Source organism: Physcomitrium patens, chromosome 5 (assembly GCF_059467195.1).
Source record: "Physcomitrium patens ecotype Gransden chromosome 5, ASM5946719v1, whole genome shotgun sequence".
Classification (NCBI taxonomy): Eukaryota; Viridiplantae; Streptophyta; class Bryopsida; order Funariales; family Funariaceae; genus Physcomitrium; species Physcomitrium patens.
The window spans coordinates 20,385,620-20,457,708 of record NC_143414.1 but is presented as its reverse complement, the minus strand read 5'-3'; the positions used below and the strand labels follow the sequence as shown (position 1 = coordinate 20,457,708).

General features: G+C 34.5%; 2 protein-coding genes across 7 annotated transcripts; both read right to left on the bottom strand.

Moving 5' to 3' along the window:
* Positions 1–33,964: 33,964 nt before the first annotated feature.
* LOC112282794 (CCG-binding protein 1) lies at positions 33,965–36,463 on the bottom strand. Of its 4 annotated transcripts, none has more exons than XM_090250840.1 (5): positions 36,384–36,463; positions 35,374–36,090; positions 35,178–35,251; positions 34,748–34,832; positions 33,965–34,562 (listed from the first exon to the last, which is right to left on the bottom strand). In XM_090250840.1, the coding sequence occupies exons 2-5, from the start codon at positions 35,660–35,662 to the stop codon at positions 34,312–34,314; spliced, it is 699 nt and encodes a 232-aa protein (XP_090106966.1). In that variant the 5' UTR covers positions 35,663–36,090; positions 36,384–36,463; the 3' UTR covers positions 33,965–34,311. The 4 variants fall into 4 exon arrangements, with proteins under 4 accessions (XP_090106966.1, XP_090106967.1, XP_024376638.1 ...); XM_090250841.1 differs by having other exon boundaries at positions 35,374–36,013; XM_024520870.3 differs by having other exon boundaries at positions 35,374–35,973.
* A 752-nt stretch (positions 36,464–37,215) lies between these two features.
* Positions 37,216–41,036, bottom strand: LOC112282793 (phospholipase A(1) LCAT3). 3 transcript variants are annotated; one of them, XM_024520865.3, is made up of 9 exons: positions 40,490–41,036; positions 39,760–40,150; positions 39,395–39,649; positions 39,096–39,248; positions 38,736–38,930; positions 38,417–38,574; positions 38,175–38,283; positions 37,703–38,021; positions 37,216–37,623 (listed from the first exon to the last, which is right to left on the bottom strand). In XM_024520865.3, exons 2-9 carry the CDS (start codon positions 40,108–40,110, stop codon positions 37,541–37,543), a joined length of 1,623 nt encoding a protein of 540 aa, XP_024376633.1. In that variant the 5' UTR covers positions 40,111–40,150; positions 40,490–41,036; the 3' UTR covers positions 37,216–37,540. The 3 variants fall into 3 exon arrangements, with proteins under 3 accessions (XP_024376633.1, XP_024376635.1, XP_024376634.1); XM_024520867.3 differs by having other exon boundaries at positions 39,760–40,130; XM_024520866.3 differs by having other exon boundaries at positions 39,760–40,120.
* Positions 41,037–72,089: the final 31,053 nt, after the last annotated feature.

The window sequence follows — 72,089 nt, the reverse complement described above, 5'->3', positions numbered from 1 at the left end:
AAGCTTGGTGCTGTCTCTTATTTTTTATTGTTTTATTGTTTAAAGTTCTGAATACTATGAAAAGAATTCGTGGAAAAAATCAGGGAAATGATTTATGAGATATTGGATGTATAACTGAGGTATTGTGTGATTGAAGGAGAGAAATTTGGAAGTTGTTATCAGATTCTGTGAAGATTGGTTATAACTGGAAGATTATAATCGTGGTTAATTGAAAATTGTGTGTGTTCGGACCGAGGAAATCTGAAAAAACAGAAATTGTGTAAAGCCAGATTAATTGAGTAAGATTGATTATTCCTGGTGTCGGATGGAATTTATGTATTTTGTGTGGACTTTTGAGAGAGTGAAAATTGCATTTAGTGGTTATCGGTTAATGAAAGGGTTTCATTAGCAGGAAAAAGTCTTGTAGTGTTTCTTCGCTATTTTAAGTAGTACGGAATACAGTTAATTGTGTGATCGTAACGTGTAAGCTCATGCGGTATTCTTTCCCTGTGTTCGAATTCTCCTTTAGAGGTTTATTCTGATTAGATTAGTTAGAGTAAGTAAAACGACAATCACATTTTGGCGCCACTGTCGGGGAAATTGATAATAGCATAGAGTGTTAGGTATTAACTGCCGGTTGAAGTAGATGGGAAATAGGTAGCAGTCGTAGAAGAATATAATGAAAGAGTATGGTTATTGGGAATGAGAACTTAACAGTAAAAAAAATACGGCAGTCAAGAGAAAGAATAGAGAGATCGTAAGCAAGAAATTTGTTGCAAAACGAGCAACAAAGAAAGTTAAAAAGGAATCATAGACAAAGCTGGATTAAGCCATGGTTGCATGCCTGTCGTCATATTTGAGCATACCTAGAAGCTAATCGACATCTAATATTTCAGAAGTATATACCGTTAGAGAAATTACCAAGAGCACTTGCAAAAAATTTGGTTAATAAGCCAAGGTTTCTTTTGAGATCGTTAACTAAAAGTAGAGGAATCACAGAAGAGTTGGATACTCCATTGGGTACGTTTCCAATAGCGGAAATTGCCGATTCCATCAAAACTGGTTCTATAGAGTGGCATAAGTTATTGGTCAATAATGGCCAATTCTGTGTATTTCAAAATCCGTCATTCTCACCTCCTATTCAACCAATAAACTTGTTCAAGGATAATAATAGTAAATTGAGTAGGGTGGAAAGTTTGGTAAATATATTTGGGAGAGACGCAGACTATATTAACAAACGATTAAGTGTCACATTGTCAAATTCAATGACAACGGGAGGTCCAGCGGTTCCCATAGCAGTACAAATGGGTATTGTGAGTGATCGCACAACTAACGTGACTCCATTACCTATCTTTAGGGGCTTTCTGGGTACCGATTCAGATCAACATTTATCGCAGTTTTTGACAGCATGTGTCGCCAATAATGGAAGAACCGAGGATATTTGATTACGATGGTTGCCAGCAACCTTAAAGGATATAGCGTTTGAATGGTATAACCGTCAACTAGTTGGTCAATTTTCGAACTGGGAAGCATTGAAGAATGTATTTTTGACCCATTTTTGACCAATTGGTTTTGAAGACCATCTTCGAGGAAGGTTAATGAACAGCAAAATGATCCTAGGAGAGGCGGTAGAATCGTACTATGGCCGAGTGGCTGATACACTTAGTAAGTGGCCAAACCACCAAATGCCGGAGGCATTTATATTATCTATATTAATAAATGGTTTGTACCCACCAGAGCTAAAAATATTTGTAAAAGAAGCTCAACCAGTTACGGTATCTGCATCCCTTGATAGAGCCAAGGTTTGGGAGGAATGCCATTATGATCAGTTTTTAACTGCGAGTGCCACAATGATACCAGTTCAAAGCAATTATCAATATCCGGCTTTGAACGGATCAGTGGGTAGTTATCTACAGATGATCGAAATAGTGGCCCATTCAAGTGCCAATACTCAAGCGCCAGTTAATGTTACCCCATTGCAAGCTTTACCACTGCAAGTCACAACAGCATATGCTCCATATTTTCTATATCAAATACAAGAGTCAACTTTGGGAAAAAAAAAAATAATACCAGCTTCAAAAGATTCCAATGAAGCCTTGTTATTAAACTTGACAAAGAAGATAGAAGAAATGGCCGTTAATATGGCCAAAGATAAGGAGAAGAGGCAAAAGCCAACCAATACTAGGACCAATGTATGGTGCAGTAATTGTCAAGGCCACGGTCATTTGGTAACGGAATACCCGTCACCTTCAGAAGTGTTGGGTAAATGTACATTTTGTAGAGGGAAGCATTTAATTGCTAATTGTTGGAATTTGCAAAGACAACAACAATTCAGTAATCTGACCATGATTCCACCAACTCCATGGGATGTCAATCAAGTTCAAACAGGACATACGTTTGGATGGCATGGAAATCAATCTAACCGATAAAATCGAGCAGTCAATCATTTTCAAAATTCCACTTATAATCAGGGGTCTGCATCAAATCCTCAAAACTATGGTAAGGAGCAGCATGGATATCAGCCATATGCTCCATCGATGCCATTGAACCAAGTACAACCGGGACAACCAGGATCATTTTCTCAATCTACATGGAACAAACCTAGTAGGTATATACTGATGGAGACACCCAATATGCCTGATGGGGGTGCAAAAAGGCCATTGCGTTGTTTCTGTTGTAGACAGATTGGTCATTATGCCAATAAATGTTCCAATCCAAGAGCCATTGACGATTATGCGCCAGTTTGTGGGAATTGCAAGCAATCAGGGCATACTTATCAGCAATGTAATGCTCCATTCAATTTCAATAATCGGGATCAGCAGATCTAGAGTCCAGGAAAAAATAGAGGGGATAAATCGAGGTCCTCAAGACTCTTCTGTAAATCGGATGGAATGTGTCCATACCATTCTTACTAGGAGTCAGCAAAAAGGGAAGGGCCAATCACACCCAATTATGGATCCATCCCATTCAGGTCCTAATACTGGAAAAGACTTGAGCCCTGATTTGGTTGCGAAGCCCAATGAGGTCCCAATTACGGAGTCTTCAGTTTCGTCTCGAGTCGGTCTGTTTCCACCGTAGTTCCAAGAAACATCATATCCATTGAAAGATCTCCTTCAGAAAGGTAGTCCCAAGGAAGCTCAAGCTGCTGCTCCAATTTCAAGTCCAGGGCTTCAGAATAATTTACCTCACGGAGTTAAACTCAAACCCATGAAATGGAAGAGGGCATTGGGAATTATCCTAAATATGGAATCCTATGACATTTTAAAAGATTTGGATGCTATTTGACCTTCAATTTCTATGAAGCAACTTCTAGCAGTCGTACTAGAGTGTCGTTCCACCTTGAATTCATCCCTAATAAGACATCGACATCATAATATGGAAGTTTGTGAAGTTAGTTTGAACCTTGATCCAGGTGCAGCAACCATTGATGTTTCGATTGATGGTGTTCTGATCTTTAGCGTCCAGGTAGATGGAGGTTCCAGCATCAATTTAATGAACGCTAATACAATGGATGCTTTAGATCTGGAACAATTAGTCCCCACGACATTGGTATTACGGATGGCAGATCATAGCCGAGTTAAGCCAATGGATATTTTACGGAGTATTCAAACTATAATTGCAGGTATTGCATATGAAATTGACTACATTGTCTTTCGCTTACAACATTCAACTTTATCGTACCCTATTTTATTGGAACGACCTTGGCTATATCAAGCAAAGGCGAAGAACGATTGGGGTCGAGGTACTTTGAAAATTGGTAAGGGCGTAGATAAAATGGTGTTACAAATGTACCCAGTATGCTATCACGAGGAGTCTCAGTTGCTAGTATCTGAATTGAGGTCGGACGAAGAGCTTAGCTCTGAGGATGACCCAAAAGTACCGAGTACAAAGGCCAATGTGGAGGCAACACAGCACCCTGAGGTGGTGTACCAATGTGGAGGTCTGGGAGAGTACTTGATATACCCGAAGGATTCGGAAAACTCTGCTTATGTTAGTATTGACTGGAAACCTCCGCACGATGTGCACCATGTTAGTGCCCTCGAGATGGGATTCGTTACTTCACATATGTTGGACATACCGAGTAACTTTAAATCACTGCGGGAATTGAAACAGAGTATTGTTGCTGAACCTGTATGTCAAACTATTAACTTAGTGACCACGGCCGAACCTCGGCTAATTAAGGTCTACGAAGGTATTAAGGAACAAGAATTGACCTGTTGGACAGACTTTTTCTTACATCATAAATCTGCTTTTGCTTGGACTTATGATGATCTACAAGGTATCCCCACTGATGTCTGTGAACATCGTATCATATTGGAAGAAAACGCTAAATCGGTACGCCAGAGGCACCATTGCCTTAATCCTAAATATTTCCTTATGGTGAAGGAAGAATTGGACAAGCTTCTTGAGGTGGGTTTCATTTACCCGGTACCGAATAGTGAGTGGATTTCTCCAATTGTGATGGTACCAAAAAAGAACGAAAAAATCTGAATTTGTCAAGATTTTTGGAAACTTAATGCAGCCACCAAGAAAGATTACTTTCCGTTACCATTCATGGATAGTATATTGGATGCCGTCGCCGGTCACGAATGCTATTCGTTTCTCGATGGTTTCTCTGGGTATAATCAAGTTCAAATTGTAAAAGAAGACCAGCTCAAGACAACCTTTACTATGGATTGGAGCACATTTGCTTATTGCGTGATGCCTTTTAGGTTATGTAATGCCCCAGCCATATTCCAATGCGTGATGACTCAGGCTTTTCAAGACTATCTCCGAATGTTTATGGAAATCTTTTTAGATGACTTTTGTACATTCAGTACCAAACAAGATCATCTTCATCGTTTAGGCAAATGTTTGGCTTAGTGTGCCAAATTTGGGATATCGTTGAATTCAAAGAAGTACCAATTTGGTGTTCCGTCTAGAAAATTATTAGACCATATTATTTCCAGTCGTGGTATTGCTACGGATCTTGACAAAGTGCAGCATATCATGAACTTGCCCAGATTGGAGACAATCTCCGATGTTCGAGGATTCGTTAGTCATGAAAATTATTATCGACGATTTATAAGTTTGTTTGCGGTTATTTGTCAACCTTTAACGAACTTACTGAAGAAACCTCCGTCCAATGGTACTAGTCCCCTTTGGACCAAGGAGTGTACCGTAGCCTTCGAGGTCTTAAAGTCAAAATTGGTCTCTGCACCAATATTGGTGGCTCCTTGTTGGACAAAGCCATTTCATGTGTATGTTGATACATCCAATGCTACTATTGGTTCGATGTTAAGCCAGATGGATGATAAGGGATTAGATCATCCTATATATTATACCAGTCGACAATTAGTGGCTGTCAAACGCAACTATACTACTACTGAACGAGAGGCATTGAGTATGATATACTCGATTGATGAAATTGGAGGAATTGGATGAAATACGGGCTGTCGCTCTATTCCATATAGAAGCCACTCAAAAATAGAGGAAGAGTTACTATGATAGTAAACTGCGGCCAAAGTGTTTTATGTCCAATGATTTGATATTGCTGTATGACAGTCGATTCAATAATTTTTTGAAAAAATTTCAAGTTCGCTGGCATGGGCCATATCGCGTAATTGAAGGATTTTCCAATGGCTCTGTTCAATTGGAGGATTTCACAGGCCATCATTTCAGTACTCGCATTAATGGAAATTATTTACGGTTATATAATACCTAAAACTCGAGACGAGTTTTATTTCATTTGAGGGGAGGGGACTTCAAATGGACTCAGGAGGGATCTAATTATGGTATAAGGCGTAGAGGCGGTTGCAAGGATATTTAGTTATCACTATTGTATCAGATGCAAAGAAAATGAGAAATGGACAGTATGGGTACCATATTGTCGTTCTCATCACTAGGTAATAGAATAGGAGTGGGGCTCTTATTAAGGGTTATTCTGTGGTGTTATATTCTATTGTTGCTTATTTGTGTTTCATTTTAGTGTTTCTCGTATACTAGAGAGTCGCATTGACGGTTAAGACCTATAAGCGTTTGAGTCATGGCGATTGAAAGTACCAAGCGAAGGCCAAGAACGATTGGAATTGGGATACTTTGACAATTGATAAGGGTAGAGACAAAATGGTGTTATAAATGTACCTAGTACACTATCACGGGGAGTCTCAATTCCCAGCATCTGAATTCATGTTGGACGATGAGCTTAGCTCCAATGATTATGCAGTGATACCAATTATGAAGGCACCCGTGGAGGCAGCGCAACACCCTACAGTGGTGTACCAATGTGGAGGTCTGAGGGAATATTTGATATATCCGGCAAATTCAGAAATCTCTGCTAAAGTTAGTATTGATTGGATGACTAAGTATGATGTGCACCATGTGAGTGCTTTAGATGCAAGATTCAGTACTTTGCACATGTTAGACTTATCGACTGATTTTAAACCATCGCGAGAGTTGAAACAGAATATTGCTGCTGTACCTTTATGTCAAACTATCAACTTGGCGACTACAGCAAAATCTCGGATAATTAAGGTCTATAAAGGTATTAAAGAGCATGAATTGATCTGTTGGATAGAATTTTTCTTGCATCATAAAACAACTTTTGCTTGGACTTATGATGACTTTAAAGATATCTTCGCTGAAGTCTGTGAGTATGATATTATTTTAGGGGAGAATGCTAAACACGTACGGCAGAGGCAACATCACCTTAATCCTAAATATTCCCTCATGGTGAAGGGAGAATTAGACAAGTTTCTTGCAATTGGTTTTATTTATCCAATACCAAATAGTGAGTGGATTTCTCCAATCGTCATAGTGCCAAAAAAAAATGGAAAAATTCATATTTATCAAGATTTTTGGAAACTTAATGCGGCCACTAAGAAAGATTAATTTCCATTACCTTTCACAGAAAATATAGGTAATATGTTGTCATTATGACTAGATAGTAAAAGAATAGGAGTAGGGCACCAGTTAAAGTCATTCTGTGGTATTATTTTGAGTTAATTGGAGTGCCATTTTTTTATGTTTCTTGCATATTCAAGAATAATAGTTCCAATTAAGAGTTAAAAATGAGGAGCCAGTCACAAGTGTCGATCGAAGATGTTCCAGAATGAATAAATCAGCAGCAACATGAGTTGGAACTCCGTGATGCCCAGATCTTCAAACTAGAGGCTCAAGTCCATGAGTATAATAAAGTATCTCAATCGAGTTGAGGAAGGAGTCGATGGATGGATTGGAGGACGAGGAAGATTTGCAATTAGAACCAGAATCGTAGGAACGAACAATGGTTAATGCCGCAAGTGATCAATCGGGTGGACTAGAAGAAATAGTAATTTTGTAGAGTATGATTAAGTAGTTTTTAGGCAGGTAACAATTGTATATTTGCGAGGATGCTTCACAAATAGAAGTGAGGGTATGTAGAATAGACATTAGTTTGTTTTTGTAAGATATTAGTAAAATATACTAATAGTCCATTGTGATTGTTCGTTTTACTTATTCCAAATTAATCTAATGGAAATAAATCCGTAGAGGGAGATTAGAACACAAGAAATGACTAATTGCTTAAGCATTCATGTTAGGGTCACACAATCAATTACCTCTTGAATGTATCATCTCTATTTCCAATATATGAACACACAAGGAAACTATAATCTCCTCTTTCATCTTATCGATCTCTTCCTTACCATAATTCAGTCATACCAATAACTGCTATTTCCACCAATATATTCACCCTCATAATCTCCAATTGTAATATTGTGCCCTCAAAGCTTTCAGCACACAATTACCCTCATTCCAATCACTGGAATTCTTCACACAGAACTGCCATTTACATTATGGTGTTTCATATAAATACAAACTCATTCTCTCTAATGAACTACAATCAGATTTTAGCATTCAATCTTTCTTCTTTTCAAATAATACCAATCACATTTCCATTCCATAATTCACTTCATAATATTTAGAAACTCTGAATCCTCTTATTCAAAGAAAATAACAAACAAAAGAAAAGAGGTAGCACCAAGCTTACCTTGGCTCACAAGTATCACAACGATGGCACCCTAATTAACTTCTACAACTCCTATATACTTTCCCTTGATTCTCCAGATTCTAACTGTAATTTTGTAATTAATTGCTTTTAATTACTAAATAACTCATCCATCTTCCTGAATTTTCTATTATATGGACTATTAATATATTTTATCAATATCTTTCAAAAATAAATTAATATCTATTCTACATAGTCCCACTTCTATCTAAGTAGCGTCTCTGCAAACACTCAATTGATACCTATCTAAAAATTATCTAACAAATCTCCACAAAGTTACTAGTTTCTCTGGCCCACTTAATTAATCATTTGTTGCATTATCGAATGTAGGTTCGATCAAATCTGGTTCCAATTGCACATCTTCTTCTTCTTCCTCTAGTCCATCGACTCCTTCTTCAATTGATTTGATAGATCTTCATTATACTCATCCAATACATGGACTTGAGCATCCAGTTTCAAGATCTGGACATCCCGAAGTTCCAATTGTTGTTGCTGCTCATTCATCCATTTTGGAATATCTTCAATCGATACTTGTCACCGACTCCTCATTGTTAACTCTTAATTGGAACTACTATTCTCAAAAACACAAGAAATACAAGAAAATGGTACTCCAATCAACCCAAAATAATACCATTGAATGACTTTGATTGGTACCCCACTCCTATTTTTTTACTACCTGGTGATAATGACAACATGTTACCCATACTGTCTATGAAAGGTAATGGAAAGTAATCTTTTTTGGTGGCCGCATTAAGTTTCCAGAAATCTTGATAAATTTGGATTTTCCGATTCTTCTTCGGTACCATCACGATTGGAGAAACTCACTTACTATTTAGTACAGGGTAAATAAAACCAATCGCAAGAAGCTTGTCCAATTCCTCCTTCACCATGAGGGAATATTTAGGATTAAGGCGATGTTGCCTCTATCGGATCGGTTTAGCATTCTCCTCTAAAATGATACGATGCTCACAGACTTTAGCGGGAATATCTTTTAAATCATCATAAGTACAAGCAAAAGCGGATTTATGATGCAAGAAAAATTCGGTCTAGCAGGTCAACTTTTGTTCCTTAATACCTTTGTAGATCTTAATTGGCCGAGGTTCTGCTGTAGTCGCCAAGTTGATAGTTTGACATAAAGATGCAACGATGTTGTTCTATTTCAACCCCCGCACTGGTTTAAAGTCAGTCGATAAGTTCGACATGTATGAAGTATTGAATCTTGTGTCTAGGGCACTAATATGGTACACATCATACTTGGTCATTCAATCAGTACTAACATAATCCGAGTTTTCCGAGTCCGTCAGATATATCAAGTACTCCCCCGAACCTCTACATTGGTACACCACTCTAAGATGTAGTGTTGCCTCCACGGGCGCCTCCGTAATTGGTGCTACTGCATCATCATCAGAGCTAAGCTCATCGTCTGACATTAATTCAGATGTTGGCAATTGAGACTCTCCATGATAGTGTATTGGGTACATTTGTAAAACCATTTTGTCTCCGCCCTTGCCAATTGTCAAAGTACCCCGACTCCAATCATTCTTCACCTTTGCTTAATAAAGCCAAGGTCGTCCCAATAAAATTAGATACGATAAAGTCGAACGTTGTAACTGAAAGATGATATAGTCGATTTCATATGCAATAACGGTAATCATAGTTTGAACACTCTGTAAGATATCCATTGATTTAACCCGGCTATGATCTGCCATCCGTAATACCAATGTCGTGGGTATTAAGTGTTCCAAATCTAAAGCATCTATTGTATCAGTGTTCATTAAATTGACGCTGGAACCACCATCCACCTGAACACCCGAGATCATAACACCATCAATCAAAACATCGATGGTTAGTGCACCTGGGTCAGGGTTCAAACTGACTTCACAAACTTCTTTATTACGGTACCTATGCCATATTAATGATGAATTCAATGTAAAACGGTACTTTGGTGCAATTGCTAGAAGTTGCTTCATAGAAATAGAAGGCCAAGTAGCATCCAGATCCTTCAAAATATCATAGGATTCCATATTTAGGATAATTTCCAATGCCCTCTTTTTTTTTCATTGATTTGAGTTTAACTCCATGAAGTAAGATATTCTTCCGCCTTAGACTCGGAATTGGAACAGCAGCCGAGGCTTCCTTGGAATTCCCGCCCCTGAGAAGATCTTTTAATGGATAGGATGTTGTCGTGTTGTAACACGAGTATACCGTGAAAATATAAAGAAAGGGAACTTTTATTAATGTTCAGTTACCTCGAATATTGGAAGCAACGACCAATTCTAGTGCCAATATTCAGGGGCCAATTCAGACACCCCATCACAGTCAGTCAAGGCATACTTACCAGTAACGAAATGCTCCGTTTGAGTCCAATAGTAGGAGTCAACAGAATCGAAAGGACTAAATCGATGATTGAGCGAGCCTGACGCGATGGACCAATTTGACCCAATTAAAGGAACATCCAGGTCTTACTACGGGCCTCTTAGCCAACCTGACGCAAAGGACCAATTTGACCCAATTACGAGAATATTCAGGTCTTACTAGAGGCCTCTTAGCCAATATGAGACCTGAATTGGTTGGGCAACTCAATGTGGTCCCGATTACGGGGGTTTCGATTCCGTTTCAGGGTGTCCTATTCTCTGTGCCATTTCAGGAAACATTGTTTCCGGTGTCGTTGTTAGGGACATATTCCTTAGAACTTTCTAGAGAGAAGTTTCTAGAACCTTCTAGAAAACAAGCCTCTGGAACCTTCTAGAAGAGAAGCCTCTGGAACCTTTTAGAGAGAAGTTTCTAGAAGCTTCTAAAAAGGAAGTCTTTGGAACCTTCTAGAAGAGAAGTTTCTAGAAGCTTCTAGAAAGGAATCCCTTGGAACTTTCTAGAAGCTTCCTAATTAATAGAAGTAGCTCAAGAAGCTTCCTAAGTAGGAGTATATATAGGGATCGAGGGTGAAGAGTTCTTCAATCTCGACAACACATCTCTTGGAGTTCTAGCTCACTTTTCTGGTGTTGTTCTTGTACTCATCTGTTTAATCTAGTTCTGCCACTTCTTCTTGAACTTCTTGTTAGATTTCAAGTCTGTATTTTGTGTCCGTAACAGTTTATCAAGACTACACTAACTTGAGATATCAGAGCTAGTTCTTTCTTAGTAGAGTGTCGATTACCCCTCTACTTGAAGGTATATTAGCATTTTTTAGAGGTTGCGGATTACCCTCCTCTATACTGATACTTCTTCTGTTACAATATTGGAGTCTTATTCTTCTTGGAGAGAGTGGATTACTCCTCTTCTTGAAATTCTTAAGGCGTTTTATAGGTTGTGGATTACCCTCCTATAAACCAATATTGCCTCTTATAGGGTCATTTTTGTCCTTCTTTTAGAATGGCCGGAGGTCAAGACATTAGTATGACAGAAAGTTGCACTCTATTCTCGGAAGTTCTTAGCTGCTGAAATCAATTATGAGATCCACGATAAGGAACTTCTTGCTATAGTGGATTCTTTCGAAGAATGGCGTCACTTTCTTTAAGGAGTTGCACATCCAGTAATCATATATACGGATCACAAGAATTTGGAGTATTTCATGACGGCTCGAGTTTTAAATCGGTGTCAAGCTCGGTGGAATATGTCCCTATTTAGATTCGATTTTGTTATCACTTATCGACTTGGAAGGCAGCAAGGACTATCCGATGCTTTATCAAGGAGATCGTATCTTGCACCAAAGGCTGGAGAAGCAGCATTTGATCAATAATGTACAACGTTATTGAAGCCAGAGAGATTTCAACTTTGTGCTACTATTGTATCATTTGATGCTGACTTCCTAAACCAGGTACGTGCTATAACCATTAAAGATTCAGTAGCCATTGATATCAAGCAACGTACCAATGACGACAAGTTCAAGGTGGAGGGAGATCTTTTATACTTTGAAGAGCGATTGTACATTCCAAAAGGACTAGCACGACTCCGAGTTCTTCAATCTCGCCATGATTTTCCAACTGCGGGATATTTTGGATTCAACAAGACCTTGGAGCTTATTTCCCAAGATTTTTGGTGGCCCCAAATGTGGAAGGATGTGAAAGATTTTGTCCTCTCTTGTGACATCTGTTCAAGATCTAAGAATCCTTGGCATCGCCCTTATGGACTTCTACAGCCATTGCCAATTCCACGTCGACCATGGTCTTCAATTTCTATGGACTTCATCACGGACTTGCCATCATCAAACTCATTTGACAGCATCTTTGTCGTGGTAGATCGGCTTACGAAGATGGCACACTTTGTTCCTTGTAAGAAGACATCGTCCAGTGAAGTCACAGCAAGACTCTTTCTCGATAATGTGTATCGATATCATAGACTACCAGATGATATCATATTAGATCGAGGTACCCAGTTCGTGTCAAAGTTTTGGAGATCTCTCTTTGGGATATTGAAGGTGGATATCAAGCTTTCTTCAGCTTTTCATCCTCAAACTGATGGCCAAACGGAACGGGTGAACCAAGTCTTGGAGCAGTACTTACGATGTAGCATCAACTATCAGCAAGACGATTGGACTGTATATCTACCGCTAGCCAAGTTTGCATATAACAACACCCTCCATGCGTCGACTCAATAAACACCATTCTTTTCTAACTATGGGTATCATCCGAAGCTTGATTTATTGAGTCCATCAACAAATAACAATCCAGCAGCTGAAGGATTTGCGAAGCAACTATCAGAGCTTCAAACTATGTTGAAGCTTCAATTACAATCCGCTCAAGAATCCTATAAGACGTCTGCAGATAGATTTCAGAATCCAGCACTTACTTTCAAAGTTGGAGACAAAGTCTGGCTTCTTCGATGAAATATCAAGACTAAGCGACCATGTGATAAGTTGGACTATCGAAGATTGGGACCATTTATCATCCAGAAGCAAATTAATCCAGTGGCATACCGGCTGGAGTTACCGGCTTCTATGAAGGTACATCCAGTCTTTTATGTTTCTCTGTTGGAACCTTATCAAGAGTCATCTTTTCCTGGAAGAGTGCAATGTCCGCCACCTAGTATTGAAATCGAGAACCACGAAGAATACGAGGTTGAAAAGGTATTGGATTCATGGCGAAGGTGGGGAAAGTTAGAATATCTTGTTCATTAGTGCGGCTATGACATTAATGAGCGAAAGTGGAAGCCAGCTGAAAATCTTGCGAATGCGCCACAAAAAGTACAAGAGTTTCATCAACGACATCCCGATAAACCTAAATCCATTCGATGATAGCTTCTTTCTGAAGCTTGTTCTCCCAATAATATAAGAAAAGGGGAGAGCACCAGCAAAATTCATAGTTGATGTAGTTATTTTCTCTAAGATAGATCGTAGTTTGGTCTTTTGATATGGATAGCCAAGAGATAGATACTATGCCAGTCAGAGTATCGCAACCGAGTAGCTCACGAAGGCGACCCCGAGATGAAGAACTACATGTACCACGACGACGACGGAGGATACCGAATAACCGATCACTGGTGATCGTATTTGAGATCGAGCCTGCTTACGATTGTCAACCAGAAGGCGTGTTTACAAGACAATTTCACAATGAGGACACGGAAGTTCATGCTTGGTCTGAAGTCGAAGGCGTGGGCCACTATCGTTGGCTTCAAGGGTCGATGAACCACTTGCCTCGTGAACAACAGTTGGAGTTCATAGCAGAAGTTATGCGACAGATCTTCATTTTCTTACGTTGGTACTGATCAACAACATTGTTTCTCAGAGACCTCGAAGCTAAAGGAGGGGGTGATGTTAGGGACATATTTCTTGAACTTTCTAGAGAGAAGTTTCCAGAACCTTCTAGAAAATAAGCCTGTGGAACCTTCTAGAAGAGAAGCCTCTGGAACCTTTTAGAGAGAAGTTTCTAGAAGCTTCTAAAAAGGAAGTCTTTGGAACCTTCTAGAAGAGAAGTTTCTAGAAGCTTCTAGAAAGGAATCCCTTCGAACTTTCTAGAAGCTTCCTAGTTAATAGAAGTAGCTCGAGAAGTTTCTAGAACCTTCTAGAAAGGAAGCCTCTAGAACCTTCTAGAAGCTTCCTAGTTAATAGAAGTAGCTCGAGAAGCTTTTTAAGTAGGAGTATATATAGGGATCGAGGCTGAAGAGTTCTTCAGTCTCGACAACACATCTCTTGGAGTTCTAGCTCACCTTTCTGGTGTTGTTCTTGTACTCATCTGTTTAATCTAGTTCTGCCACTTCTTCTTGAACTTCTTGTTAGATTTCAAGTCTGTATTTTGTGTCCGTGACACTCGTGTTGTAACACGAGTATACCATGAAAATATAAAGAAAGAGGACTTTTATTAATATTCAGTTACCTCGAATATTGGGAGCAATGACCAATTTCAGTGCAAATACTGAGAGGCCAGGGTCAGTCACCCCGTTACAGTCAGTCGGGGCATACTGAAATGCTCTGTTCGATTCCAATAACGGGAGTCAGCAAAAAGAAAAAGGACCAATTCAACGATGGGTGAGCCTGATTCGAAGAGCCAATTGGATCTAATTTCAAGACATCCAATCTGGATCTTCTTACCCAATATGAGACCTGACTTGGTTGGGTAACATAATGCGGTCCAATTATGGAAACATCCACGTCTTACTATGGGCCTTTTACCCAATATGAGACCTGAATTGATCGGGCTACTCAATGTGGTCCCGATTACGGGGCTCCGATTTCGTTTCAAGCTGTTCCGTCCTTTGTGCCATTCCAGGAACGTCCTTTCGATAAAAGGATCTCTTAAAGATAAAAATGGAGGAGAAAGCTCCGACGGCGGGAGCCAGTTTTGGATCCAAGACGGAAGATTGAAGAAATTTAGAGGCTAGGGTTTGAAAGAGGAGAGAATTAGGGTTAAAGGGGAAGATAGGTTAAGAAATAAAGGGGAGAGAAGAAGTTTTTTAGAAGGGTCGGAGAGCTAGCTTCATGCTTCGGGGAAGAAAAGACAGAGAATTGGGGTTTTTTTCTTCATAGGATTTTGGGAAGACGGAGGCAATCGTTGCTGAAGTCAGTGATGTACTGGTGAATCGAGATTTTAATGAAGTGGGTGTGATTACTCTTGATTGTTTTATGAAATCGAGTTACGTCTGTGATGAAGAATTAAAAGGGTGCCTATAGAATTGAGTATGCGGAGTGAATGAAATTTATTGGATTAATCTAACGAGACAGTCAGTGGATACAAGATCGTGACTATAAAGCGGTATCGAAGATTAGCAGTTTGGGTTGTTTGGGGTTCTTTGTAACATCTAGAGACCTACCGGCTGGGGCAAAAAGGATTTCGATGAGCAATCAAAGGACATCTGTATAGATTTATGGTATATTCTTACAATTTTTTATATTCCAACAGTCAAAAACCGATAAACTGCTTGAATATTAGTGAATCTCCATACTACCTTCTACAGCCAGACGCTTGGTATATTCTCTAGCAGGAAAGCATGTAATACGACACCGGAAAAAAAACCTTTTAAAAGAAAAAAAAAAAAAATGGCGGAGAAAACTCTGACGGTGGAGCCAAATCTGGATCCAAGACGGAAGATTGAAGAAATTCACAAGCAAGGGTTTGAAAGAGGGGAGAATTAGGATTGAAGGGGAGGATAGGTTAAGAAATGAAAGGAAGAAAATTAGGGTTTGAAGGATCAGAGAGAGCTAGCTTCAAGCTTTGGAGGGGGGGGGGAAAAAAAAGACAGAGAATTGGAGTTTTTTTTCTTCATAGGATTTTGGAAAGACTTCTGGCGATCAATGTTGAATAGTCGATGTGTTGTATTGCTGAATCAGGGTTTTAATGAAGTGGGTGTGATTATTCTTGACTGTTTTGTGAAATTGAAGTTACGTCTGTGATTGAAGGATTAAAAGGGTGTCTGTAGGATTGAGTATGCGGAGTAAATGAAAATTTTTGGGTTAATCTAACAAGACAATCAATGGATACAAGATCGTGAATATAAAGCGGTATCGAAGATTAACAGTTTGGATTGTTCGAGGTTCTCTGTAACGTCTAGAGACCTATCGGTTGGGGCAAAAAGGATTTTGGCAAGCAATCGAAGGACATTCGTATAGATTTACGATATATTCTTGTAATTGTTTATATTCCAAGAGTCAAAAACTGATAGACTGCTTGAATATTAGCGAATGTCCATACTACCTTCTACAGCCAGACGTCCGACGCATTCTCGAGCAGGAAAGCACGTAATACGACAACATTTCTTAGAACTACGTAGAGATCAAAACTGCTTGGAAAAAAATCGAAGCCTCTGTAATTGGGACCTCATTGGGTTGTGCCATCGAGTCAAGTCTCATACTGAGTACGAAGCCCGTAATAGGACCTAAATTGGATGGTCCCCTAATTGGGTCAAATTGGTCTTTTGCATCGAGATTATCCAAATGCTGAATTGATCCTTTTCTCTTTTGCTGACTCCAAATAAGAACGGCTTGGACACATTCTACTCGGTTTATCGGAGAATCTTGAGGACTTAAATTTCTCTCCTTAATTTTTTCTTGGCTTTGGATCTATTGATCTTGATTATTGAAATTGAACAGAGCATTAAATTGCTGATACATATGCCGCGATTGCTTGCAATTTCTATAAATTAGCACATAATCGTCACTGGCTCTGGGATTAAGACATTCATTGACATAATGACCAATCTGACTGTAACAAAAATAATGAAGTGATCTTCTTGCACCCCCATCAGGCATATTGGGTGTCTCCATCAGTATATACCTATTAGGCTTGTTCCATGTAGGATTAGAAAATGATCATGGTTGTCCCGTTGGTACTGAGAGAACTTGGTTTGATGACGTGGGTGGAGCATATTGCTGATACCTCTGCTGCTCCTTACCATAGTTCTAGGGGTTCGATGCAGACCCCTAGTTAAAATTAGAACTTTGAAAGTTATTGAATGCTCAATTTTGTCAATTAAATTGATTTCCATTCCATCCAAATGTATTTTCCATTTGTACTTGATTGACATTCCACTGGATTGGTGGGATCATGGTCTGATTACTAAATTATTATTGTTGTCTTTGCCAATTTCAATAATTTGCTATTAGGTGCTTTTCTCCGCAAAATGTATATTGACCCATTATTTGTGAGGGTGAGGGGCATTCTGTTACAAAATGACTGTGGCCCTTACAATTACTGCACCATACATTGGTCCTAGTATTGGTAGGCTTTTGCCTCTTCTCATTATCTTTGGCCATATTGACAGCCATTTCTTCCATTTTCTTTGTCAAATTCAATAATAAGGTTTCATTGGAATCTTTTAGGAGTGGCATTATTGGTATCTCTGCCATAGTTAATGCTTGTTGTTGATATAAAAAATATGGAACATACGCTATTGTCATGTTCGGTGGTATAGCTTGCAATGGGGTGACATTAATTGGTCTCTGATTATTGGTATTGGAATTGGCCCCTGTTTCTAATATCCATGGATAACTATCCACTGATTTGTTCCAAGTCAAATTTTGATATCTACCTTGAACTAGAATTATCGTGGCTCCTGCAATTAAAAATTAATCATAATGGCATTCCTCCCAAACCTTGGCTCTATTAAGGGACGCAGCCACCGTAATGGTTTGAGCTTCCTTTACAAACATTTTTAGCTCTGGTGGGTGCAAACCATTGATTAATATGGATAAGATAAATGCCTCTGACATTTGGTGATTCGGCCACTTACTGAGTATATCAGCCACTCGGCCATAGTACGATTCCACTGCCTTTCCTAGGATCATTTTGCTGTTCATTAACCTCTCTCGAAGGCGGTCCTCAAAACCAATTGGCTGAAAATGAGATAAAAGTGCATTCTTCAATGCTTCCCAATTCGGAAATTGACCCACAGGTTGGCGATTGTACCATTCAAATGTCATGTCTTTTAAGGTCGCTGGCAGCCATTGCAACCAAATATCTTAAGTTCTACCATTATTAACTACACATGCTGTAAGAAATTGAGACAAATGTTGATCAGGATCTGCATCCAAAAATCTCCGAAAAATAGGTAGTAGCGTGACACTAGTCGTATGATCGCCTACTACATCCATTTGTACTGCAATCAGAACGGCTTGTCCTCTTGACACCATTGAATTTCTTGTTCTGCTAAACTCCATTTTAAAATAATCTCTGCTTTCTCTTATTCTAATTTCCAAGCTCTTAGTGCTCCTCGATTTATTATTATTTTTCATAATTAGTTTTATTGGTTGAATTGTATGTCAAAACATTGGATTTTGAAATACAATATAATTATCTTTATTGGTGACCAATTTGTGTCTATCTGAAGAGCCACTATTGCTCGTTTCAGTAGTACCCCTTACTAAAAAAATACCCAATGGAGTACCAAATTCTTCTATGCCTCCTTCTCTTTTAGTTAACGGCTTCAAGATTTCCACTGGAATGTTAATAAAATTTCCTACGAGTGTTCTTGGTAATTTTTCTAATAATACATATGACCACAGAATTAACAGTCTGTCCGGTTCTTGATATGTTTGGATGCACTGACAAGCTTGCAACCATGGTTTAATCCAATTTTTTTGATGCTTCTTTTTAAATTTACGTTCTAGCTCCTCTCTAAGCAAGTTCGTTCCTTGTGCTCTTCCTTGTCTTTCTCTCAACTAATTTATTTTCCTCAATGCAATGCTCTTGTTCTTATTAACCATAATCTTACTTCAAACACTACTGAAATCGTCTTCAATTGTCAATTTTCTCATATGTTTGGTAATTAACTCCTAACATCCAAAGCTATTATCACTCCCCGGCAGCGGCGCCAAAATGTGATTGCTTGATTTATTTATTCCAAATTAATCTAATGGAAATAAACCCGTATAGAGGGATTAAAACACGAGAAATGACTAGTTGCTTAAGTATTCACGTTAGGGTCACACAATCAATTACCTCCTGAATGTATCATCTCTATTTCCAATATCTGAACACACAAAGAAACTATAATCTCTTCCTTCACCTTATTGGTCTCTTACTTACAACAATTCAGTCATACCAATAATTGCTATTTCCACCAATATATTCACCCTCATAATCTCCAACTGTAATACTGCGCCCTCACAGCTTTTAACACACAATTACCCTCATTCCAATCACTGGAATTCTTCACACAGAACTTCCATTTACATTACAGTATTTCACACAAACACAAACTCATTCTCTCTATTGAATTACAATCAGATTTCAGCATTCAATCTTTCTTCTTCTCAAATAATACCAATCACATTTCTATTCCATAATTCACTTCTTAATATTCAGAAACTCTGAATCCTCTTATTCAAAGAAAATAACAAAAAAAAGAAAAGAAGTAGCACCAAGCTTATCCCGGCTCACAACTATCACAATGATGGCACCCTAATTAACTTCTACAACTCCTATATACTTTCCCTTGATTCTCCATATTCTAACTGTAATTTTGTAATTAACCGCTTTTATTAACTAAATCACTCATCCGTCTTCCTGAATTTTCTATTATATGGACTATTAATATATTTTACCAATATCTTTTAAAAATGAATTAATATCTATTCTACATCCATATAATAGTTAGTTCTAGAGGACAGATGGTTAACTTAGTTATTAAAAGTAGTTAATTATGGGATTACGGTTAGAATCTGGAAATCAAGAGCAATTATATAGGAGTTGTAGAAGTTTGTTGGGGTGCCAGACTATGATAGTCATGAGCTAGGATAAGCTTGGTGCTACCTCTTTGTTTCTTTGTTTCTTTGTTATTGAAGAGTAATGGATAGTTTTTGAATTTTGAGAAGTGAGTCTGTGGAATAAATCAGAGATTGATTTATCAATTATTGATTATGTAATTGGAGTATTGTGTGATTGAATTATATGAAAAGTTATGAAAGATTGATTATGGATGGAAGATTATGATTGTTGTTTATTGAGAGTTGTGTGTGTGTTTTGACAAAAGAAGTTTGTGATTACAGAAATTGTGTAAATCCAGATTGGTTGGAGTGAAGTCTATTATTTCTGGTGGTGGATGGAATTTATGTGTTTTGAGAAGTCTTTTAAGAGTGTAGGATTGTACATTGTGGTTATCAATTGATGAAGGAGTATTGTTACTAGAAGGAGGCATTGTAATATTTCTTGGTATTTTAGTAGTTTGGATTATGGCTAATTGAGTGATCCTAACTTGTAAGCTCATGCACTTAGTCTTTCTCTGAGTTTGAATCTCCCTCTATAGGTTTATTTTGAAAGGAATTTGTAGAATAAGTAAAATGATAATTATAATAGGCTTGAATCTTTTTCTATTTGTAAATAAATCAATCTTATTGCTTATTGATTATATCCATCAAATGTTATAAAGATCTACTCTGTATTTCATGTATCCCTTCTTGAGCCATATAATGTATTGAATATCTTGAGAAGAAGACAAATGCCATCTTCTCCTATAGAAGTAGATAATAATCAAGAGTTTAAGATAGAAGAAGTCTTAGATTCAAGGCGACACCAAAATAGGTTAGAATATCTTATTTATTGGCATAGATATGATGTCAATAAATACATATAGAAGCTAGCAAAAAATCTTGTAAATGTAGCAAAGAGAGTTGAAGCTTTTCATTGATGACATCTATCAAAATCAAGATGAAGAATCAAAAATCTTTACTATAAAAGAAATAAGATCAAAAGAAGATAACATTCTATTTTTTATCCTTTTTTGTAGCTTTTGTATAGTTAAAGAGATGGAGAACCAACAACCAACAGATTCAACTCAAGAGCTTTTGTTTGCAGACTAACCAAATGAGACATTGCAATCGTCACAACCTTCAAGATGATGAAATTGAGATGAAGTTCTTCATGAACAACTTATTCTTCCTTGAATAGATGGCGAGATACAACACGTTTGATATCAAGACCTTGAAAAAAACTCCCAATGATTGGTAATTATATTAGAAGTAGAAACAACTCCTGAAGGTGTTTCAAATATTTTATTTGAAGGAAGTTATGAAGGCCTTAACAATGACCAAGTAACAAGGTAATCTCTTTGCCCTAGTATAGGATACTATAGATGACAGAGAAGGCCTATCAACCATCTTTGAAGAGAACAAAGATTGGAGTATGTGGCAAATATAATTTACTGCATCTTGGATTTCTTCAACATATAAAGACCGCTCTTTATAGAACTTGTTCTTAGCAAAGGTAGTATTACGGATATACAAAATTATTTTAATAAATACCTATATGATTAGATAGAAATTGATAAAAATAGATAAAAGTAGATTAATTTTATAAGACCTTTTATTGAAGCTTCATACATTGCTTGACTTTACATGAATTTGTAGTTGATTGATAGCTTAGAAACTGTTGAAGATGAGGAAGTTCTTACTTAGTTACCACCACATGAAGTTTTATCATAGTAAGTTGTTAATAGTCAAAAGACAACAAAGGATTAAAAGAAGTTATTATAATAACAGCTAGGATTTTAAGGTGGCAGCTAGGCTAAGATGAATCTAGCTCTAGTTGGAAGGATGAAGGTGACTCTGGATGAAGTCCATGTACTTGGGATGTAAACTCCACCTATAAGTAAAAGGTATTGGAAGTGAGAGATATCTTTCTCCACACTTTTCTAAGAGTGCAATCCTTATTGATGCTAAGTATTTGTAGCTTTTAGACTTTTTTTCTTCAATAGGTTATGGACCCACTCACATTTATTTGAATGTTTTGAAGTTCTTTGAACTGGTTGTTTATATGTAGATTAGATCAAGTTGTTGTTGCTAATGTTAGGGTTTAGAAGTATCTAACTTTCAGATTCAGATCTAGATCTATATCTTGATTTGCTCTTACTTATGTTCAAGAGAATTTTAATGTTGGTGTTTGGTTTTTCACCTTAAGGAAAAGTTATAGAACACTTGCATTTTGCTATTGCTGAGATAGATCCTTGGTGGTCTAACTTTGTAATTTCATGTCGTAAAGATGCTGATTGTGCTTAAAAGGTTTCTTATGGTGTATAGAAGTGATTTGTAAGCATAAGAGTGATATTAGAGTAGCAAATCAGATTTGAGACACTTAGATAGGTCACCAGACTTGTGAAAAGTCTTAGAAATGAAGTTGAGAGTATTTTTGAGAGTAAAAATACTAATTTGTTCACAAAGAAGGATTTTGTGATTCTAAAGTAGTAAAACCTTCTTGATATTTTTGAGAGCATTAGGACTTCTTCTTATAATCTTTTTTGATACAAATCTTTCTTAGACATGGCTTCAAGTGAAGGTGAAGGATTGAGAGTTATTGAAAAATTTAGAGGTGAGAATTTCTACCATTGGAAGGTAAAAATGGAGCTTTTGTTGGCATCTTTGGATCTTTGGGATATTATAGATGAAAGTGAAGAGGCTCTAAGCATAGATGCTAATATGAAGGAGAAGAATGAATTCAAATATCATGAAAAAAAGGCTTTTGGATTGATTGCAACCAATGTAGATGAAGCCAACTTCTCCCACATTATCTCTTGCAAAGGACTAGCGGAAGTATGGAAGACTCTTTATAACATCTATGAGATGAAGAACTTATCCAAAATCATCTATACAAAAAAGAAGTTCTTTACTTGCAAGATAGAAGAAGGTAAAGACCTCATGGCTCATGTCAATAAGGTAAAGGTCCTTACAAACCAACTAGTAATTGTTGACAAGCCTTTAGAAGAAAGTCATATTGTCATGACCTTGCTGATGAGTCTTCTTGAATCCTACAACTATTTTATTGTGGCATTGAAGTCCATTAAGCTAAAAGAGCTTACAATGGACTATGTGATGGCAAGACTTATACATGAAGTAACCAAGAAAAAAGAAAAGGAGCTTCAAAGTGAAGATTATGCACTCTACTCACGTCAAGGCAAGAGCAATTATCCAAATCAATGAAGTAATGTCAAATCTTATTTTATTTATAGCAAAGTTGGCCATTTTGCTAGAAATTGCTACAAAGGCAGAAAGATAGAAAAGAAGAATGCAAATAGTATGCAAAATGAATTTAGAAGACAAGATTATGCATTCACAGCAACAAATAAGACCTCTATGGCTGCCATATCAAGAGGGATTGTGGATTCCCATTATTCTAAGCATATGACACCTTATAAGTGTTCATTTGACACTTATGAGGCTATTCCAGCATCAAACGTGATATTGGCAGATAGTGGTACCTATGAAGCCATTCGAATTGGCTCTATTATGGTGGAGGTGGTTATGAATGGACAAACTAATAGGATCAAATTCAAAAACGTCCTTCATGTGCCTAAGATGAAGCAAAATCTACTTTTGGTGAGTAAACTTGTAATGGAAGGTTTTAAAGTTTAATTTGACATGAATGGATGTTTTGTATGAACATTGAATAGAGACAAGGTCTTCAAAGGCTTAAAAGAGGGAAATTTTTATTACTTCATTTATAAAAAGGTGAATGGAGTGGATGTAGCTGTATTTGTTGAGTTTACATCAAATCAAGACAAGTTGAATATATGGCATTGTTGCCTTGGCTATTTGAATGTGAAGAGCATGAGAGAACTCAAATCTATGATAAGTGGCTTAGATTGTATGAAGTCCAAACTTGATGCAAAAGGTACAAAGTATGTGTTTTTTGATTATTGTGAAGGTACTAAGGCATATAGGCTAATGTGCTTGGAAACCAAGAAGATCATCAAAAGTCATGATGTTGAGTTTTTGGAGCATAAGAGTACTTGTGAGCACTTGGAGATGTGTCCAAGTACAAGTAATGGTGTGTTTGTGGATACATTTTTGAATTCAACAAAGAAACAAGAAGACGAAGACAATGAAGATGATGAAGATGAAAAGCCAAAGAAGGTTGAAAAAATGAAGGCTCATACAATTACTAAGACTAGTAATAAAAGAAATGAAGATGTTGAAGATTGGAATGATGATAATGATGAAGAATATCAACCATTGAATGAGAAACTACAAGGTTTAAGAGAGAAGAAGGTTGGAAAAGAACATAGAGTACAACAAGATGAATGTTCTTCTATAAGTGAAAGGAGATATTCTTTGAGAGAAAAAAGGTAACATGGCAAATAATGGAAGGATCACATCTTCCTTCAAGTAAGTAAAGAATATACAAATATTGCTCTTCTTGTTGATTCATTGTCTTTGTGTGATACTATGAAGTAAGAAGATACAATCAAATAGGAGAAGACTATAGAAGAAGAGTAAATTGATCTAGTGTTGGTTGTTAGTAGGTGTTTAGGACTAAAAGAGATGCAATGGATGTGATGGTCGAGCACAAGCCAAGATTAGTTGCCAAAAGATATTTATAATTTGCTGAAATTGATTTCAATGGGACTTATGAACTCATTGCCAAATTCACCACCATTAGGATCATTGTAGCAATTGGAATAGCAATGGATTTGAAAATACACCAAATAGATGTGAAGATGGCCTTTTTGAATGGAAAATTACAAGAAGACATCTACATAGATCAACTTCAAGTATTTGTACAATAAGGCAAAGAACATCTTATATGCAAATTGAAGAAATCCTTGTATGAATTGAAATAATCACTAAGGGCATGGTACCAACGAATTGACACCTTTTTTGTTAATGAAGAGTTTGTGAGGAGTGAGGGTGATCATTTATTGTATGTGATGCAATCTAGAGAGTTCTTGGTGATTGTAATCCTTTATGTTAATGATTTGATCATCTTGGCTAATAATATAGAAAAGATGGATTGGATGAAAGCCAAATTACAGAAAGAATATGGGATGAGTGATTTGAGAGAGTTGCATTACTACTTGGGAATGGAATTTGTAAGAGATCATGGTAACAAGACCATTACAATGAGTCAAACCAAGTACATTGAAGAAGTGTTGAAATGATTCAACATGGAGAAGTGCTAGTCCATCGGAACACCCTTGGAGGCAAATTTGAAGTTGATGAAGCTCACAGATGAAGAATTTGCAAAAATTGAAGGTGAGATGCAAAGTGTTCCATACAAGGCAGCAAAAGGCTCATTCATATATGTAATCATAGCTATAAGAGTGGATCTTGCATATGTGGTGAGTGTTGTAAGTCAATACATGTCTAAGGCTGAACCATTGCATTGAACAATGGTAAAGAGGATATTGAGGTACTTAAAAAGTACAAAGGACTTCAAATTGTGCCTTGGTGGTAAGAACATTGATTTGTAAGGTTATTATGATGTAGATTCGGCTAGACATATAAATGATAGAAGTTCCTAAATGGGATATGTATTCTTCATAGGAATAGTAGTCATTTCATTATATTACAAGAAACAAGCTACTATTACAAGATCAACGATGGAGGCAGAATATATGGCAGCAAGTCATTGTGTAATAGAGGCATGTTGGATAAGGGAACTCTTAAAAGACATTGGTCTAGTATAATTAGAAGTAATTCTAAATATGTATGACAATCAAGGATGTTTTGCATTTACCAAGAATTCAAAACATTGCTAAAGGACCAAGTACATTGATGTTCAACATCATTTCATATGACAGAAGATTAAAATTGGAATAATAGGTATGAAGTATTGTACTACAAAAGACATGTTTACTCATGTGCTTACAAAGGTATTAGTGAAGGATAGGCATCATGACTTGATTCAGAGATTAAGATTAAAAATCTTTTAAAAATTAGCAAAGTAGGAGTGTTGAAGATCAAGAAGTTCTTACTTAATTACCACCACATGAAGATTAATCATAGTATGTTGCTAATAGTCAAAAGGCAGCAAATGATTAAAAGAAGTTACTATGATGGTGGCTAAGGTTTTAAAGAGGCGGCTAGACTAAGATGAATCTAGCTCTAATTGGAAGGATGAAGGTGACTCTGGATGAAGTCCATATACTTGGGATATAAACTCTACCTATAAATAAAGGGTATTCGAAGTAAAAGATACATTTCTCCATACTTCTCTTAGAGTAAAATCCTTGCTAATGTTAAGTATTTGTAGCTTTTAGACTTCTTTTCTGTAATAGAAACTTGGTCAATAAGTTAATCACATGTTGATAGCTTGCAGAATAAGCTAGTTATGTAGTGCATATATAAAAAACTTATCTTACAAGTTAAAGTATATGTCTTATATAGTCAACATATTTTGGAGGTCTTACAAGACATCACCAAGTAGCTCCAAGTTAAGAGTATATGTGGAAGCAAGAGTGAAGCCTTCTTCACTCTTATCAATGCCTTTCTAGTCTTTAGTCTTATTTCAAGACTTTTTAATTTTCTTATTTTTGGCAATAGCCATTCTAATTCAATACTATATCATCTTTTAGTGACTTTTTACTTCTTTTTGGTGATATAAGAATATGTTGAGGATTTGCTTTCTTCTACATTCATGTCTTTAAAAATGCATTTGATATCACAACTTGAGAAGAGACTCTTGATGTTTGGTGATTTTATTGGACATAGGATCAAATCTTGATGATGTTATAAATTTTTTGCTTGAAAGAAGTTATGAAGGTTTCAACAATGATCAAATAAGTATGTATATTAAAAAAAACCTGGTCTTTCTATCCTAAAATAGAATATTACCATTGAATGAGAAGACTTATCAACTATCTTCAAAAGAAAAAAAGATCAGAGTATGTAGCAAATACAATTTGTCGCATCTTAATCTTCTTCAATATATGATCACCGCTCCTTGTAAAACTTCTCCTCAAAAGAGGGGATAATGTCATGCATATATACCTACTATAATTATGACTTAAATAACATGAATAGGTAGAAGTAAATAAAAATAAATTAATTTCATAATACCTTCTAGAGAAGCTTCCTAGAAGCTTTTTAGATGTTGTTTTGACTTTACATGTATTTGTAATTGATTGGTAGGTTAGAAACTTGATAAATAAGCTAAAAACATACCACATGTATTCATAGCTTATAGAATAAGCTAATTATGTAGCATCCACATAGAAAACTTACCTTGCAAGATAAAATATATGTCAATACGTTTGTGAAGGTCCTATAGAACAACACCACATAGATCTTAGATAGATAGTATATATAAAGATAAGAATGAATCTTTCTTCACTCTTATCAACTCTTTTCTTGCTTCTAGTCTAGTTTTAAGAGTCTTTAGTTTTTTTTATCTTTTGACAATAGACATTTTAGTTTTTTTTAATATACATACTTTTCTATTTCTATTTTGTTATATTTCTTTGAAAAAGTCTCACTTCTTTATTTGCTTTCTTCAAGTTCTTATCCTTGACATATAGCTCACACTGACTCTGATCTTGATGATGGAAGTGTTGTGGTCTAATTCTTTAGCACATACCAAAATATATGTAGATTTAAAAAATATAATTCTTATCATGCTTTTAATTTAAGTGCATCAAATTTATTTGAAAGGTAATTAGTTTTACTTATAGGGAAGAAAAATACAATGATAATAAGTTTATAAATATGAATGAGATTTTGAATAGAAGATTATTGCCTTAGATAGATTATTTATGCTTTGAGAGTATTATCTTTTAAGATATACACCTGGCTCTATAGAGATTCAAGGTGGATATTGGAGGGAGGTTAGGGTGGATATTTTCTGATATCAAAGGATTTTCCTTGGGCTAATGTCATATGGGAGGAAGATCACTAGAATTTTGGAGTGATGAGATTTAAGACTAGTTTGGATTTTTCCATGCCATCTACTGCATTTTTATCTTTTTATTTTGAAATTTTGAGAAAAACTAGATCTTATTGTTAGATTTTTAATAAGTCTTTTTATGAAAGAAAAAAATCTATGATAATAAAGATCTATGCAAATTTATAAAGAGATTGTTGGAATTTTTGGATAGCAAGATTTAAGATTGGTTTAGGATTTTCATGTCATTTATTACATTTTTATCTTTTTGTTTTGAGATTTTGAGAGAAGGTAGATCTTTTTTTCAACTTTCTTAAAAGTTTTAATAGGCAAGAAAATAAGTTATGATGAAGAAGATCCAAAGAAATTTTTAGGCTGAAGATTGCTGGAATTCTTGAGTGGCAAGTTTCAAGACTAATTTAGAAGTTTCTATGCCATTTATTGGATTTTTATCATTTTATTTTGAAAGTTTGAGAAAAGCTAGATCTTATTATTAGCTTTCCAACAAGTCATTGCATGCAACAAAAAGAAATGATGTAAGGAAGATCCAAGCTAATTTATAGATAGCAATTTTGAGAGTTGTGGCTACAGCAAGAGGCGATCTTTTTCATTAATTTGGCTTTTATTTTCTCTAAAATTTTTTCATTGACTTTAAAAATTATAAATTTTTAGCTTAAGTTAAGCTCAATGAGCTAAATTATATAGATTGAATTAGTATTAAGTGAATTATAGATATTTTAGTAAAAAGAAGTTTAGATTTGAGATCAAAATTAGAAATTGAATGCATCTTAGTATAAGAAAGGAATCAATCTAAAATTTGAACTTATCCTTTGAGTTTCTTTTTTATATTTGAGTTTATTTGAAACAATACTATACTTTCTTGCAATCCACTTATAATCATAGATCCCATTGTCGTATTGCGTGTTTTTCTATTTGTGAATACACTAAATACCTAGTTGTAGAGAGTTTAGTTTTAACTTATTGGCCAAGCTCCAATAAGTTATTTAACCTTAAAAGTAGAAGACAAATAAATACTACAATATCAAAAAGATATTGTACTAATAAATCCTTTTATATTTAAGAAGGTTTGTACATAAGGCTTTCTAAAATATCTAGAATTTTTCTAACATTCTTGGCTATATCAAATCATAGCTAATCATTTGCTGATAGATTAGATTTTCAATAACTTCAAAGGAAATCTACAATCTCCTCTCAAAAACTCATCTTTATACAAAAATTCAATTATAGCTCCATATATCCATCTTCAATATATATATAAATTCTTATCTCCCAAAATACTCTATTTTGTATAAAATGCTTAAGTTGTAATAAAATCACTTCAAAATATAATATTCCCACAAAAGATTTATTCTTTCTGAATTTTAGAAATTCATATCTCTTGATCCAACCATTCAAATTTTTCTAAGTTCATGAATATCATAGAATTAATTCTTAAGCTTTATCTTACAAAAGTTCAACTATAAATTCGCTACCAATTCTTTGGCATCTTAAAAATCCTAGCAGGTGCTCTAAAACCCTAATTTACAAGCACCTAAGTACTATTTTCTTCATATCTCACAAATCCAAAACTCAAATATCTTAAAACTTATATATAAAGTTTGATTATATAAAAATACACATTCTTGGAAATTTTTAGCCAAAATCTTATCAAATTGCACAAGATATAACTTAAAACACAACCACTAGCAATTCGAGTCACTTACTACTTTTAGATTTGCAAGTGCTGACTTCAATCTCCAATATCTCTTTTTTTAAAACTTTAAATCCATCAAATAATATACCAAAAATATAGCCAAGAGAGTTCTCTCTCCAACCCTAGTTGTCGATTCTCTGTTGCTTTCTGTACGCGTGTGTTATATCCAAAAGAGCAACAGTAGGTACAAAATCAACACCCTAACTTTGAGCGCCCATATCTCTTTCATATAAACTCCAAATCAAACAAAATTTGCACCAAAACTGTAGAAAAAAACCTAAAATTGATGATCCTAGCCTCCAAAGCTAAAATTCCTTCGAAAAACTGATCCTAATCTCTAATATGGCCTTGGGCAGCCTCCTCGAAGTCCATTGGTCATGATTTTTGACCAATAGGAATGGAGATTTTCATCATCCATCTCCATTCATCTATATGGATGCCCTAAACTCTCTTTTTGCTACCAAAATCCCTCTTCAATTCTTTTCTTCAAAAGATTTACTCAATATATGCCCTAAACACCAAATTAAAGAACCAAAATAAGACTTCAAAGATCACCAATGTCTAATAAAGGTGATTCTAAATATTTAAAGTTACTACCAAAAAAATCAATCTCAAAAGCCACTATCAAAAGAAAATAAAATTATAAAAATTCTAATAGTAATCCTTTTAAATAACCTCCTTTTAAAGTAGTAATTTAACCACACTCTACAACCAATTAATTTCCAGTAATATGGCTCTCACCATGTTGCTAAGTAAATTATACATTAAATACATAATCACATTATTTTCACATGATAGCCGAACCACAATATGACATTGTATTTTTTTGAAGAGGTTGACTCTCTTAACAACATCTTTGAGAGATTTTATTTTATTATTAGATAAAAAAAAAATCAATTATCCCTTATCCAACTATTATATGGAAATATCCTCTAGTGGATGTTATAATTTTTGGTTTTTTAAGATTCATGTTCTTTAACAAAATAGATCATTGTTTGGGTGTCTAGATGTACTTAAATCAATGATTCAATTATATTTGAGTGTCTAAATGTCATAAGCTTTAATGCATCTAATGTGACTTAATTATTGGATAGATTTTGTGAATGAGACTCATTAAAATACTCTTTTGTAATATTCACTCCTAAATTTGATATGTTGTAATATCCTATAATAATATAATTTGTGTCAAGCTATTGGTGCTCTAATGAAAAAAACTTAATTAGTAGAAGATCAATATAGAGGGTCTACAAAAGCAAGAAGTATGTCTCAACTTCCCTCACCAATGACAAATGATGGTTTTTATTTATTGTCCAATAAGATTCTATTATTAATAAAAATATTATTAGTAGTGTTAGTTAAATCTCAAAGGTTAATAATGTGCATTTCTTTGATTGAATCTTTGATTGTAAGTATTTATAATTTTCATTAAAAATATTTCATTTAAGACTTCATGAAGTTTCTTGAGGATTACATTTATCTCTTCCATGTATATTCTATTCAATAGTTTTTGGAGAGTGGATATAATTTTTTCTAATTGAATCTATAGTATTAGTTTTTCAAACTTGTTAGGCTAGTGGTTTGGAATGCAATGGACTATATCCTTGTTTGATTGTATTTGATTTATTTCCTTGAAATCATAAAGAATGTCATTCACATGTTGCATGAAGATTAAAATATTATATTGGTTAGTCATACAAAGATGCTTCTACTAATTCAAGATGATCATTATATTAAATATGGTGTTTGTGCAAAATATGATATTGAGTAACTTCCATGTTTGATGGAGATTTAAAATGTCAATAATATTATGTCAAAGCTCTGAAATAAGTAACAACTACAATATAGCCATTTCTCTCCATTTTTATCTATGAACTGTATCTATATGAGTTTTTTCATTGTTTGATAAAGATTTTTTTCTTTCTAGTATCTCAGTTGCAATGCTTGATGATAAAATTATTTGTAGTGATTTGTTAAAGTTCCACAAATCTTTTTCTTTAAAAATACTTTGTATAGTGATGGACTAGTGTTTATAGTTTTGTGGTCCCATTAGTATGGTTTTTCGTAAGCAAATGCTTTTGAGATTACTCATCTAGTCTTGTAAATCTATACTATATTTCTTTTATTATTTCTAAAAGAAATAAGAACATTACTTCTTAATATTGAAGAGATAGAATCATAGATCTATTAATATCAGAATGGTTGAAAAAGTTAATGATTATAATATATTGTGTTGTATTATCAAAAGAAGATTAGTTTATAATATCAAAAGAAGTTTAGATCAGTGATTGACATATGGCTAGGAACTAAGAAATATAATAATATAAGAAATTTTCTAATCTAATATCATCAAAGATAAATATAATAAGATTAAAAAATAAAAATAATAAATAATAATAATACAATAGTGATGTGAGACCTACACATTGTAACTATAGTAGTCACAAGTATAAATATACTTGAAATTAGGCTTAATATCAAGTACATTGCTATGATTCTAAGATCTAATTTTTGTCTACAATAGTTATCAATGAAGATGATTAGGTAGGATGAATGTTCTAACACACCTTTCTTTTCCATTTAGCTCATCTCTTCATCCTTACAAATTAGGCCATACTTATTCAAGGCATTTGTATTGATTAGTTTGCTCAAAAATAGTTATCATCTAAAAACAAGTTGAAATTGTTGAATTCTATATTTCAAAATTGACTATTGCAATTCTAGAGAAGGTAGGGAGATAAAATTTTCTCTTTGTGAGAATTATGACATTTCTATCCATTGATGCCAACAAGGCATGCAAAGAGGTGGATGCTATAGATTTATGATGCCTTAATAAATACAAGCACAGAGCGGTCTCCAAGTACAAGAAGAGATAGTTGGTACAAGCCATATTCGGCATCACTTTCTCACTTCTTAGTGGCTCTTTTAAGACTAACTCCAAACTCCCTTCTATCCTCCCTCCTTCTTTCCCATCTTCTTCCTTCTCTTGCTTCTTAATAGTTTCTTCACTATAAGTCCACTAATAGTCAAAATCTGGATGCTTTGGCCATAATAAGAAAAAGGAGTATCCACAACAGGCTATTGAGACCACTAAATGGGCCATAGTAGAGCTTGTTTTGAGGTTAGAGTATTCAACACCATCATTGGTGCTAATAGGAATTCCTTGTCTTAAGATGCTCTAAAAATATTTTCTTATGTATATATGTATATATATATATATATATATATATTTTATTGTCAATTAATAAGACTATAATGCATATTGAAAGTTATATTTTTCAACTTCTTTAGAGTTATATATAGCTTGATAATTTGTTTCAATCTATTTTTTTTTTTTTATATGTATGCATATTCCTTAAATAGATAAAAATTATATGTCTATATATGTATGTATATATATATATATATATATATACTTCTATGTAATACCATACCTTTAATTATATAAACAATATCAAAGTCATTTTTTTAAATCTAATAATTATTGTCTCAGTATAGTCTTGTCTTATCTTAATTAATTACTTATATCTATATATATATATATATATATATATATATCTATACAAATATCACATCTACATCCAATTCAAAAGCTATTCAGGATATGATTGCTATAAAGAAGTATTAAGCTTTGTACAAGTGATAGACTTTTTTTTAATCTTGTCTTAAATTGCACAATAATCTACAAAAGAAACACATATTTGATGATTTTTTTAACATAAGAAAGAATATTCATATGAAAAAATTATTTGATATTTATGAAAATAGAAATCTTAAATTTTTTAAATTTCAAAAAAAAATATTATACTTGATATAGAAAAAAAATTACCTCAATTTTTTTGAGGATTTTGAGCTAATTTTTATAAGTACATAAATTAAAATTTAATAGCCTTTAAGGAATTAATATTTTTTAAATTATTAATATTTTCATTAATTTGAATAGATATTTAAATTTTTTTAAACTTTATACATTATAATAATTAAGTTTGGTATTATTTTCTATATTTATTCATTAATATCATAACTGTGCTAATATACTAGCACCATAATTTGCCACACAATATTCCAGTTTTAAATTAGATATTTATTTAAATATTTATGTATAGTTTTTTATTAAATATTATTTTTAATTTTTTAAATTACTTAGGTATGTATTTGCATTTATTATTTTTTTAAGGCTCTAAAAATAATTATTGATTGAAATTCAAAGAATTGGTGAATTTCAAAAAAACTAGGAATATATTTAACTAAAAAAATAATAAAATTATTTGAAAAGGAATAATTTTATTAAATTTCACTAAGAGATTCATTACATTTAAACTCTCAAACACACATATTTTGAGTATTAAAATGATATTCATGCTAATTTCGCTTTCACAAATTAAAAAAAAAAAAAAAAAAAAAAAAAAAAACTTACATAATCAGTTCAATTTGAAATTAACAAGTAACATAATTAAAAAGACCAAAGCTTGAACACCCTCTTTTTACATACACATCAAAAACAAAAAAATATTCCGGTTTTTTTAAGTTATTATTATTATTACTATTATTACAAAAGTGACGAAAAAAAAAGTATTCAAATCTTTCAGTATATTTGTGAATATATCGATTGGTAAAACAAAAAGATATCGTATAAATAGTGGATTGTTTTAAATGTAATACTCAAAATGGAATATGCATAAAAACAAACGAGTAGAAGTTGGAAACCCAGCATGTAGAGGACAATATTGAGTATGGTTTGTGATGAAGGATTTGCATGTATTGCTCAAACGTTGCGTCTCCGAATCAGAGAATTGAGATGTCCCCCTCCACTGTTCAGGGCATCGCTGCTCTGAGGTCACTCGCCTCTCCTCTCCTCTCCTCTTATCTTTCTTTCCAATTTCACGTTGCAACCAGCTGATTACGAATTACAACAGCTGCAAACAAAGCGCCTAGATACTACTGCCTCAGCCTACAGTTTTCGATTCAAAGCCCTGCAGCAACTTTCTACAGCAGTTCGTTATACTAATGTTGACCACTCACACATTCCCCGACCTCTGCTTTCTATCACTTTCCAGCTGAGAAGGATGTGAACCCACAACTCAGTCGATTTCATGATCATTCCTTCGTGTGAACCATGGAGGTGAGAAGCTGTTGAATCGGAGAAGTCGTGCGAGGGTGGACTCTGGCAACAGACTTGGTGATGCATCTGCATTTGGGTCTTGAGGCAGGCCTCCATCATCGACAAACACCGGCCTCTCTGCAATTGTGCGAACTACCTCCTTTGATCGTGATTGCTTTGTTGCTGTTTTGGCCACCAGGCGAATGTTGCCTATCAACCCCGACACATCACCTGCACTTTCACCGACAAAAGTGAGCTATCCGCTCCAGCGTCCCTAGCTAACTAGTGTAACGCTAGAAGAGGAGGGTCAGAGGCCAGAGCACTAGAAAGTTCTTGAAATCATCATCGCTTCTCCAGGCCCGCGTCATCCGCAATACTATCAAAGAACCATATCATATGACGTTTACAGAACTGACCTGATTGCCTGACCAAGTTCTCAAATCTCTTCAGAGGACAACAAGCGCGTGCATGTTCGTCATCAGTCGGAACACCACGGTCAACCTGATACACCTCAACTTACAATGCACTTCGATCAACAGACTTAATGGACTGATCGAATGAATCGAGTATGCTTCAAAGGAATACATTAGAGACGTGTGATCAATAGTATCTCTAAAGATGTTTATGCCTTGGCAGCCACAGGCAACAATGTCGAGCACGACAATGGGACTGCAAGCGAAACGAACAGACACTCTCACAAAAGAGAGGAAGCAGCGAACGGAAGCTAGTCTGTCCAATGAACACAACAACATGGATTGACCAAACCCCGTGCCATTTGTTCTCGAATCTAGAAAAAACTCAGAAAACCCGTTCCAGATAAGAAACATGATAGAAGGGAATGAGTACCTTGATATCCTCGAACTCAGAGACCGCCTCCCAGCAGCTATAGGCCTCACCGATGTCAAGATGTGTACAACACTCTGCAAACCCAAAAAAAAACCAGAGCTTTGTCGTCAGGTGGATACCAAAAATTAAGCCTCATATCAAATTTGTCGAAAATTGCTAGCATCACATGTTGGACGACAGTTCCGAGGATGCATACCTGCAAGAGCATACTCTGCGTTTTCTAATAGTGATGGCTGGCTCATGAGGTGGCTGAGAAAACTTTTATTAAATGACCCCAGTTTTGGAATATTCTGACCATGGCAGCCGTTGATTTGCACGCCTTCTGACGTCAGACTGGATACCATGCCTCTGCTGCTGCCGCTGCTGCTACTGCCGGGATTCAATGCCATCACTAATTTGCCGTTTAGGGACGTGACTTGGTGTTTCTGTGCTTGGGCCTGGGGAGCTACGGCGTGCAAGGGTACAGCGATGAAAGGTGCCATCATTACAAATGACCGTTCCTCTCTTACCCCTAAACTAAGATATTCGTTTTCACTACGCCTTGAGCTGCGTGTGTTCTACTTCAGGATAGGGAAAAATTACAACTAGAAAAAGCCTCAAACAGAAGGGTATATACTCTCCTCACAGTTTCCACCTATGGAGGACTCTTGATGTAAAAAGAGAAGGTACAGTAAATTGTTTTCCAATTCTTTGTTTTGGCACAAAAAGTCGACAAATTGGGAGTTGATAAGATATGAGCACGCTCCGCTCTGCAGATCAGTATAATCATGTTATGAAGGCTTCGCTATGTACCTCTCTGCCACGTTCCAAGACAAGCTCCTGATGAAACCATACTTCTTTCGAGCCATAGAAAGCATCAGTTTGCGTTCTCTGAGACCATCAAGTTGATCCTCATCTATTGAACTGATACGAACTGAAAGAACAAAACGATTCAGAAAGCTAACTACTCACAAAATGCGAGAAAATCTTGCAAGAGAAGTTATTGATTCGAAGCCAATAGAAAATAACGAAGAAAATCGTAGCGATGGAGGATGTTGACCATGAAATTAAACAACCAGATTGAACAATCCAAATCCAAGTAGAGAAATTCTGCAACTCCACTGTCAGTAAGCACAACCTCGGCGTGGAAATCATCAAGATTTTCCAAATGTATTCCCTAGCATAAACATGAGAAAAAACGACAGGCGTCGAGAAAGAGCCGCTTACCTATGTTAGCTGCGCCCATGGCGCACTAAGAATCGCGCTATGATCCATGCTGATGCTCGCCGCTCCACCAAAGTGCTTTTGCTGTCAGTGAACAGAGAGTCGGCGCAAGAGAACCTACAAATATCTTGCTTCTGAGATTCCAGAGGAAAGACTAGGGCTGTCACGGATGCGATTGTCCCGGTCATGCGAGGATCATCGATAGGAGATGCATCGAGGGTACATCCTTGTTTTCAGCCATGTCTAATGCGACGCTGCGAGATGGTCATGAGAGATGGAAGAGCAGTAATGACAGCAAAAGGTGGTGCGTGAGTTTCTGACACGTATGACGCGGATGCATGTGTCGTTTCCCCGCAGCATCTTTTCTTCGCTTATCCACTCTTCGTTTTGACCGCCTCCGTGGATATATCACCACGACCCTACCTTTTCATGATTCCTTTTAATCTTCCTTGTGCATTTCAAATCGGCTATTGTCCAAGAAATCCTGTCTGCTCTGTTACCTGCGGCTTGGATTTAATTTTTTTCCATGACTGCTTCATCGCGGAGCTGAGTGCCAGTCTTCTTTTCCTCCCATCTTCGTCGACTTCAGCTTCTATATATGTAGAGAGAGAGAGAGAGAGAGAGAGATATGTTTCAAGGGATTCTGCAAGAGTTAAAATGGTGAAAGCTCCACATCCAGTGATTTTGGTCCTCTTTTGCAGTCAGTTATTCTTGCCATAGTGTTCGGCAATTGTAGCATCACTGCTTAGAACAGTGTATCACATCCACAAAACAAATCAATTTGATATACATACCATTTCCACTGTAACTACAAGCATGGAAGAATTGAGGCTGATTGCGATGGAAACAACAGATGGCCAAATTTGGGTCACACCATAATACAGAAGTATATGATACATTGTACTCCATATGGCGAACAAAGTGTTCGCGTAGCCCACCGGAGTTCAGCTAACTTCTATACAGTAAATGAATCTGAACAGTCAATAGTGGCTTGGCAGATTGAGCCTATCCGATAATCGTCAATAATGACAGTCTTAAATATTTGAATCTTGTCCACAATTTAGCCGATATATTTGCATGTCACCGGCAATGGGACAGGAGAAAGTAAATACAAATGAATGTCCAAAATGCATCGATGGTCATTCACAATAGACAGTACATCATATGTGTCGTCTCCAAAACCAAGATGTCCGATTGCGTGCCACTACCGGCTCTACTGAGTCTTTGTCCAACAATCTGGAACCTGCATCAGCAGTAACCCTCCTGTTTAGATTCCAGTCTGCCAGTAGTAACAAAAACATTTTAAGTGCGCGTGCACAAACCTGACGTAGTGGTCGAGATCACGCAATGTTCGTCCGTCTCGATGACTTGCTGGACAGTCTCCACACTTTCTTCACAGACAATCAGCTTCCAGGTCTCGAAACCAACATCCACGGCGCTGCTTTGGTTAACGCCATGGTCGAGCTCGTGCTTCAAGCTGGGCCTTGGAATAAAAACGAAATCCCACATTGGATCATAGAAAGGGTCTGGCTCACCCACTTTCAGAAAGTGTTTCAAAATCCGAAAGAGGCGTTCGTCCTTCAGGATGCCACGATGATCCCCGGGTATGCCGATTCTCATGGCAGCATTCAATTCATCGCCCTGAACACGCGCACTTATTGCAAATAAAATCATATCGTCCTTATCAGAATATTATGTGAAGCCTAAAACCTGAACCTGAACACACACAACTTGTTTCAAGTACATTTCCGTGGGAGGGAGAAGTCCGCGGCGGTTGATGAGGACAGAGCATACCATGGATGACTCAAGAGGAACGGTCCCATCCCCATCCACGAAGGAGAAATTAGCCTCCAATTCAAGGATGTCGGTGAGCTGCTCAATTGGATTCTCCTTGGTGCCGTAGCTGCCATTCAAGACGTACAATGAATGATGCGAATTAGATCGTTTTCTACTGGAAACAATGCCCCACATCATGACTACCAACGATCTACGTCATGCAAGAAGTTTTGGTGAACAGCAGCGGCAACTTAGCAGACCAGGTGTGGAAAGGAGTGTCATTCGAGGTCCCCACGATATTGTAAAACTTGCAGCTGGCAGGCATCTCAGAAATTTCGAGAATGCGCCTGGTTTTCTCCGCCCACTTGAGGATTTCCGTGTTCATGGGTGTGGGAATGATTTCTCCGTTGAAATTCATCTGCATCATCCTCACCATCAATAAAAATTAAAAAGAGCCGACTTATTTAGGGACCTAATAACACATGAACTGCCAATACCTAAGCGATGATCACTGTGCAAGAAAAGGTTGCGGCAGGAAATGCAGACAATAGACATCCTACTCAAAAAAAGTGAACATACCGTGTTTCCTCGGAGTGCGGCACTCATTACTTCGAGATAAACTTTCGGTCCGTATCGTTCCAAAACTGATTCAGTTTTAGTATTTTCTCTATCCTCACCACTACTTTGTTTCCGCCACAAGCGTAGCTCAGGGGGTTCAGCCCATGGGAAGTCTTCAGAAGCCATCATTTCGTACACCGAAGGGCACTCTATTAACTGCAGCTCAAAAAACAAAAACATATTTCGTATCAATGGCTTGATATCGCCAGAAGAGTACATACGCATGTGTCGAGTATTTCAATCCAACTGAGGAAGAAAATTACAATTGCATTCAGTGATTCAAGTCGACTGAGTCAGCGGTGGTTAAATCCAACATTGTACCAGTTGATGCATACTCCATTTAGCCACAAAGAGCTGCCGCTGCCAACCCTTGACGAACTCCACGCCGGTGAGCAGGCAATCCATAATGAATCCGGGAGCACCTTGAAAGGGGGCCGCGATTGCAATCCAGCTATTTACATGCTGCTCAAAGAACTGCCGCACGGATTTTTTATAACATTAGCACTTTGATTACGATCGACACTAATCCCAAGGCACAGCACCAAAGAACACAGACAGCATGGAAAGGCTTCAGAATCAAAGATGAAAACTTCGTGGTGGAATAGTAATTCGTAGGTTACATCGTGGTGAAGAGCCAGAAAGCATTTGACAAAGACACCGCCCATGGAGTGAGAGATGATGTCAGCTTTCTTGCCCCCAGATGCTTTGTGCATACTCTCCAACTTCGCTTTAAATTTATCCATGTGCTCCGCCAACCTGTTGCTTTGCCGGAAGTCGTAGCCGAAGCCGAATAACGTGGTGCCTTCCTGGTAGCCCCAGTCTGTAAGTTGCTTGATCAGATCATGGAAGTAGTAGACATCGTCCATCCGGAATATCTGCCACATGCAAGCGCAGGAACCAATCCTTAAAAACCGTCCATTCAAACAGGTGCAACAGAAGGAAACAAAAATAAATCTATAATAGTTGCAGAAACGAGGAAGATTACCACAGCCGGGTCGAGGATATCGCAGCTATAAAGCCCGTAACGATCATCGGGAACCTCAATGGTAGTGTTGGGATCCAGAGAATTGGTCTTTCCCGTGAGAGGATCATAGAGTGAGAAAAGCTTGGCCCGAAACTCATGGTCTGCGGCGAAGAGCCGCACCCAGATACGCTCCACGCGACCCTTCTCGTTCACGGCATTCAGGATGGAGCCTCCAATTCCAGGCACTAGCAGCACCGGGTTTAGGTCAGCCACATCCGCCTGACCGTCGTCGTCGTCGTCGTCTCCTCCAGGCCATGGCCATGGCCACCACCCTCCAACCTTGTTGGGGAAGTTGTGGACGTTTATTCGCATACTCAGAAATCTACAACAATCTGGACCTCGGTCACATTGACTTCAACAAACCCCAACATATACATGTGAGCCCAAGAATAATTTCTCAAGATGTCCAAATTGTAAACCATCCTTTGAGTGTTGGATTTCAATCGTTCTTATGACTAATTAGTGTTGCAACAAATTGCGGGTGCTGTGGGTACACTCAATATCAGACCAACTCTGCACCTTCTTTATGATCTTAAAATGCATTAGGTCAGGTTTTTGTGCAAAGACAACAATTAGATTGCTTGTTTCAGCAAAGAAACTTCGACACTGCTGCTACCAGACGGTGAAAATTTTAACAACCTGAATTTCGGCGATGTTCACAACAAGATTAGGGCGGAAAGAAGAATCCCACCTGTATTTGGTCCAACCGCGGCAATTCTGTATCGTCAAGGTCTTATCACCATCGAGGACAAAACATTGAACAATCCGTCACCGCGCAAGCAAAGGGCTGTATTCAATCGCGCGCGCGACAGAGAGAGAGAGAGAGTGTGATAAATCCTTGGTGAAGCTGTGCGAATCACTAAACAAAATATTTTAATTTCTCCAAAGCATTCACAACCATCGACGTCAGTGCACTAAATTTTTTCTCGAATCCACCGCTTAAAATGAAATGTTCTAATCCAACTCCAGTGATCCTTCAATTCGGTGATCGAACTCCGAATTTCGTCTAGAGAAGGGCTTCTGGCCACGCGCAAGCTCTCCAGTCAGGTGAAGAGCACCAAGTCTCCATAATCGAAGTGCGACCCTGTTGTCACCGCCACGACCCCTTCAGTTCATCACAAGATAGGGTCTGACCCATTCTCGGTCACTCTCAAACTCGACGGAAACTCGCTCTCAACCAGGAAGCTGGTTTCTCGTGGGATGATCGCGCAGGTGTTGCCAAAAAAGAGAAATGACGAGCGGCATCACTTGCTCGGTCTGTATCCCTCCTGGGTAAAGTAAAGAATCATCACGGCTGCAGTTGGCGCAGGACGGGCACGTGGAAGGCATTGCACTCAAGCTCTAAACCAACCCACAACAGTGTCTTCCTCAGGAAGTAAAAATAAATAAATAAATAAATAAAAAATCAAAGGACGTCGGAAGGATAATGAATCGGAATAAGAAAGCGGGGACTTGCTTGTCGCACAAAGATCCTCAAAGGATGGCATTCAACGGGATGGAGTGCAAGTTTGCGATATGGATGAGTAGCGGTGGCAGCGTGACGAGGATGAGCGAGTGGCGGGCGACAGATGTCTGCCAAGTTGAACGAGGTGAGCCCTCGGATATTCTGCCAGCTCTGGTGTTGGCTCCTTCCTGTCCCATGCCCTCTCGGCTCGTGTTTCACTTCCCTTGTGCTGCTGCTGCTGGTGTCGTGGAGGGCGCCTCATTGCGGGACGGACTCCATTGCCCTCCAGCACCAGAGTGCACGACACTCCACACTCCCACATGAACGAAAAAATCCCTGCAAGGATCGCCTTCGCTCAAAGAGCCCACCAATTCTAAATCTATGAAGATTAAGAGAACCTGCTGACGCAGGCAACCTCATTTGTTGAGGGTTTCTGCTATTCTATCATGGCAAATCTACGTGGCATCGTTTTTAGACGGATGTCAAACAAAAAGTTCATTCACAGCAGTTTGATGAAGCAAAGCTCAAAGTCATACATGGATGTCAAACTTTGTAAGTGGATGTAAAGTGGGCACACTCAAGGTAGGTGGTTCACCTCAGGTTGATGCCCGGTCCAATATAATTACCTAGTTGGATTGCTTCCTTCTGGCTTGAGGATTAATGCAGCACAAAGTGCAACTCTTTCTCTTTTTGGGACATTGGAGGTGGCCATGCCATCTTAGTATTAAATGCATAAGATTAAGAATAGGGGCAAAGGGAAATTGGGACATTAGTATTCAAATGTTCCATTTTAATAACTTTTGATTGTTTGGGTTTCAAGTTTTATTGTACTCAATTAGATTTGATATTAAGTTGCCAAAAAAAATACAAAATTGAGGCCGAAACTTAGATTTTTGTTATTTCTAGTTTCAACATTCTCTATTCTTGAATCACACATGTAGATTTTTTTTCCATTAATAATATTATTATTAATATTAATTCTTTTGTATTGATAATTGTTCTTATCATGAATATTTTGTCTATTGTATTTTTTTATTTTTTGTTATAAAGAAGGTTTCTCTTTCTAAATTCCAAAACAAAGAGTATGCATTAAATCAATTATAAAAATAAAAATAAAAATAATATGTCCATAATTAATTTAAATAATTTAATTTTTTAATACTCAAATTTAAAAAATAAAATTATTTATAATAATAAGAGATAAATAATAATAAAAATAATTATATCTATATTTGTGATAGATTTTATACAAGATAAAAAAAATACTACTTTGATTAGACAATGTATCATAAGAAATATAGTTGTAAGAAATATAGATTAGTAGATTTGTAATAAAATCTTTTAAAACAAATGACTAAAGTTACTTTAGAATATGTCGAGGTTGAAGAAATACATAAGGTAAATGATATAAGGTTTTTACTTTGGACCAAGTTTCATAAGATTAAACTAATGCTTTTATTTCTTTCCTCATTTGAAGCCACTAACAAAATCTTTTGAGATAAGCTCTAAAGTTTTAATTTATCCAAATTATTGTGTTGTTAAAAAGTCATATTGTGGTTGTAATACATGTAATTATAATTGATCTTTTGAAATATCTATTCATTTCAAATAATCAAGAAGATTGTCTTTAAAATCTAATTTTTTAAAGATATAAAAAAACTTAATTTTAATACTAAGAATAATAATATTTATTAAATTAATTGAATAAAATTTATATTAATTATAATTTAGAATTTAGGATTTAGTAATATCAACTAAACTTATAAATTTAATAGCTTGAAGATGTAGTTGATTTAATTTTACAAGAACAATTTGTTGTTGATCATATACAATGTCTCTTTCTTTTGATGCAAGATAAAAATACCTAGACAAGTCTTTTGATAAGCATTATTTTCTTTAAAAGAACATATAAGATTAAATAAAAATTTTAATAAAGATATAATTTGACAAACTTTGCAATAATTTAAGGTATGCATAGATATAAAATTCTTAAGATATTGTAATTAGTACAAAATATAATTGCATGAGAAGTACCTTTTAAATAGTGATGTCATTTATAGAGTGAACTTCTAATAAAAAATTATTTGTTGTATATTTTATGATTAATGTTGGAAGCTTAATTATATTTTAATAAAAAACCAATATGATGGAGTCTTTTATCTATATCTATTTATAACAGAATTGCACATAATACAAAGTTTGATACATTATTTTCCATAAAAAATGCCTTTAAAAAGTTTAGATGATATAAAATAGGAGTTGAGATAACAACTATTTTAAAATCTTAGAATGATGTTTTTACATCTTTATTCTATTCCAATTTGACTTTAGAAATTAATTGTGTAAGCCAAGCAATAACTTAAAAGAAGTTCTTAATATATACTTCATAATAATTTGTAAATTTTAAAAACCATTATAAATAAAATTTTATATTAAAATTTTAAAAATCTATTATAAATAAATTTTATAGATTTATTTATAAATTATCCTTTAAATTAATACATCTCAAAATTTCTACTTGAATTGTCTATATTATACATTTTTCTATCTTAGCATATAATCTTACATCTTTAATTTTTTGTAATATAAAACATGTATGTTATTCATATTCCTCCATATTCTTGGAATAAGTAAAGATTTTATTTAAGTAACATATACAAAATTATTTAAATATTTATTAAATAAATTATTTATTAAATATAAGAAAGTAGTTAAAATATTTGTAAGTCAAGAAGATATGATATTTTATTCAATATAGCCATACTTAGTTTAGAATTTAATCTTTTATTTTTTTTTTTTTCAATATACATCTAATTATAGGTCTTTCTTAAATATATCTTAATATAGATTTTAGCTTTATTTAGTTAATTAAGAAGCTCTAATATTCAAGACAAATAATACTAATTCTTAATGGTCAATCTTTTTGAGCCTAAAATTATTTAAATATATTTATAAAGATCTATTTTTTCTTTATAAAAAAAATTGGTGTAATTTTAAGAAATTTCGAATGTTGAAAAAAATTCTTTATAAGATTTTGATTAATACACTTCTTTAAAACAACTAGTTTGTTTTATAACAAATGAGAAATTAGTCAAAATAGTGGTTGAATCTATTTTTAAAAATTAATTTTATAATTATAAGGTTTATGATTTGATAATACATCAATAGTTTATTTTTTAAAGATATTGTAATATTCTTTGAATTTCTCCACAGTTATATAATAACTTTCATTTGATTGAGGATTTGATTCTATATAAATGAGAAATAGATTTTTTTTTCTTTTGCAACTTATATGAATGTTTTAGGTTCAAAAAATAATTATCAATATATTTCGTTGAGATTTAGATTAGATCTCAATGTAATATTATAAAATTTTTGGATAATTTTAAGATTATATAATTCAAAAAATAAGGCAAATTCGCAAGACACATGTCTTAACTTCTAGGGCAAGTTTCTTATATGTAAGCCATATCATTAGCTTGTACCACAAGCTATTTTACATGCAACACATGGCTAATTTGTTGGCTTGGTTTTTAACCTATCAAACACCTATAGATATGTATGAAGATGAAATCACATCTATGAAGCTTATAATTTTTTTTTTAAAAGATATTATAAATTTATTTATTTTTATTTACTTCTATCTATTAATATTAATTAAATAATTATTAGAATAAATATATATTTCTATCACAATACTCCTCTTTCTAAAGAAAAATTCCATAAGAAGTGGTGATTATATATTGATGAAGTTTAAAATACAATAAATTATATTTGTTATATATTTTAATTTTAATTTTTTTTTTAAGGCAGTTGAAAAGTCCTCTTAGCCATTCATAATATCCCATTGTAAAGCAAGAAGACCACCTTTATTATTTGATTATTGTTGGGGCCTTTATAACTTCTTTCAAAAAAAACATTTGTTACAACATCAAGAGTCGTTTCTACCTCCAATAAAATCACCAAATATTGAAAGTCTCTTCTAAGGTTGTGATACCAAATGCTTTGTAACTTACCATTCATTTAAGGAAGAACATTTTTTTCTTGAAGGTCTTCATCTTGATTACATCAACTTAATGGTTGTAACAATTATAATATCTTATCCAATAAGTCAGAAAATAATGGCTCTTGAGTTGAATTTGCTAATTTTAATTTTTTTTATCTCATTAGTTTCATAAAATATAAAGAATTTACAATAAAAAATAGAAGATAAAATATAATTTCTATTGGACATTTTTTGTTTTATTGTAGGAAATTACTTGACTTTTCATCTTAGTTTTATTGGAAGTCATTGATAAAAAGTTCAAATCTTCTTTATTGCATTTATAAGATTCTTTGTTGACTCCTATATGTATTTATTAATATCATATCCATGCCAATGAATAAGATATTTCAATCTATTTTAGTGCCACCTTTAATCTTAGACTTCTTCTACTTTGAATTCTTGAATTTTATCCACTTTTATAAGAGGCAATGGCATTTTTCTTATTTTTGAGATATAAATTGTTTTATATGGCTCAAGAAGAGACATAAAAAATATATGAAGGATCTTTATAGACCCTAGTAGATGTAATTAATAAGCAATTTGTTTGACTTATTTAAATATAAGAAATGGTCTAATTCTACAATAATCTAACTTATCATAAAGGCAAGTAGTCTTGATATTTTGATAAAGTAATCATATCTTATTGTCAATGTGAAATTGAAGTTTTTCTTTACAATAGGCATCCATATTGATATTTTTTTATTCTTAAATTTCTTTTAGATGTGCCTTTATTATTATATGTAATTCAAATAAATTATTTGTCAAATCTTTTGCTATAAAATTATCAATTTTTGAAAAGTCAAAAGTATTAAATCATAGATGATAATTATAATTAAAAAAAAAGGTGTTTGTTGTATAGAAGAATGTATCATATCATTGTAAGAAAACTCTAATAAATAGCAAAAAAATTATCCAATCATCTTATTTCTACTTCATACTAAATCTCAAATACTGCTCCAAAACTTCATTTATGCACTTTGTTTGTCCATAAATTTAGAATAAAAAGCCAAAGATAATTTTATATATATCTTTAGAATCTTAAAAAGAATTTTTTATAATCTTGATATAAATTAAATTTCTTTATTCAATATAATATCTCTTAAAAATCTATCATAGTATTAAAAATGGTCAAAGAAAAACTTAGCTACAATGATTTAAAAAATTATTTGAATATTGACATATTTTCGAAAGAATAGTGTACTACTAATGAATTCTAGTGAATAATGACACGTGGTTTGTATAGCAAATAAAGTACTTCTTTACAGCTACCAAATGAGTCTAAGTTGAAAAAAATCCATTAGATAATTGTAGACCTATGACCAATTTAATTTAGAGTAGTATTGAAACAATTTTTTGAGTGTGGTATCTAATTTTTGGATTTTGTCAATTACTCAACATTACAATATTCTATCATCATCAAATTTATTATAAAAATATCATTATTAATCTAATGACATCATTAATGATTACTGGTAGTTATAAAACTACCATTCTTAATCATAATTCTAGGATGGACATATCCCAAATTACCACATTCTAGGACCTTTTAGAATCTTCTACAAGTTATTAGAACCTTTTAGATACTTATATAATCTTCCTCAATCTTTTAGAAAGTTCTATAGGCTTATAGAAGCCTCTTTAGACTTCTAAAAACTTCCATAGAAAGTACCATAGACTTTTGTAACCTTCATTATAGTATAAATATGAGCCTTTTGAATCACTTTTGCTATCAATGTAATTCTTTGTCTTTAATCTTGACATATTTTTTTGTCAAATTCTTGTGGCCTTGACAATTCCTTGAACAACTATGAGATCCAATCTCCATTTTTTCCAAAATAACATCACCACTACTCTTCTTCATTCTCAAAAATCTTATGGCCAAATTACTTCTGAACATGGATGCAGTAAAGTTATTATTTCCAAGCTAAAAAAATGTTATTTTTAATAGCAAGAATCTAAAATTCAGTAGACCATAGAAGTTCACTGAAGTAGATGAAAGGACAATCATTTGTCAAATCAACAATGAGAAGGCTAAAAATTCTATTGAGGTTGCTAAAAATCTTAACAATATTATCAATAATCTTGTATCAATCCAAAATATTTGAAATATTTTTAAGAAATGGAATATGAAAGCCATGGTGAAAAAAAAAACCACTACTATCTACCTACCATTAAAAACAATGCTCGAATTTTGCTTTGAAGTACAAAGAATGGACTATAAAAGATTAAAAGAGCGTTATTTGGTTAGATGAGGCAACAATCAATAAATTTGGGTCAAATAGCTAAAAGTGGATGTAGAAATAAAAGGATCAATCTTTATTTGATAAGAAGATTCAAAAAATAGTTAAGTATGGGGGTAGAAATATAATAGTATAGAATTGTATAGGATAGAATGGAATTAGAAGGATGACAAAGATTAAGGGGAGGATGTATGTCAAGCAATTTGTAGAAGTTCTTGAAAAAAACCTGCTCCTTAGTATTGAAGAATGTGACATTTTTGAGGACGAGGTCATTTTTCAACAAGATAACGATGCCAAGCATAATTCAAAAATAAGATCCTATAAAGTACTAATATGTAATTAGATATCACACTCAAAAAAATATTTTAATATTATTTTAAATTGGATTAGTCATAGCTTCGCAATTATCTACTAGATTTTTTTCAACTTGGGCTCATTTGATAGTTGTAAAAAATTAATTTATTTGCTATATAAACCACATGTCATTATTTACTATAATTCATTTGTAATATACTATTTTTTCTAAAATATGTCAATATTAAAATAATATTTTTAATTTTTATATTTCTTTATTTTTAATAGATTTTATACATAGTACAATATATGCCATCTTAATGAAATAATTTACTATCACAAATATAGAGTTATGAAAATTTAAGAATAGAAGATTTGTGATAAAATCCATAAAAATAAAAGACAATGGTTATTTTGGAAAAAATAATGGTTAAAAAAGTTTGTAAAGTTGATAACAAAGAATTGTTTATCTTAAAAAAATATCACATGATTGCATAAAATATTAAACTATATTTCACATTTGAAGCCATCAAAAAAATTTAGATATTAACTTCAAAGTCCTATTATATCAAAAATATCTTACTGCTAAAAAGTTGTGATGAGCTTAGAAAACATATAATTGTAACATAAATTAAAATAGATTATTTTTGAATTCAAACTTAGAAGTATCATGAGATTTTGAAGAATTTTTCTTAATATCATATACAAAAAGATCAAAGGACATATTTGAGTGAACTTGCTTAAAAAAAGTTGACTCAATGATTAGTGTTGATTTCATTGTGTGGTTGTCGTTTTACTTATTCTACAAATTCCTTTCAGAATAAATCCATAGAAGGGGATTTGAACACAAGAAAAGACTATCACATGAGCTTATATGTTAAAATCACATAATTAATCATAATTCAAATCACTAAAACACCAAAAAATATTACAATGCTTTCTCCCAGTAATAATATTCCTTCATCAACTGATAACAACAATATGCAACCTTTCACTCTCAAAAGATTGCTCAAAACACATAAATTCCATCCAAGACCAGAAATAATAAACTTCACACTAACCAATCTGGATTCACACAATTTTTGTAATCATAGACTTTCTCTATCGAAACACATACAACTTTCAATGAACAAAAATTATAATTTTCTATCCATAATCAATCTTCCAATAACTTCTCATATAATTCAATCACACAGTACTCTAATTATATAAACAAAAACTGATAAATCAATCTCTAATTTATTCCACAGATTCACTTCTTAGTATTCAGAAACTATTCATTACTCTCCAACAACAAAGAAACAAAGTGGTAGCACCAAGCTTACCCTAGCTCATGACTATCGCAATCTGGCCCTTACAATATCTTCTTCAACTTACTTATGCTTTACTTCTGAAATTCCAGATTCTAATCATCATTTCCTACTTAACCATTTTTCACAATTAATTCAATCACCCATCTTACTGAATTGACTATCTTAGAAATGATTAATTTACTTTATCAATATCTTACAAAAACAAATTTCTACTCTTTCTATATAGCCTCACTCCTAATTGTACAACGTCTTTGTGAGTGGATTTTTCTCTTCTCACTTAAATTTGATTTAATTAGATCATAACTTACATCAGTGCCCAATACTAATTAATGTAGAGATGCAAATCATCTATAAGATAGGAAAACCAAAATGAGGTAATAATCAAGATTAATCCAACAACACAATAAGTTAGTTATACTTTTTTATGATTTAATTTTTAGCATTTGTAGTTCATTTAGTTAAGTACCTTCCAAGACTTATTCTATCAAACTTAAACTCTGAAAATTATGAATTAGAATAAAATAAAATAAAAAAATGAATACCATGCTAGAGTGCTAGTCTAAGGCAATCCAAGGTAGTATTAATCATATAAATTGGAATTCTATATAGGAAGTTATCTATAGATGAAGTTTTTATGACAAAACTTCATCTAGAATTAGAAATTCAATAATAAACACCCTTAAATATTTAAATTCAACACTAACATGATGTTAAGATTTTTTTTAAGATAAAAGATGAAAGTTGGAAGATTAAAAAATAAAATAAAATAAAATAAAAATAAATTAATTAATTAAAATTTACATTAGATTTAATAATTAAAAATTAAGTAAAAATTTAAAAGTAACAAAAGTAAAAGTTGAAGGTTAAAAGTTAACGTTAAAAGGTTAAGATTAAAAGAAATAGGAAAACATTAAAAGATCAGATTAATTTTTATTTATTTATGTATTTTTTTTATTTTATTTTATCCTCAAAGGAAAGAATGGATGAAAAGATAAGAATTTAAGATTAATTTCCGAGTGAGATAAAATTTCTTTGAAATTATTAAATAACATTAATTGAAGATAATTAGACGAATGAGTTATAATATAGCAATTTAGGTGTTAAGGAATGTCATTAGAGGGTGATAAGGGAAGAAAAACTAACTTAGAGTATGTCAAGTTGAAGGCAGCGGATCCCTTGTCATTCAAAACTTTGCTAACAATTCCACACAATTCCTATGTACTTGAAATTTTTCATAGTTGAGGTTGGTGTAGAGTTGCTCCTATCTACCAAATTTCACGGTGATTCGAGGTTTGACATTCAAGATGTGTGTTTTCAAAGCAAGGCGACTTGAGATGCCTAGGCAGCAGATATTCTTGTACTTAAAAATTCACTAAAAATCAGTTAATAGTTTAAAATTGACAAGTATAATTTTTTCCTAAAACCACACTTAGTAGAATTTTTTTTTCAACAAATTCTAGAAAAAAAATATAAGTGAGTACTAAGATACAATTTTTCAAAATTGGTTGTTCAACATTGCCAAGGCAATAGATTTCTTTACAATTAAAAATTCATTAAAAATTTGATATAGATCAAGAATTAGTGATTTAAATTTTTTAGTATACTAAGCTTTAGAGTGCATTCATTTCAATAATCCATATTAAAGTTGAGTTAGAGGTCACCAATTTATAGATTTTTTAAGCCGATGCTCCTACATTGCCAAGGCAGTAGATCCGTGCCACCTTGAAAACTTGCCAAAAATTCGTCACAACTTCAAATCAGGTGTGCTTTATGCCGTTACAAAGCTAAGGGTGAGTAGAAATTGCTTACAAGGTTTTATAAATAGAAAATAAAAAGAAATAGACTGAGCGAGTAAAAATTGAGGCCAAGTTTAAAAAAGAAGATTTGCATTTACAAGATGGAGGAACATTTTGCCATGGCTTTGCCACAAGAAGATAGAGAGAGAGAGAGGGAGCTCACTCACCCAAGCCCTCTTAATCAGGTGGGAGGAGGTCCAAAAGTAGCAAATACATCTCCACCATCAAAATCAAAAAATCCCTGACCAAGATCAAGGATCCTCAATAACTCTTAGCCCAAATCCAATTTTAAGGCTGCAAATGCCTAGAACTCAAAAAATAACATCTTTTTGGTGAAACTAATACCATCAATGTCTCTAAAACACATTTTTATCCCAAGATCAACTATTCACAAGCCCAAATCTGAGTTCTAAATGATAAGAATTAATTAATTTGTTAATTTAATTGTAAATTTTAACTATAATTTTAATTCTAATTAGCTGTCATGGACACAAAATACAGACTTGAAATCTAATAAGAAGTTCAAGAAGAAGTGGCAGAACTAGATTAAACAGATGAGTACAAGAACAACACCAGAAAGGTGAGCTAGAACTCCAAGAGATGTGTTGTCGAGACTGAAGAACTCTTCAGCCTCGATCCCTATATATACTCCTACTTAAAAAGCTTCTCGAGCTACTTCTATTAACTAGGAAGCTTCTAGAAGGTTCTAGAGGCTTCCTTTCTAGAAGGTTCTAGAAACTTCTCGAGCTACTTCTATTAACTAGGAAGCTTCTAGAAAGTTCCAGGGGATTTCTTTCTAGAAGCTTCTAGAAACCTCTCTTCTAGAAGGTTCCAGAGACTTCCTTTCTAAAAGCTTCTAGAGACTTCTCTCTAAAAGGTTCTAGAGGCTTCTCTTCTAGAAGGTTCCAGAGGCTTGTTTTTTAAAAGGTTGTAGAAACTTCTCTCTAGAAAGTTCTAAGGAATATGTCCCTAACATCACCTCCTCCTTTAGCATCGAGGTCTCTGAGAAGCAATGTTATTGATCAGTACCAACGCAAGAAAATGAAGATCTATCGCATAACTTTTGCTATGAACTCCAACTGTTGTTCACGAGGCAAGTGGTTCATCGACCCTTGAAGCCAATGGTAGTGGCCCACGCCTTCGACTTCTGACCAAGCATGAACTTCCGTGTCGTCATTGTGAAATTGTCCTGCAAACACGCCTTCTGGTTGACCATCGTAAGCAGACTCGATCTCAAATACGATCACCAGTGGTCGGTTACTCTGTATCCTCCGTCGTCGTCGTGGTACATGTAGTTCTTCATCTCGGGGTCGCCTTCATGAGCTACTCGGTTGCGATACTCTGACTGGCATAGTATCTATCTCTTGGCTATCTATATCAAAAGACCAAACTATGATCTAACTTGGAGAAAATAACTACATCAACTATGAATTTTGCTGGTGCTTTCTCCTTTTCTTATATTGTTGGGAGAACAAGCTTCAGAAAGAAGCTATCATCGAATTGATTTAGGTTTATCGGGATGTCGTTGATGAAACTCCTGTATCTTTTGTGGCGCATTTGCAAGATTTTCAGCTGGCTCCCATGTTCGCTCATTAATGTCATAGCCGCACTAATGAACAAGATATTCTAACTTTCTCCACCTTCGCCATGAATCCAATACCTTTTCAACCTCATATTCTTCGTGGTTCTCGATTTCAATACTAGGTGGCGGACATTGCACTCTTCCAGGAAAAGATGACTCTCGATAAGGTTCCAACAGAGAAACATGAAAGAGTGGATGTACCTTCATAGAAGCCGGTAACTCCAGCCGGTATGCCACTTGATTAATTTGCTTCTGGATGATAAATGGTCCCAATCTTCGATAGTCCAACTTATCACATGGTCGCTTGGTCTTGATATTTCATCGAAGAAGCCAGACTTTGTCTCCAACTTTGAAAGTAGGTGCTTCATTCCAAAATCTATCTGCAGACGTCTTATAGGATTCTTGAGCGGATTGTAATTGAAGCTTCAACATAGTTTGAAGCTCTGATAGTTGCTTCGCAAATCCTTCAGCTGCTGGATTGTTATTTGTTGATGGACTCAATAAATCAAGCTTCGGATGATACCCATAGTTAGAAAAGAATGGTGTTTATTGAGTCGACGCATGGAGGGTGTTGTTATATGCAAACTCGGCTAGCGGTAGATATACAGTCCAATCGTCTTGCTGATAGTTGATGCTGCATCGTAAGTACTGCTCCAAGACTTGGTTCACCCGTTCCGTTTGGCCATCAGTTTGAGGATGAAAAGCTGAAGAAAGCTTGATATCCACCTTCAATATCCCAAAGAGAGATCTCCAAAACTTTGACACGAACTGGGTACCTCGATCTGATATGATATCATCTGGTAGTCCATGATATCGATACACATTATCGAGAAAGAGTCTTGCTGTGACTTCACTGGACGATGTCTTCTTACAAGGAACAAAGTGTGCCATCTTCGTAAGCCGATCTACCACGACAAAGATGCTGTCAAATGAGTTTGATGATGGCAAGTCCGTGATGAAGTCCATAGAAATTGAAGACCATGGTCGACGTGGAATTGGCAATGGCTGTAGAAGTCCATAAGGGCGATGCCGAGGATTCTTAGATCTTGAACAGATGTCACAAGAGAGGACAAAATCTTTCACATCCTTCCACATTTGGGGCCACCAAAAATCTCGGGAAATAAGCTCCAAGGTCTTGTTGAATCCAAAATGTCCTGCACTTGGAAAATCATGGCAAGATTGAAGAACTCGGAGTCGTGCTAGTCCTTTTGGAATGTACAATCGCTCTTCAAAGTATAAAAGATCTTCCTCCACCTTGAACTTGTCGTCATTGGTACGTTGCTTGATATCAATGGCTACTGAATCTTTAATGGTCATAGCACGTACCTGGTTTAGGAAGTCAGCATCAAATGATACAATAGTAGCACAAAGTTGAAATCTCTCTGGCTTCAATAACATTGTATACTGTTGATCAAACGCTGCTTCTCCAGCCTTTGGTGCAAGATACGATCTCCTTGATAAAGCATCGGATAGTCCTTGCTGCCTCCCAAGTCGATAAGTGATAACAAAATCGAATTTAAATAGCGACATATTCCACCGAGCTTGACACCGATTTAAAACTCGAGCCATCATGAAATACTCCAAATTCTTGTGATCCGTATATACGGTTACTAGATGTGCAACTCCTTCAAAAAAGTGATGCCATTCTTCGAAAGAATCCACTATAGCAAGAAGTTCCTTATCGTGGATCTCATAATTGATTTCAGCAGCAGAGAACTTTCGAGAATAGAATGCAATTGGATGGAGCTTCTTATCTTCACTCATTTGTGAAAGCACAGCTCTCAAAGCAAAATCTGAAGCATCAGTTTCTAAATAGAAGGCCTTTGTAAAGTCTGGATGTACCAAAATTGGAGCTGTAGTAAATGCTGTCTTCAAATCTTGAAACGCCTTCTCTGCCAAAGGTCCCCATTCCAACTTATCCTTGCATGTTAATCGAGTGAGAGGAGCAACAACTTGAGAATAATTCTTGATGAAGATCCGATAGAAGTTAGCAAAACCAAGAAAGCATTGTATGTCTCTAACCGTCTTCGAAACCTCCCAAGACATGATTGCTTCTACTTTCTTGGGGTCTATCTTCAAACCTTCTGTAGTCGCAATGAACCCCAAAAATTCCATCTCCGTCTGGTGAAATAAACACTTTTCTAATTTGGCATATAGTCCTTGCTTGCGTAGTTTCTCCAAGACCAAACGAACATGCTCCTCATGCTCTTTCTCGTTTTTAGAAAATATTAGAATATCGTCCAAGTAGATGACAACAAAATCGTCGAGGTGTTCTCGAAAGATGTCATTCATCATATGTTGGAAAACCGCTAGAGCATTGGTAAGACCAAAAGGCATGACATTATATTCGAAATGACCATACCTTGTACGGAATGCTGTCTTCCACTCATCTCCTTCCTTGATTCGTACGAGATTATAAGCTCTCCTTAGATCAATTTTTGTAAAGATCTTCGCACGTCCAAGTTGTTTTAAGAGACTAGAAATCAAGGGTAATGGGTAACGATTTTTCTTTGTTACCTTGTTGAGGCCTCGATAGTCCACACACATCCGTAATGATCCATCTTTCTTCTTCATAAATAAGATGGGTGCTCTAGTTGATGATTTTGAATGACGAATGAAGTTCTTGGCTAGATTCTCGTCGATGTACTTTCGCAACTCTGCCAACTCTGTTTGCGATAGATTGTAGATTGGGCCAAAAGGTGGTTGTGCTCCTTCTTGCAAGTCTATGGCACAATCATATGGTCGGTGTTCCGGTAGTATGTCGGCGTTCTTCTTTTGAAATACGTCTTCAAAATCCTTATATTGCTCCGGTATACTTGTTGTTGAGATCTTCTCCTCGGTAGTTGGAGCCACATAAATGACAAATGGAGTGCCTTCCTTAGATGATCTTATAAACGCTCTTGCTCCAATGAATAAGGATTTCTTTTTTCGAGGTATTTTACTAGGTTTTTTCTTGGGTGGTTTTGTGGGAAAAGTCATCTTTTGCAACCTCCAATCTATCAATGGATTATGTTTTTCCAACCAAGAAAGACCAAGAATAATAGGATTTGATGGGGTTCTAATAATATTAAAAATAATATGACTACTATGGTCTTTAAACGTTACTTCTATAGGTTTTGATTCATGGGTGATGCTACCAGACAATAAAGGTCGCCCATCTATGACCTCAACATGAACAGGTTTTGATTTTTGTACTAAAGGGATCTTATGACGCTTTGTAAATTCTTCGTCTAAAAAACAAGCAGATGCTCCTGAGTCTAGTAGTGCTAAGGTTCTCAGTTTTTGAGGGCCGATAAACAGAGGGATTATAAAACAAAGTGCAGGTTGGGCAGAAAGAAAGGAACTTGATTGTTGTTGGGATATTTCATTGTCCAGTCGCATGGTTCCTACTGTGGCTGGGCATCCTTGTTTTCCTGAACAAATACTCCCTTAGTCTTGACTATGCCTCGATTTTGCTTTTTGGAACAGTTTTCGACTTTGTGGCCTTCTCCACCGCAATATAAGCATAAATTTTCCTCCATACGTCGCTTTTTTTCTTTTATAGTAAGAGATTTGATATGTACTGCATCAACTTGCATGTCTTCCACCTCTGAATGTGAATTCACACCGCTTGTCGACACAGTTGGAGCATGGCGAATTGTATGTTGTCTTGAGCGTTGGTCTTGGCGACGTTGGAATAGGCGATTATCGCACTTCACAGCTTGGTTAATGGCTTCACTGAGCGTTCGTGGATCAGGAAGAGTTAACAGCAAATCCTTCACATCATCTCTTAAACCCCAATAGAATTGACTCATCAACGCTTCTTCATCCCAATTGATGTCGCATACTAATTGCTTGAAATCCGAAGCATAGACTGATGTAGAACGCATCCCTTGTCGTAGCGACCGGATCTTTGTTGTAGCCCATCGAACCTTATCGTATTCACCAAATGCTTTCGCAAATGCTTCCAAAAAGGTTTCGAAGTTGTTTAATATGGATGATCGTTTCTCAAACAAAGGAGCAAATCATGATAGAACTTGCCCCGTAAGTAAGGTTCCAACAAGCCCAACACGTGACTCCTCCATTGGATATCGTTCGGGCTGTAAAACTATTATCAACCTGATTTGATTGACGAATCCTCGAAACTTGGAATGTGTTCCATCAAACTTATCTGGAAGGCTAACTTGAGGCTCCTTATGTTATAGAACTAGTCGTTCTTGTCGAACCTGAGGTAAGGTTGTTTTTCCAAGTGCCAAAATTTGAGGCTGGTATAGTTTAGATTGAGCTATCCCAGATACTCCATCATTATGAAGCCTTGCCACCACTCCTTCAATCTCTGTAGTTCTTTGTGATAACGTAGCAAGGGCATTCATAATAGCATCTAACTTAGACTCCAAACTTTCTGTCATACTAATGTCTTGACCTCCGGCCATTCTAAAAGAAGGACAAAAATGACTCTACAAGTGGTAATATTGGTTTATAGGAGGGTAATCCACAACTTATAAAACGCCTTAAGAATTTCAAGAAGAGAGGTAATCTACTCTCTTCAAGAAGAATAAGACTCCAATATTGTAACAGAAGAAGTATCAGTTTAGAGGAGGGTAATCCGCAACCTCTAAAAAATGCTAGTATACCTTCAAGTAGAAGGATAATCCACACTCTACTAAGAAAGAACTAGCTCTGATATCTCAAGTTAGTGTAGTCTCGACAAACTCTTACGGACACAAAATACAGACTTGAAATCTAACAAGAAGTTCAAGAAGAAGTGGCAGAACTAGATTAAACAGATGAATACAAGAACAACACCAGAAAGGTGAGCTAGAACTCCAAGAGATGTGTTGTCGAGACTGAAGAACTCTTCAGCCTCGATCCCTATATATACTCCTATTTAAAAAGCTTCTCGAGCTACTTCTATTAACTAGGAAGCTTCTAGAAGGTACTAGAGGCTTCCTTTCTAGAAGGTTCTAGAAACTTCTCGAGCTACTTCTATTAACTAGGAAGCTTCTAGAAAGTTCCAGGGGATTCCTTTCTAGAAGCTTCTAGAAACTTCTCTTCTAGAAGGTTCCAAAGACTTCCTTTCTAGAAGCTTCTAGAAACTTCTCTCTAAAAGGTTCCAGAGGCTTCTCTTCTAGAAGGTTCCAGAGGCTTGTTTTTTAAAAGGTTGTAGAAACTTCTCTCTAGAAAGTTCTAAGGAATATGTCCCTAACATTAGCTTACTTGGAAATCAGCAAGGGTTCTTGCCATCAAAGCCTTCATAATCACCATTCTTCAATTTAGACTTAAGCATGAGCTCTTGGAAAATCCAAAACCTAATTGCAAATTGGCCTTGAATTTGTGATTTTTTTCAAATTTTTTTTTTTTTTTTCAACTTCAAGTAGTGATTAAAATCACTATGAGAGGAAACTCCACCAAAAATTTAGCTTGTCTCCATCTTTTTAAGATCATCATTAATTTAACAATGAGACTTTATATTTTTAATCCAATTAAATTATAAAATGAAATTTAAGCTTAAATATCTTCAAAATTAATTAAGAAGATAGAGCAATTAGATTTAGGGAACTTTCTAACCATAGTCAAATTAGAAATTAGCTTTTGGATTGAAAATTAAGATTGTGGATTAATTTAAAATATAATTCCTAAGAATTAGAAGAGAAATTCCACTAAAATTGTAGTTTTATTACTAAAAAAAAGATTCAAAGTAATTCAAGAAAAAAAAACATAGACCTTCTAAATTTACTATTTTCTCTTTTGAGTTTTAAAATAGTTAATTAATCTATTAATTAGAAGTATCTATCTAATTAATATTATAAAGATATGATCAAAGTCATAATTAACTAAAAAACTAATTTAAATCTATTAATTAGTTATATTGGCATTAAAAATTAATAAAAATATTTTAAAAATAAGAAAAAAAAATTGTAACTAATCATTGGAACTTTTAATTATGCTCATAGTCCTTACAAATATAGAATCAATACATATCTAAAATAAACTAAATAAAACTCTACCAAATTGCTATCCCTCTGGTCTATTCAATTGATCTACTACCGCATTATCTATTGTTGCATCCACCAATTTTCGTTCCAAATATAAACTTTCATCCTCTTCTAATCCTTCTATCGGCTCCATCCTCAATTAGGCTGATAGGTCTTCATTGTACTGGCCCAATTCACGGACTTGAGCCTCTGTAGAATAGGTAAATAAATTTTGTGGTAAGTTACTGGTTGGTTATTGATAACCTTGAGAATTATACTTATGGTTAGGCAGTTTAGTTGGTAGGTTGTTAGTGGAATAAATGGTTAAGAATTCAAAGGATCATAATCTTTGGAATCCACTGGCCGATAGATCATCTTTTGAGTAAGATAAAGAGGTTGAAAAAAGAAAGCCAAGAGCCAGATTGTGAGAGTCGTAAGCCAAGGTAAGCTTGGTGCTACCTCTTTTTGTTTTTCTTGTGAAGAATTAGGATTGAGAGAAGTATTATTGAAACTGTGATTAGAATATTATGGAATATGATTTTGGATTTATCATTTTGGAGAAGATCTGTAGAATTGAGATTATCAAATTATATTGTGTTAAGTGAAGATATTGAATACTGTGTGATGAATTGAGAAATTGAATATAATAAATAAGTTGGAGATCAGTAATTGAATATATAAACCACAAAGAGAGTGACTGAGAGATGAACTGATAAGAATATAAAAGTATTGTTGAATTGATAGTCATAGAATGGATTATATATTGAATTAAGTTAAAAGTAATAAGCCTTGGTGTTTTGTAGTTTGATAATTGATTTTAGATAGCCAGAGTACAATCAATTGTGATACTAACAGATCCAATTCATATAACCAATCTTTTCCTGTATTCAAACCCACTTCTATTAGTTCAATTGCTTTGATATACTGAAGCTTGAACACAAAGAGAACAACATTTTGGTGCTATTGTCGGGGAAATGATAACAATATGAAATGTTAGAAATTGAATGTATGAGAAGAATGAAAGATTATGAGTGATAATCATGAAGGGGAGGATTATCAAAGAATTAATTGAAAAGCAAAAGAAAGACAAGAATGATTACGCATAAGAAATCTCCTACGGTAATGACAAAAAGGAATTGTAGGTCCAAGTAAAACCAAAGGAAGAAAAATTCAAATTCAAATAGCAAGGAGACTAGTCATAACACCAATGGCCATGGGAGTGTCAGAAGTACTAATTGTAGTACAAATGGGAGCAAAAGAAGACCGAACTACAAAAGTAGCACCATTACCTACTTTTAGTGGTTGGCTGGGCTCTGATCTTGATTACCATATATCTCAATTCTTGACAGCCTGCGTGGCTAATAATGGTAAAACTAAAGACATTTGGTTGAGATAGTTGCCAGCAACTTTAAAAGATACAACTTTTGAATGGTATATTCGGCAACCAATGGATAGATTTTACAATTGAGAGGCCTTGAGGAATGCCTTCTTAACCCATTTTAGACCAATTGGATTTGAAGATTGGCTTAGAGAAAGTTTTATGAATTACAAGATGTTTACGAGAGAATCAGTAGAGTCCTATTATGGCCGAGTCATGGATATACTTCATAAATGGTCAAATAATCAAATGCCAGATGCGTTTATATTGTCGATATTAATCAATGATTTGCATCCATTAGAATTAAAAATATTTATAAAAGAAGCTCGACCAGCTATGGTAGAGGCATCGTTAGCACAAGCAAAGATGTGAGAAGAATGTCATTATGACCAATTGTTAACAATGGAGGCCACGATGATTTCAAGTTCAAGAAGCCAATAAATACAACTGAGAAATATATCGATAGATAATTATCCACAAATGGCTGCCTCCAATATGAAGAATATTATGTTGCAACAACCAATTAATGCTACACCACTCCAAGCAATAGTGCTAATAACAATGACACCTTATTTTACATCACCAACCTATCAACAATCAAAGTTGTTTACAAATGTGACTGTTAAAGATCTAAATGAAGCCTTGTTATTAAATCTAACAAAAAAGATGGAAGAATTGGCCGTAAATTTGGCTAAAGATAAAGAGAAATGACATAAGCCTTATAATACGAGACCTAATGTATGGTGTAATAATTGTAAGAGACAAGGTCATTTTGATACGGAATATCTATCATCGAGACAAACATATGTTCAATGTATATTTTGTGGAGGAAAGCACCCTATCTAAAACTGCTAGCATTTACACAGGCAACTACACTTCAATAACTAGATGTTAATACAGCCAACTCAATGGGATATTAATCTAGTACAGATTAGAAATATGAGTGCTTAGAATAGTAATCGTCCAAATTGACCTAATCATGGCTTTGGGAATTTTCAAAATACTAATTATAATCTGGTTTATGGAACAAATATGTAGAATCGTGGAAATAATCAAGGAGATAATTCCCAAACTATACCAATTCAGTTGTCCAATTCTTGACCAGTAGCAACTAATCAAGTAGGATCATTTACTATGGCTACCTAGAATTGGCCTAGTAGATATATTCTAGTGGAGACTCCAAGTATACCTAACGGTGTCGTGTTGTGGTTCGGCTACAATATAAAAATAATATAATTATGTACTTAATATATAATTTATTAAGTAATATGGTGAGAGCCATGTTAGTAGATTTTAGTTGGTTGTAGAATATAATTTGATTATTACTTTGAGAAGAGGTTGTTTAAAAAGATTACTATAGAATTTGTATAAATTTAATTTCCTTTTGATAGTGGCTTTTAAGATTGGTTTTGGTTGATAGTAACTTCTAAATATATAATCACCTTTGTTAGAAACATTAGTGACATTTAAAAACTTATTTTGGTTCTTTTATTTGGTGTTTAGAGCATACATTAAGTAAATCTTATAAGAAAAAGGATTGAAGAAGGATTTTGGTAGCAAAGGGAGTAATTAGGGCACCAATATAGATGAATGGAGATGAAAAATAAAAAATCTCCATTCCTATTGGTCAAAAATCATGACCAATGGGCTTTGAGGAGGCTACCCGAGGCCATATTAGGAATTAGGATTAGTTTCTCGAAGCATTCGAACTTTGAAGGCTAAGGTCAGAAGGTTTAGGTTTTTGGTTAAGGTTTTGGTGCAAGTTTTGTGTCATTTGGGGTTTTTATGAAGAAGTTATAGGTGCTCAAAGTTAAGATGTTAGTTTTGGACCTACTGTCACTCTTTTGGACATAACGCACGCGTACGGATGGCAATTGAAGATCGGTGACCGTGACTAGAGAGAGCACTTTTGCGGCTATACTTTTCACATACTGCTTATTGGATTCTAAGTTGGGATGAAGGAGTTATTGGATTTTGAAGTCAGCACATGCAATCTAAGGGTAGTAAGTAAACCGATATACTAGTGTTTGTCTCTTGAGCTATATCTTGAGCAATTTGACAAGGTTTTGGCTCAAAATTTCAAGGAATGTGTAATTTCATGTTAATAAACTTCATGCATAATTTTTATGACATTTGGAGTTTGGATTTTTGAGATATAAGGAAAATAGTTTTTTGGGTGCTTGTAAATTAGGGTTTGGAGTGTCTGCAAGGGTTTCTTAGATGCTAGAAGATCGGGAGTGAATTTGCAGTTGAGTTTTTTTGTGGTAAAAGTTAAGGATAAATTAAACCTATCTTGTAAATTTGAAACAAACTGAACGGTTAGATCAATAGTTATGATTTTCTAAAATTTGGGGCGAGTAAATCCTTCGCGGGAAAAATATGTTTTGAAGGGATTTTGTTATATTTGGAGTTTTATACAAAAATAAAGGAGTTTTGGAAGCTAAGAAAAGAATCATATAAAGGTTTAAGGTACACTCTCTACAGTTAGATACCTAGTGTATTCCCAGATCGCAAATTATGCCATACGACAACGGTATGGATCGAAAACCACTTCATTGCTATTAATGCTGGCAAATTGGTCATTATGTGAGTGAATATCCTAATTCAAGGTTTATAAAGGAATATGCTCTAATATGTAGAAATTACAAGAAATCAGGTTATTTTCATTATCAATGCAATGTTTTATTTAACTCTAATAATGATGATCAGAAGATACAATTGACTGTGCAAATTATAAAAGAAAAAAATAACGGGATACTTGAATCACTAATTCATCGCGTAGAAGTAGTACAAGCTGTCCTTACAAGAAGTCAGCAAAGGAGAAAAGGACCAATTCAACAGTTGGGTCATCTTGAAGTAAAGGGCCAATTGAACCCAATTATGGGGCCATCCAATCCAAGTCCTGATATGGGTCCTTTACTCAGTATAAGACCTGAATCCATTGTACATCCTAATGTGGTACCGATTACAGAGGCTTTGGTTCTGTTTCAAGCTGTTCCGTTCTCTACATAGTTTTAAAAAACATCCTTTCCATTGAAAGATCCTCTCAGAGGTATGAATGCCAAGGAACTAATATGAGCCCAATTGAGAGAACAATCTTACCCATTGAAAGAGCCGATTTTACAGGCTCCGTCAAATTCAATTCTAGTAGCTTTACCAATATCCAATGTAGAGAAAACCAATTTATTTGCATCGGTGTCTAGGACTGGGAAGAAGAAACGGACATTAGAAATTACCACTAATACCAAACCATATGATATTCTAAAAGATTTGGACACCATATAGCCCACAATCTCTATGAAGCAACTATTGGCGGTAGCACCTGAGTGCCGAATTATCTTGAATTCCTCATTAATTTGTCGCTGATCTTGAAATAAAAAAATTCGAGAAGTAAGTTTGAATCTCAATTTAGGTGCACCAATGATTGATGTCTCAATTGATGGAGTATTAGTATCGAGAGTGCAAGTAGACGCAGGATGTAGTGTAAGTCTTATGAATGCCGTTACAATGAAAGAGTTGGATTTGGATCACCCATTGCCTAGTACAGTAGTTTTGAGAATGGCTGACTCTAGTCGAGTTAAACCTATGGATATTTTACGAAGTATTGATATAGTAATTGTAGGGATTACCTACAAAATTGATTATATTGTTTTCTGATTACGAAGCTCTATATTGTCATACCCAATTTTATTGGGGCGATCGTGGTTGTATCAAGCTAAAGCTCGAAATGACTGGGGCCATGGTACATTGACAATTAGAAAAGGTAATGATAAAATTGTGCTTCAAATGTATCCAATCCAATATCATGGAGAAACTCAATTTGCCAGTTCAGAATTCACGTCGAGTTGTGAAGATGAGTCTACAAAAGAAGAAATTGGTGCACCTGACCCAATTTATGCTGATACAAGGTAAGTTGTTGAGCACACTAGAATGAAATACCAGTACAAGGAATCGAAAGAATACTTAGTTCTTCCACATGTTATTGACGATTCTGATCATATGATTGCATATTGGATGAATAGATGGGATGTTAATCATCTTAATGCTATGGAACTGGAGTTAGAAAGTTCTAATTTGTTGGATTTTATGAAAAATTTTAGAATTGAATAGAACATTATTCTAGCAATTCTTGAAATTCCATGTAGTCAACCAATTAATTTAGGTATAAGGCAGGCTCCCCAAATCATTCAGATTTATGACAATATAAAAGGCAAGGAGAAGGAAATTTGGGTGGATTACTTTTTAATGCATGAAACTGCTTTCACATGATCATATGTAGATTTGAAAGGAATTCTAGCTGAAGTTTGTGAGCATCGAATTATATTCGAGGAGAACGCTATACCAGTACACCAAAGGCAACATTGCATTAATCCTAAATATTCTCTCATGGTGAAGGAGGAATGAGACAAGCTTCTTGTGGTTGATTTTATTTATCCAATACAAAACAATGAGTAGGTTTCTCCAATCATGATGGTGCCAAAAAAGAAAAAGAAAATCATAATTTGTCAAGATTTTGGAAAACTTAATGTGGCTACCAAGAAAGATTACTTTCCATTATCTTTCATGGATAGTATGGGTAATATGTTGTTATTATCGCCAGGTAGTAAAAGAATAGGGATAGGGCACCAGTTAAAGTCATTTTGTGGTGTTGTTTTGGATTGGTTGGAGTACCATTTCTTATATTCCCTATGTTTTTGAGAGTAATAGTTCCAGTTAAGCGCTTGACAGAGGGAGCATCATGGCAATTGAAAGTACAAAATGAGCTATGGACAAAGAGGACAGTGGCCAAAATGTGAAAGCTAAATGCACATCAAAACCACCTTCTGTGATAATCGTTACCAATATGGAGCCGATGAAGTTAGAGATCTATTGGATGCCAAGAAGAATAAAAGACTTTCGGAATGCGTAGTTGGACCAAAGGAAATAGTAATTTTATAGAATTTGATTAAGTAGTTTTTAGGAAGGTAACAATTGTGTATTTGCGAGGGCACTGCAGAATTAGGAGTGGGGCTATGTAGAATATGTAAATAAATTTAGTGGTAAGTTATTGGTTGGTTATTGAAAACCTTGAGAATTAGACTTATGGTTAGGTAGTTTAGTTGGTAACAGTAGATTGTTAGTGGAACAAATGAGTAAGAATTGAAAGGTTTATAACCTTTGGAATCTACTGGATATGATGCATCTTTTGGTAGGATAAAGAGGTTGAAAAAAAGGAGAGCGGGGCCAGACTGTGAGAGTCGTAAGCTGAAATAAGCTTGGTGCTACCTCTTTGTTTTCTTTGCTTTCATTATTTGCTTGTGAAGAATTGTGATTGAGAGAAGTATTGTTGAAACTGTGATTAGAATATTGTGGAATATGACTTTGGATTGACTGTTTCGGAAAAAATTTGTGACCTTGAGAATTGAGATTATCGAATTATGTTGTGTTAAGTGAAGATATTGAATTCTGTGTGATGAATTGAAAAATTGAATATAATAAGTAAGCTAGAAATCAGTAATTAAATATATATAAATCACAAAGAGAGTAAGTAGAAGATGAATTGATAAGAATATGGAAGTATTATTGAATTGATATTCGTAGAATGGATTATGTGTTGAATTAAGACAGAAGTAGTAAGCCTTGGTGTTTTGTAGTTTGATAATTGATTTTAGATAGCTAGAATATAGTCAATTGTGATATTAATAGATCCAATTCATATAACTAGTCTTTCCCTGTATTCGAACCCACCTCTATTAATTCAATTGCTTTGGTTTATTGAAGCTTGAATACAATGAGAAAAATATGCATTTTTCAAAATAAATCATTTCTTAAGCTTCTCACTAAATATAAGTAGAAATATTTGGAATGTCAAAAACTAAATTATTTCACTATACTTCAGTGAAATCACATCCAGAACGAATAAATCAGCATCATGAAGTACATCAGGAATAGGTTTATTGCCTAGGATATTAGACAACCGAAATAATTCGTCAGCACTCACATGGTTCTTTCTAGGTCTTACGATAATAGTAAAATTGAATTCTTATAGTAGTAATACCCATCTAGTAATACATCCTTTCAATTGAGGCTTATTAATTGTGATTGTCATTTTATTTATTCTACAATTTCTTTGAAAATAAACCTGTATAGGAGAATTCGAACACAAGGAAAGACTAAGTGCATGAGTTTTACTTGTTAGGATTACACAATTAACTGTATTCCGAACCACTAAAATACTAAAAAATACTATGATGTTTTCTCCCAGTAACAATACTTCTTCATAAACTATTAATAATAGTGTGTAACCTTGCACTCTCAATAGATCGCTTAAAACACAATAATTTCTATCGAACACCAGGAATAACAGATTTTATTCCAACAATTTGAATTCACATAATTTTTGTAATCACAGACTTCTTCTATCCAAACACACACAACTCTCAATAAAAAATAATCATAATCTTTCAATAACTCCTCATATAATTTAATCACTCAGTATTCCAATTACATAATCAATAACTCATAAATCAATCTCTGATTTATTCCACAGACTCACTTCTAAGTATTCAAAAACTATCCATTATTCTTCAACAACAAAGAAACAAAGAGACAAAGAGGTAAAGAGGTAGCACCAAACTCACTCCGGCTCATGACTATCACAATCTGGCACTCCAACAAACTTCTACAACTCCTATATAATTACTCCTAATTTCGAGATTCTAATTGTAATCCTATAACTAAATCAATCATTCGTCCTCCTGAACTGACTATTCTATGGACTATTAGTCTATTTTACCAATATCTAATAGAAATGAACTAATATCTATTTTACATTAATCATGTATTTTAGGGCATCATAATCCACATAAAATACGAATGGATAATCCAACAAATAATGCCAAAATTCCTAAATCAAATATTCTTTTTTTATCTTTTTAACTTAACACAGATCCAATAGCAATATTAGATGCATCAAGATACACATGAAATGGATTTATCCAATAAGGTACCACTAATACTGCTACAGATACTAATTTTTGCTTCAATTCTTCAAACGCTACTATACACTCTTTGATCCAAACTAGACTGGTCCCATCCAACAAAGGTTTCTTTAAAAGATTAGTCAAAGGTTGATAGAAGACTGCTAACGAATGAATAAATTATCAATAATAACTAATATGGCCGATGAAACCGTGAACATCCAACATTGTCTCTAGTCTTCGTAAATTCATTATGTACTGAACTTTATCTGGATCAGTGGCAATACCACGTCTAAACACTACGTATTCCAAGAGTTTTCCAGACGGAATACCAAATTGACATTTATTAGAGTTCAATAATATCCCGTATGTAGTACATTGATCCAAATATTTGTCTAGGCATTTCAAAAGTTTCTATTTTGTACTGAAGTATAAAAATCATCTAAAAATATTTCCATAAATATTTATAAATAATCTTGAAATGCTTGAGTCATCATCCACTGAAATATAGCTGGTACATTATATAATCCAAATGACATAACCCGATAAGCAAATATTTCCCAGTCCATAATAAAAGTAGTCTTTCATTGATCTTCCTTTGTAATTTTAACTTGATTATAACTAAAAAATCCATCTAAGAAAGGATAACATTCATGCCCTGCTACAACATCCAATATATTATCCCTAAAAGGTAATAGAAAGTAATCTTTCTTAATAGCTGCATTTAATTTTTGAAAGTCCTAGCAAATTTTGATTTTGCCATTCTTCTTTGATACCATTATGATTGGAGAAATCCACTCACTCTTTGGTACCAGATAAATAAAACCAATCTCAATAAGCTTGTCTAATTTTTCTTTCACCATTAGAGAATATTTTGGATTAAGTTGGTATTGTCTGTAATGGACAAGTTTAGCACTCTCCTCCAAAATTATTTGATGCTCACAGACTTTTGTAGGGATACCTTTCAAATTAGTATAAGTCTAAGCGAAAACAGATTTATGGTGAATGAAAAATTCTTTCTAGTATGTCAACTCTTGATCTTGAATACCTTTATAAATTTTAATTGTTGAGGCATTTTGTTTGTTGGTAAGTTAATAATTTGATATAAAGATTCAGATGCCTTTTTTTGTTTCAACTCTTTCACTGGTTTTGATCCATTTGTACAATCCAACATAGTGGAGGTACTCAATTCTGATTCCAATGCACTAATCCAGTACACATCATGTTTGGTCATCCAATCTATAATAACATGATCAAATTTTTTTATATCCAATAGGTATATCAAATATTTTTCCATCCTCCACATTGATACACTACTCCATGGTGTTGAGTTGTCTCAAAGGACAGTCTTTCTTTTGGTACAACAGTATTTTCATGAGAACTGAGCTTATCATCAGATATCAATTCAGATGCTGGCATTTGAGATTCTCCATGATAGTATACTAGGTGCACTTGTAACACCATCTTGTTGCCACCTTTTTCGATTGTCAAAGTACCACGATTCCAATTGTTCTTGGCTTTCATTTGATAAAGCCAAGGTCGTCCCAATAAAATTGGATATGATAAAATTAAACGTTGTAATCAAAAAACAATATAGTCTATTTTATATTCAATATTGGTAATTATAGTTCGAATATTTCAAAAGATATCCATGAATTTAATTTGATTATGATCTGCCATCCATAATACCAATGTCATGGGTACTAAATATACTAAGTCCAAAGCATCCATTATATTTGTGTTCATTAAATTGACGCTGGAGCCACCATTCACTTGGACTCCAAAAATCATAATGCCGTCTATTGATACGTTGATAGTTGGCACCTTTGTCAAGGTTCAAACTGTCTTCATAAAATTCTTTGTTGTGTTGCTTGCTCTACGTTAACAATGAATTCAATATAGAACGACACTCTGATGCTATTGCTAGAAGCTGCTTCATTGAAATAGAAGGCTGAATATCATAAGGTTCCATGTTTAAAGAAATTTCTAATGTTTGCTTTCTTTTCATTTGTTTCAACTTTATTCATTGACGTAATATAATTTTCTTTCTTGGACTCAGAATTGAAACAGTTGAAAGAGCTTTCATAGAATGTTTGTCCACGAGAAGATCTTTTAATGGATAAGACATCTCTTAGAACGGCACAGAAGATAAAACTGGTTTAGATTGAGTTGAGACCTCAATGGTTGGAACCTCATTGGTTTGCATAGACAAACTAGGCCTCATCATCGATAAAATGCCCATTATAGGAATTGGATTTGGTATTCCCACAATTGGATTAAATTGGTCCTTTGTAATTGATTTATCCAAGTATTGAATTGGTTCTTCGCTCTTTTGTTAGCTCCTAGTAAGTATTGCTTGGACACATTCTATCCAATTTATTAGAGAATCTTAGAGACCTTGATTATTATCCTCGATCTTACTTTATAGCTAAATCTACTGATTATAGTTGTTAAAATTGAATGGAGCATTACATTGTTGATATGTATATCCCAACTGCTTATAATTTCTACAAACTAGAGCATACTCATCACTAGCTCTTAGATTAGGACATTCACTATCGTAATGACCAATCTGCTTGCAATGGTAATAACAAAGTAGTCTTCTTCCACCTCCATCATGTATATTGGTTGTTTCTATCTATATATACTAGCTCAGCCTATTCCAAGTTGAATTGGTAAATGATCTTGATTGTCCTGTTGGTATGGAGAAAACTAGAATTGATTGCGGTGATGGAAAATATTGCTGATATCTTGGTTGTTCCTTCACATAATTATGGAAGTTTGATGCAAAACTCAGTATCGTATTGCGTGATTTCCTATCTAAGAATGCAGTCAGTATCTAGCTGTAGAGAGTTTAGCTTAAATCCTTATGTGAATCTTGTCTTAGCTTCCAAAACTCTTTTAATTTGCATAAAATTCAAAATATAACAAAATCCCTTCAAAACATATTTTTCTCGGGAAGGATTTTTTCTTCTTGAACTTTAGAAATTCATAACTCTTGATTCAATCGTTCAATTTGTCTCAAGTATATAGAATAAATAGAATTCACCCTTAACTTTTATCACAAAAAAAATCAACTATAAATTTACTCCTAATCTTCTAGCATCTAAGAAACCCTAGCAAATACTCTAAATCCTAATTTACAAGCACTTGAGCACTATTTTCTTAATATTTCAAGAATCCAATATTCAAATATCATCAAACTTATGTATAAAATTTATTAACATAAATTTACACATTTTTTGAAATTTTGAGTCAAAACTTTATCAAATTACTCAAGATATAGCTCAAGCCACAACCACTAGTAAATTGGGATACTTACTACCCTTAGATTGCATGTATTGACTTCAAAATCCAATAACTCGTTTCTTTCAACCTGAAATCTAGCAAGCATTATGCAAAAAATATAGTTGTAAAAGTGTATTCTCTAGTAGCAGTCGTCGATCCTCAATTGCTATCTATACGGGTGCGTTATGTCAAAAATAGTGATAGTAGCTCTCAAATCAACACCTTAACTTTGAGTGCCTATATCTCTTTCATATAAACTCCAAATTATACAAGATTTGTACCAAAACCACAGCTAAAAATCTAAACTTGTTGATACTAGTCTTTAAAGCTTAATTTTGCCTATTAGAATAAGTTCCATTCCAACCAAACATATTTCTCGTTTAAACTTGATTGACATTCCATTGAGTGGGTGGGATTATGGTTTGAGTACCAAACTATTGTTGCTTTTTCTAATTCTAACAATTAGTTGCCAAATGCTTTCATCCACATAATTTACATTGCACCATCATTTGTGGAAGAGAAGGACATTCTGTTACCAAATGATCTTGGCCCTTACAATTACTGTACCATACATTGGACCTAGTAATAATAGATTTTTTCCTCTTTTCATTATCTCTTGTCATATTGACTTCCATTTCTTCCATTTTTTTAGTCAAATTTAACAAGGTTTCATTAGAATCCTTCGGAGCTAATATTATTGGAAACTCTGTCGTAGTCAATGATTGTTGCTAATAAGAGAAGTATGGGGAGTGTAAAGTGCCATGCATTATAATATAGCTTGCAACGGGATGACATTATTTTTTTCTTTGTATTAGCACCTAAATTGGCTCCTATATCAAACATTCTTAGATAATTAATCACTACTCCATTCTATGCCAGGATTTGATAACCTCCTTGAACTGGAAGCATAGTAGCTCCCGTAGTTAAAAATTAATCATAATGGCATTCTTTCCTAACCTTGGCTCGATTAAGAGATGCAATAACCGTATTTGGTTGAGCTTCTTTTACAAACATTTTTAGTTCGTGTAGATACAATCCATTGATTAATATGGACAATACAAAAATCTCTTACATTTGATGATTTAGCCACTTGTAGAGTATATCTACCACACAGCCATAGTATGATTCCACTACCTCTCTAGAACTCATTTTGCTATTCATTAATCTTTCTTGAAGTCGATCCTCAAAACCAATTGGACAAAAATGGATTAAAAATGCATTCTTCAATGCTTCTCAATGAGAAAATTGACCCATGGTTTGGCAGTTATACCATTAAAATGTCATATCTTTTAAGGTGGCTAGCAGCCATCGCAACCAAATATCTTCAATTTTACTATTATTGGCTATACATGTGGTCAAAAACTGAGATAAGTATTGATCTAGTTTTCCACGTGGCAAGCCTCTAAGAGTAGATAATGGAGCCATGCTAGTGGTGCGATCATCCATGTCATCCATTTGGACTACTATTGGAATTGCTGGACCACTCATTGTCATTGAAGAGTACAATGTGCTGCTTAATTTCTTATTAAAATTACCACTAACTTTTTCAATTTTCTTTTCCAAACTTTTCAATCTCCTCAATTTGTAATTATTAACCTTGAATAAGTTTATTAGTTGAATTGAAGGTAAAAACAATGGATTTTGAAGTATGCTAAATTGGCCTTTAGTGGTAAGTAATTTATGCCATTCTACGGGACCAATTTTGACAGAATTGGTAGTTTTTGATATTAAAAAGGTATCCAATGGAGTATTCAATTCTTTTGTGTTTCTTCTAGTTACAATTAACAAGCTCAAGAGATATGCTGAGCTATTGACAAAATTTCTCACAAGCGCTCTTGGCAATTTCTTTAATGGTATATATGTCTAAAATATTAGAGGTCGGTCAGCTTTTGGATATGCTCGGATATGCCAATAAGCATGCAACGATGGCTTAATCCAACTTTGTCGACGCTTCTTTTTTAACCAACATTATAGCTTGTTTTATAATAATTCTTTTGC

Bases quoted from the DNA above. Each gene is read 5' to 3' on its own strand.
- LOC112282794 (XM_090250840.1), bottom strand. From the start codon at position 35,662: ATGATGGCACCTTTCATCGCTGTACCCTTGCACGCCGTAGCTCCCCAG. The intron at 35,252-35,373 runs GTATGCATCCTC...TTGGGTTTGCAG, and splicing joins CGCAGAGTATGCTCTTGCAG to AGTGTTGTACACATCTTGAC. The intron at 34,563-34,747 runs GTCAGTTCTGTA...GTGAAAGTGCAG, and splicing joins GAACTTGGTCAGGCAATCAG to GTGATGTGTCGGGGTTGATA.
- LOC112282793 (XM_024520865.3), bottom strand. From the start codon at position 40,110: ATGCGAATAAACGTCCACAACTTCCCCAACAAGGTTGGAGGGTGGTGG. The intron at 38,931-39,095 runs GTACAATGTTGG...TTTGAGCTGCAG, and splicing joins AATGGAGTATGCATCAACTG to TTAATAGAGTGCCCTTCGGT. The intron at 38,022-38,174 runs GTATGCTCTGTC...GCGCGTGTTCAG, and splicing joins TTCCTCTTGAGTCATCCATG to GGCGATGAATTGAATGCTGC.